This window comes from Symphalangus syndactylus, chromosome 16, assembly GCF_028878055.3.
Source record: "Symphalangus syndactylus isolate Jambi chromosome 16, NHGRI_mSymSyn1-v2.1_pri, whole genome shotgun sequence".
Taxonomy (NCBI): domain Eukaryota; kingdom Metazoa; phylum Chordata; class Mammalia; order Primates; family Hylobatidae; genus Symphalangus; species Symphalangus syndactylus.
In genome coordinates, this window is record NC_072438.2 from 32743203 (window position 1) to 32815291 (window position 72089).

Sequence of the window (72089 nt, forward strand, 5' to 3'; positions counted from 1 at the left end):
AGTGTGTATCTCAGCACCTTGTGAAGTGGGCCCTGAAACAGGGGCATTCAGCCACTTCTCAGGGCTGTACCTGAACTTAGAAGCCCCTAGACTGGACCTGCACTATTCCTGGGGATAATAGAAAAACCAGAGTTCAGAGTCCTGTCCCCAGGCTGGAAAGCCAGAAGCACCCTTGGCTCTCCATAAGTCATAACACTGGCTCATGTGCCCTCAGCTAGGAAGGACCTTGGAGGACATTTAGGCCAGACATCTGCTACTCACTTCCCTTCTACAACATCCCCACCTAGTGGATCTGCCAGAGTGCTTCTCCAGTGGGGATAATCATTCCCAGTTGCCCCAGGGAAGAAAAGGGCAAGTTCTACCCAGAAGAAAGAGGCCATTAACCAGCTGGAGTCTCTAGGCTGCCTTCCTTGACCTCTTTAACAAGACAATGGTCTTGATAGCTGGGCACTGTCAACAGAGGATTTTCTAAATTCCCTTCCTCTCATTACTACATTAGAGCCTGGCTGCCTACATCATAGAGTTTTACTCTGACACAGAGGAGAAAGAAGCCATGGTATGATGACAAGGAAATGAGAAGTCTATTCCTTCCAGTCCAAGAGATTGTGAGAGGAAGAGGAGCCAGGCTGAGAAAGCAGAGAAAGAATGGCCAAGGCTCTGGATGTGGGGGGTGTGTTCCAGAGGGAAGGGGAGGGCCAGAAGCTCTGCAGAGCCAGAGACATGCTTCCCTGTGAGTCCATGGATGTGCAGAATGTCCAGGAGAAGCCCACTAAGCAGCCCCTTTCAACATGACACAATGTAGGGGCAATGACTGTGGCAGACGCAGCTCTTTTGGCCGCATAGGATCTCATTTACATGCCCCGCTGAGGAGACCTGGAGGGGCTGAAAGGGTTGGCAGAGGGTCCTGCCAGGGGACAGAATCCACTCAGTCATTTCCTACGACGAGAGCAAATGGCCAAGATCCAGTGATGGGTCCTGGCCAACAACAATGACATTGACCCGTATTGAACACTTATTAAATGTCAGGCTTGTCTAAGTGCTTTCCATTTATTATCTCATATTTAATTTTTGAATTAGCCTTGGGAGGTAAGCACTGTTATGATCCCCACTTTTCAGATGAGAAGTTCCTGGCCAAAGTTACTCAGCAAGATTAGATAGGATCAACCAGACCTCAGTGGTCCTGAGGTCAGAGACCAAACCAGAACAGGGCAGAAGATGGAGTGTGTCCAGAAGATACTATATGCACGTGAAAACCCTTCGCCATCCCACCCTATCCCCACTGCCACCAGGACCCTAAAAGTTCTCTTGCAAGAGAGGCCGAAGAGGGTGGAAATCTGAAAAACTGACCATTTAACTCAAAACAGCCTGAATGATCTAACGGGACTACTGAAATTGTTAGATTAGATTGACATTACTGGGTTGGTCTATGCATGGTTTACTTACTATCCAGTGCTAGGGGGTCCAGAAAAAAATTAGGTCAGTTAGACAAAAAAATACAGAAGCTTAATTTTTTGCATGTTTGAGTGGAGTGTAAGTAAACTTATGGTTTGACTTCATTTCCTAGTCTGGTATATCTAAGACACTATTTGCTCTGAATAGGAAAGTCTGACAGTTCTGGGTTTGAACCCAGATGAGCCACTCACTTGCTGTTTGACTCTTGCTTACTTAGCTTTTGAGGGCTTCATTTTCTTCACATGAAAAATAATAATAACAGATTTATATCGTTTAGAAGAGAAGCCAGCAAATATTTTCTATGAAAAGCTAGAGAATAAATATTTTAGGCCTTGGAGTCTTAAAATCTCTATTGTACCTGCTCAACTCTGCCACTGAAGCACAAAAGCAGCCACAGACGATAGATAAGTGGATGTGCAATACTGAATTCCAATAAAACTTTATTTACAAAGCATATGGAGAGACAGATTTGGCTCAAGAGCCTTTGTTTGCCATCCTTTGGGTTGAATATAGACTACACAATGACAAAGAGATCCCAAAATATATTGCCTTAAATAAGACAGAAGTGGCCAGGTGCGGTGGCTTACACCTGTAATCCCAGCACTTTGGGAGGCCAAGTTGGATGGATCGGGAGGTCAAGAGATGGAGACCATCCTGGTCAACACGGTGAAACCCCGTCTCTACTAAAAATAAAAAAATTAGCTGGGCGTGGTGGCGCGTGCCTGTAGTCCCAGTTATTTGGGAGGCTGAGGCAGGAGAATCACTTGAACCCAGGAGGCAGAGGTTGCAGTGAGCCAAGATATTGCACCACTGCACTCCAACCTGGGAGACACAGCAAGACTCCATCTCAAAAAAAAGACAGACATGTATTTCTCTCTCCTGTTAACAGTCTAAAGGTGACCGTCAGGATTGGTGGGGAAGCTCTGCTCCATGTGGTCCTTTGGGATCCAGGTTCTTTCCATCTTTTGCTCTTCTATGCCTAAGGAACATTCAGGGAATAGCAAGGACAAGGCTGGAGTGGCTAGAGCCAAGCAAGCAAAGGAAATAGTTTAGGAGATGAGGTCAGAGAGGATGTGTGTGTGTGTGTGTGTGTGTGTGTGTAACAAAGACAGAAAGAGCAGTTTACATTCTTGTAAGCTACTGTAGAAATTTGGCTCTTGCTCTGTGAATGATGGGAAGCCCTGACTTTTCCTGAACCATCTGATCAGACTTAACACTTTAACAGGATCCCTCCAGCCACTAAGTGGAAAACAGACAAGGAGGAGTCAGGGAGGCAGCAGGGGGTCTAGTGTGGCGGCCACAACAATAATCAAGGTGGGAAACCACAGTGACTTGGGCCATAGTGGACGTGGTCAGACTCTAGACTTATCTTTAAATGCAAATACACTTTTAATTTTTTCTGCTGAGAAAGTTTATGACTTTGTTTGGCTTATCAAAAGTTGACCCTTTAAAAACTTACAAATCACTGTGTAGGCCAGTCACATTTAGATATGACCAAAGTCTTTGAGGAACCACTTAATGTCTGAGTATCATGGTAAATAGCTTCACATGAGAAGGAACTGTGTCTTTTTTGTTAAACACTGAATACTCATTGCTTGGCACACTGCATAACATACAGCTGGGCACCACCACACCCAGCTAATTTTTGCATTTTTAGTAGAGACAGGGTTTCACCATGTTGACAAGGATAGTCCCCATCTCTTGACCTCGTGATCCGCCTGCCTCAGCCTCCCAAAGTGCTGGGATTACAGGCGTAAGTGCAGGAAAGTGCAGGTATATCAATGAACACAGAGTCTGCCATAAACTCAACCTTTGTGTCACCTTCATAAGGTGCACAGCTTTCACTTTACCGTTTCTACCGTGTAGAGAACAAGAGCCCCAAGGAGAGATGGAGGTGTTCAAACGGGCTAGCCCATCCCCATTCAAGAAGCCACTGCCTCACAGGTCTCCTAGTTGTGCTTCTGTAAATCACAAGGTCATGGGCTTTTACAGTCTTCATTACTTGAGACTCAGATGGTTCAAGCTGCAGATTTCAAGGTGGTACCATGTTCGTCATCTTCCACTGTGAAAACAAAGCACACACAGGAAAGTGCTAGCTCTCCCTCCCTTAGGCAAGACACGTCATCTCTGGGTCTCCGCTTCCTACCTAGAACACAAGGGGGTCGGAGTGAGAGGCTCCAAAGGATTTCAAGCCCCCTAAACTATTCCCAGACTCAGGCCTGGTCCCACCGCACCCCCACCACGTCATAAACTCCAGAGAGAGTGGCTGGCTGGTGGCACACGAGAGGGCTCCACATCAGTGGCCACCGGCTACTCATGGGTAAGTGGGTGGTCAGCAGAAAAGGCTGGGCTTAGAGCCAGGTGCGGTGGCTCACACCTGTAATCCCAGCACTTTGTGGGGCTGAGGCGGGTAGATTGCCTGAGGTCAGGAGTTTGAGACCAGCCTGGCCAATATAATGACACCCCATCTCTACTAAAAATAAAAAAAAATAATAATAGCTGAGTGTGGTGGCAGGCACCTGTAGTCCCAGCTACTAGGGAGGCTGAGGCAGAAGAATCGCTTGAACTCGGGAGGCGGAGGTTGCAGTGAGCCAAGATCATGCCATTGCACTCCAGCCTGGGCAACAAGAGCGAAACTCTGTCTCAAAAAAAAAGAAAAAAAAAAAAAGGCTGGGATTAGACAGCCCTTCATGAAGAATGGCCTATCCAGCTTCTCATATGACCCACGCAGCAAAATAGACCCCCTCACCCTCTTGTGTCCCCTCACCCCTCACCCCACTGCCACATCTACATGCTCTCCTTGGAATGGGATTACAGAACAAAACATGGGCTCTGGAGTCAAACACATCTGGATCAGTACTTGGCACTTACAACGCTGAGGCTTTTTGCATATTTATGGATTAAAAATGGACGGTAGCCCAGTAGATAAGGGCACATCTTCTGGTGCCAGAGTTTCCTGGGTTTAAACCCAAGCTCCTCTTCCTGCTGGCTGTGTGACTCCAGACAAGTTCCTTAACTTCTCTGTGCCTCTGTTGATTCATTTGTAAAATGGGGATAATGATTGGAACTGCCTCACAGAATTTGTGAGGACCAACTGAGATAATAGCTATAAAGCCTTTAGAATAGCACCTGGCACTGGGCTAGGGCTACAGAAGGGTCAGATATGATTATTGTTTTCTCCATTTCAGGTCTTATTGGCTGTGCAAACTTGAGGGAGTTGCCTAACCTCTCTGGGCCCTGTTTTCCTGGCTTTGCCACTCTTCAGCTGTGTGACCCGGGGAAGCTCTCAACCTCTTTGTGCCTCCATTTCCACATCTGTAAAATGGGGGTATGAAAGTGGCTGCTTTGTGAAGAGTCCTGAGAATAAATGAGTTAAGGTATGTAACACTCTGCCTGGTGCCCGGTACCCTGCAAATGTCAACCAATCATTTAATCAGCATCCTTTTAGAAAATATTAATTGAGGTACACTTTGGGACTAGGCGTGCTGGGAAAAGAGTGGTGACCCCCACAGACACAGCCTCTGGAATGAGAGCTTCTTCCTGCCTTGCCTCCCACCCCAACCCATGACTTTAATGGTCATAGAAAATCTCATGTTAATTTCACATCTTTAATTTTCTCAAAGTTCAGCTAGCATTTGTTTGAACTCACTTATTTTTCCTTTACAAATGTCCATTCTTTTCCATCCTCTGGGCCAGCATGACTATAAATCATTGTCTATGATTCCATGCTTAGAAAGAGCCAGGCTAGAACCTACCATTGGAGGGTTTTACTGGGTTATTTATTGTGACAGAAAATGCAAATGCATTGGCAGTAAACATAAGGAAGAAAAAGCTACTTCAGCAATATGTGCAGAATGTAAATGCAGATGGAAATGGGGGGTTGGAGTGTCATTTTTAGTAAGTAGAGCAGATACTCCACTTCGCTGAAAATATGAAATACCAGAAAATTCTCCTGACTTTCATGTTAATGAAAGAAATGTAAAGTTGACCTGCTTCCTTTTTCAGGAGCCCAGAATGACATTATATTTCAATATAGTTAGTGCTATTCAATGTGAAAAGCTGACAAAATAGCAAATAAAAAACCTAAAAGGGAGTGTGCGGAGAACAGGGCTTTGCTGAACAACATCAAGTCCTTTCTCATCACCTGCACTGCAGAAAGATCCTCTCTTGGTGCTGCCAAATTTCCTTTTTCTGGTCTGTTTCATACCAGAAAGATCTTTTCCAAGTGGTTAAAAATATATTGTCCTGGTCTTTGTGCATAACTTGCAGACAGAGTTAGGGAACAGGGAGCCCGAGCTCCCCAGATCCACTCAAGGATAAGAAGCACTGCCTTGTCCTGAATAGTTGACATTAGACAAAAGGCTTGATTCCTACTCCTGATGTTTCCTTCCCTGTGGAGGGAGCCCGGGAGCGCAGTACTCCTGGCACAAGTCTGCAGGCCTCACTCTCCAGTCCCAATGAGGTGCGATAGGTGCAACGAGGTGAATTAGGACCAGAAACTGAACACGCTAAAACCAATCTCACCCTCTCCCTCTGGTCTGCCTGCCAAGTGCAAATGTTCATCTGCTCCTCCACACTGCAAATATGTGACCAGATATGTCAAAATGTGTGTTTCAGGGGTTGGTGTAAGGAAGCCCATCTACATGCAGATAATAAGCTGTGGTCTCCAATGTAACCCTTATCAGTCATAAAGGGTGCTATTCTGGCATATTCCCTACTTCTCAAGGGCTGCAGTGCTCAGGCAGAGAATCGGGGCTTGTGACAGGGCCATCCCAAACTCCAAGAGGTGACAAAGATGTCTCTGAGGTATCATGGATAGTCTTCAGAGCATCGTCATCTTCCTTGGGGTCAGCCACAACCCACCAAACGCAGCCTAGGAGACCTTATTGTTACTAAGAAGTCTTCTTGGCCATGGTTAAGGAAGTTAAGGTGACTACATTCCTCTTCAACATTCAATTCCCAGTCAAGACTCTGCTGAAATGCCTTCAAGAAATCTCCCTTGGTTTTTTAGCTAAATTGATTGTTTCTTCTTTTTAATTTCAATACAACTGTTTACTCACCTGGGTGCACAAATTATTTGTAGAAATGACTTCTCTCCCTTAAATAGCATGTGTGTTGTGGAAATGATGTCTCTCTCTTAAACATTGTGTATGTGTGTGTGGTGACACGTCATAGTGTGGTATGTGGATGTGTTGGTTCTTTCTTAAATTAATAGACCCATTTGGCAGCAAGCTCATTCCTATAAGCCAATAAAAATGGTGGTGTGTTAGTTATTCATTACTGCAAAACAAATTACTCCAAAACACAGCAGCTTAAAACAATAAATGCTTATTGTCTCACATAGTTTCTATGGATCAGGAATCCAGGAGTGGCATAAGTTTCTCAGGAAGTTGCAGTCAAGACATTGGCCAGGTCTGTAATCATCTGAAGGCTTGACTGGGGCCGACAGATCCACCTCCAAGTTGGTTCACTCCCATGGTGCAGACTGTTGGCAGAAGAACTCAATGTCTCCCACATGGGCCTCTCAACAGGCTGCTTGAGTATGTTCACAGCATGGTGGCTGGCCTCCCTCCAAGTGAGCAGTCCAAGACCTATTCTGGGATGTCATACACCAACACTTTTGCCACATTCTACTCCTTAGAAGCAAGTCCCTAAGCAAAGCTCATACTCCAGGGGAGGGAAACCAGGCTCCACCTCTTGAAGGGAGGGGCACCAAATAATTTGCAAGTATATTTCAAAACCACTGCAGGTCACATGGTGCAGAAAGACAGGAGCAGAGCAGAAGAATATTAAAACCTATTGAATTTATAATAGCAAGAATAAAATATATGAATGTTGGAACCTTTGGAGCTCCTTTCTCTCTATTGTCTGCCCAGGAAAACTGATATGGATAAATGTGGAAGAGAGCTGGCCAGTGGATGAAATGGTGATGTAAAGGTGAGCTTTGTGGAAGAGTGGAGAAAAGAGATTGGCACTGAAGTGGGCAGTGAAAGAGCAAGAGGCTTGTGGGAGACTTGATCTCAGAGGCAGCATTTGGATGGTTATGAACAGGCTTTCCTCTTCTTTCAGGGGCACCATAAAGATCAGAATTAATGGTATGACTATTTGGTTTGGAGGCTGTTTCATGAAGTATTACACTGTGGAGAGACTGGATCACATGGGTCCTATTATTTATTCAGGTTACATTCACACTCCCTGTGAATTCTCACCCTATGCAAACTGGCAAGAAAACGCTATTTTAAAAGATTCTTGAACGCTTTTATATCTTTCTTAAGACCTTTGTATACAGCAGTGTTCACATAGTAGGTAGTTAAAATTAGTGAGAAAGACTCAAGCAAAAAGTTTATTTGGATTTCCATATGATTTATAAGCCAAGATGCTATAATCCAAAGAGGCAGGAAAATGATGTAAACTAGAAATAAAAATATTTGTAAGTGACAATGTGTCCAGAATTCTTTGACAGGTTAAGAGAAACAAAAGCAGGATACGAGGAGAGAGTCACACCAGGGTGAGCAGAGAGTTGAGCCGGGGCCGGGGACAAGCATCAAAAGTGTCACTTCCTCTGAGGTCCCAACCCTACTTCCATAAGCTCCACAGCCCACACCACCCTTGGAAGCAAACAGTGAGATGGCAGAACTGATGGGCTGGCCACACCATCTCAAATCTCTTAGCTCCAAAACTGGAGGTGCTCATTAGGACCCTGCATTGTTTCTGCAGGTGATGGATGGTGTAAGGCAAGGCACAGAGATCTAGACTTGTTTCTCCTTCCATAACAATTGTTTCTTGGAAGAGGAAGAAAACTTAGCTGGATTTTATCTCTTTGTGTGGATTTCTGGGGTAGACACCCAGAGGTGTGTGCAGGAGCATGCTCTTTGCGGCCCACATAGAGATTCCAGCAGGTGCTGGAGATTCTGGGGTAGCCTTTCCATGACTGCCAGCCTCTTTTCCCCTGTGTTGCTTTGGCTTGCTGTCTGGCTAAAGGCAGGAGTGGGAGAAACTCACATTCCACAAGACGCTGCCTGGAGCAGAGGCCAAGAGGGTAAGGTTTGTCCAAGGCCTTCCATCTCAGCTTTGCTACCAATTTGTCAGAAAAAAAAAATCATTTGTGCCAATTAGACCCTGGTTAGGAAAGTGTTGTCCTGTCTGGGAGGCAGGTACAGAAGCCAGTTGCAAGGATAGGAGATCAATGAAAGTGACACATTACTTATGCATCCAATTCTTCTCAGCCCTCAATTTACTCTCTGAGACACAGAGAAAATAAGTGTGCTTGCCTTGCTAATGGGTACATGGTTGGCTCTGGGCAATCTATATAGAGCACTTTAGTTCCAAGATGAAATGCACTGAGATATTAGGATTAGTCTCTGCTTTAATGAGTTTCTGACTTGCAGGTTTGAAAAAATTTAGTTCTTTTCTGTATTTCTCCACAAACACAAAACAGTGATTTAATGGTAAAACAACAATGAAAAGAAACCAAGCCATTCTCTCCAAAGTGATTAAAAGGGTACTTCTCCTGACCTGACATAACTTTTCCTCATATGAATTTATTATCTGTATTCACACTCATATTCCACCGGAATGCCTTGGGTCCAGATGGATGGTTGCTTATGGTTAGTATCTATTCTGAGCAGGTAGGCATTCATACTGTTTGGTTGACGCCTGTGGTGGACAGACCTTAAGGTGACTTCTCGCACCCCTGAGTCATATTCTTGTAAAATCTCCTCTCTCTGAGGACAAAAACTGTGACCTGCTTCAAACCAGTGTAATAGAGACCAGGTGATGAGATCTTTGGTTATTGCATCTAACTGCTTCATTCATTGCACAATTAGTCACACACTGTTTTGTGACGCAGAACTTTTTTTTTTTTAAGAGATGGGAGTCTCACTCTGACACCCACGTTGGAGTGCAGTGACATGATCAGAGCTCACTGCAGCCTCAAACTCTTGGGCTCAAGGGATCCTCCTGCCTCAGCCTCCTGAGTAGCTGGGACTAAGGTGCATGCCACCACACCCAGCTATTTTTTATTTTTTGTAGAAACGGAGTCTCACTTTGTGGCCCAAGCTGGTTTCCAACTCCTGGGCTCAAGCGGTCCTCCCACCTTGGCTTATCAAATTGCTGGGATCACAGGTTTGAGCCACCGTGCTTGGAATGTGATGCAAAATTTTATCCAAACCTTGTATTGTTGACGATAGCATCATGCACTTACTATTTTCCCTCTTAACTAGATTTTAAGTCTCTTGAGGGCAAGAACTCTGTTCTTGAAGATTTTTGAAAGCCTGATAGCATATGGAAGTACTTGACACACAGTAAGCACACAGTCATATGTGATTTGGTTTCTGAGCCTTCATTTGTCCAACTAAACCAGATGGGTCTTAGATGAAGATATACCTGGCAAACACTGCATGCCTACTGTGGGCCAGGTTAGCTCCCAGACATGCAGAGAACAAGACAAAAGCTCTGTCCTCAGGAGTTCATGATGGTTCAACCCAATCAACGAAGTCTTGCAATCTCACTTCCTCCTTACCTTGTAGAATTGGAAGATATCCGAAGATTCCTAGAGTTCTTTGTCAATCTGTCAGGATTATAATTCCACAGGTCAGGCAGAGTGTAACCATGAAGCTCTTCAGTGAATTTTTAGTGAATTTTGGGTGATGTTTTAGTTTCCAAATAGAAGAAGCAAAAGACCCTTGTGGTGGTTACCTTCCATCTAAACAAAGAGTGAGCTATAAAGATACTGCTGTCCCTCGGTGGTCCATGGGTGTCCCTGCAAATCTGTGACTCAAGTGGCCATATTCATATTAAGCAGACCAGAGATCAAAACCATATTAGGCATGAACCACTTTTTATTCATAGGCTTACTGAATATATTGAATTAAGAGGCATATAGTTTGTACACCCTATTTACCAAAAAGAGCTAAATATGTATACAGCCTAAAATACATCCACTGTAGTCTGCATACTGTAAAACTTGCTTCTTTACACATAGAAACTATTCTGATTTTACCTAGGTTATGCATTTAAAATACATACAAATGGTACCAAATAGCATATTGGCCTATTTTATCACAATTCTTATACATTCCTGATAATCAAAGGGACTGATAGGGAATGCATAGTTTCCTACTGGAAAAAAAGTAGATTTTGATACAAGCAATGGAATACAGTAAGGATAATAATAACTTGGTTTAGATCTCAGTAGCTTTACAATATGCTTCTTATTTGAATGACATTACAGTTGGTTCTCTTCATTAATAACTGAGATGTTGTTAATTTTCCTGGTCATTCTACCCTCTGCTTGCCTGGCTGAGGCAAAGGAAACCATTATCCTTTTTTCCTTTTCTTCCAGTTTGTTTTTACTTTCCCAAGTTTCCTCCAGAGCCATCTGCCCACTTTGCCATTCCCCTTCCATTGCCACCCAAATCCGGACCACTTTCTAATTGCGTCATTGCATACAACTAGATTATTGTATTCCACTCCAGGAAGCTGTTGAACAGAATCTTTGGCCACTGCCTAATTAAAGAACTTCCTTCCTTCCGCAGCTGCAAAGGAGAGGCTGATACCTCTGCGGAAGAATCAGGAAGCCTAAGAGATTTTCTTTAGGTGGCAGGCAAATAGACTCCCCTCCTGCAGATCTTCATATCCCCTTCATTATACCCCAGGCCAGAGAAATTTCCACCATGAGCATTCCTGACCGCCAAACCTCTGGCATCCCACGCTGATTTCTTTCCTAAAAATACACAGACTCTCACTCCATGGGGAAGAAAAATGCAACTCTGCCATTTCCAGTGTGCTCCCTGAAGGCTGATGATGGCCGAGAGCAATTCATCACCACTCGTGCTTTCAGGTTTTGAATTTTTCCTTCACAGATCTCTTCTTGTTTATCTGGTGGACAATGTGACAAGAACCAGATGTGTCTCAACCTCAACATCCTTCCCATAGCTATGCGGGGGGAGAAATAACCAGACCAGCTAGATATCCTCCTTACAACAACAGAAAACTATTCAAAATTTCTGGACCACTTTCAAGAGTGGGGCCTTGCTTGTAAAAAGAGTGGGGCATGTAATTGCATGTTTGTTCATTGTTAAATGGACCAGTTGATTGAATGATGTCTATTCAGTGTGATTTTTCCTCTGGCTATGCATTTTCTTTTTTTTTTTTTTTTTTTTTTTTTTGAGATGGAGTCTCGCTCTGTCGCCCGGGCTGGAGTGCAGTGGCGTGATCTCGGCTCACTGCAAGCTCCGCCTCCCGGGTTCACGCCATTCTCCTGCCTCAGCCTCTCCGAGTAGCTGGGACTACAGGCGCCCGCCACCACGCCTGGCTAATTTTTTTTGTATTTTTAGTAGAGACGGGGTTTCACCGTGGTCTCGATATCCTGACCTCATGATCCGCCCGCCTCGGCCTCCCAAAGTGCTGGGATTACAAGCGTGAGCCACCGCGCCCGGCCCTGGCTATGCATATTTTATTGCACTTTTTACTTTGTCTCAAGGTGCTGCCAAATTCAAAATCATGCTAGAAATGAAAGTCTTTCTCCGGGAGAGTATAGCAGGGTGTCTGTCTTAGAAAGAAAATACAATGTCTGCCGATCAGAGGGAAAGTTCTTGCTTTGCCAGTCCCTATTGGATAACCATGGCGGGCAATTTATATAGTTTTCATGTCTATTTCCTTCTCTCTGAAATTAGAATAACACCTGCCCTGCAATAAACTTCAGAGCTATTTATGAACAAATGAGGCGAATACTAATGTGCATTGGAAAAATATAAAGCTTTGCTAAATGTGAGGTGGCCTTACCATCCACTGTCCAATAACACAGTGCTCTTCATGTCTAAGATTTATTTTTGGAGTCTTGATAATAGACTCATTCCCGACCCTATGAAGTATGGGGACAAGCCCCCTTTAAGGAAAGGCCTTAAAGCCACATGGCTGCACAGAGGGTTCAGTCCAGGAGCCTAGCCACAGAGTTCATAAAGAAGAAACAAGCTGAGCAGACGACCACCCAGTGGGTGATGGGAGGGAAAGTAGAAGAAAGATCTGCCCCCTCCTTCAAGCTGATCTCCACTGGGGACGGTCCACATATTTCTCTGCTTTGCATTTTTGCTGTTGCTTGGTTGGTTTTTTGTTTTACATTATTACTGGAATAATGCTTCTTGCAGAAATTGTTTAAAACTTCAGGGATTCTTGGGATGGAGCAGTAAGATTAATGAAGCAAAGATTTCGCCACCCTGTGCCAAGAACATCTATGCTCCTTTAGTAAGTTGGCCAGAACAAATATCTCCTCCCACAGCATAGGCGCTCTGTAGACTGCAGGCTTTAGTCTTGTATAAAATAACATTATAAAAAAGGAAAACCCGATTGCAGTTGAGTGGGTCACCCACTTCTCACACCCTACCCATCACCTGTTTAGATCGTTCTTTCACCTCCTAATTCCCCATCTGGGCTCAACAGCTCTCCCCATCCTAAGCCCAGCGTCCTGTGTTTCCTGGTTTCCCAGAATCTGGCAATGTGACCAGAATAGTGAGTGCAGGGGGTCAGTCGCTCATTTACCCTCAGAGGTACAGCTGGGAATGTGATACCTCTCTGCAGTGGCAACACTGTGAAGAGATGCCACCTTGCCATCCCTACAGGTGGCTGGAATTGGGAACATCACTTTGATCTGGCATAGTTGCTGGGACTGTCTAAATATCTCCCACAGTTTGCCAAGTACCCATTTTTCTGCCCAGGTTTGTCTGAGGGGTTCCATGCAACAGAAAGAATAGCTTGCCATCTTTAGGGCTGGAGGAATGGCAGAGCTCTTCCCCTTTCAGCTTCCAATGGGGGGACCTGGGCATTTGTAGCCTGTTCAAAGAAACCAAGAAGGCAAAAAAAAAAAAAAAAAAAAATGCAGAAGAAAAGTAATTTGCACTTAAAAATGAAAACAAACCACTTTTCTCCTGTTTGCTTGGTATTTTGTAGAAGTTTCAAGTAACAACACTACTATGTGTGGGTGAGTTCGTTCATTAAAATCCGTGGTTTCTGAGGCTGGAAGCCTCAGCCTACAGTCCCAGAATGTACCCAAGAGTGCTGATGTAACATCAATGCTTCATTCTCTGAGCGCTATTTATTGTCTCAATCTTCATTGCTTAAAGTCAGGAAACAACAAACACATTCATATTTGTGGCAAAACATCTACCTACTCATGACATGGCAAATACTCATTTTACAATAACAATACAGTGCAATATGATCGTGCTACTTTCATGGCTAGGAATGAAGTTGTTGGGTATCTCTTTCAGAGCTACCCCTAAAGGCATTCACTTTGTATTCTCTGAAGAGAACCAGCTAACCAGGCGGAACATCCACTAAGAATCTTCCACATAACCAGACCCCAGGAGCTTCCCTATTGCCCATACCAGAGAGGCCCATTTGGAAATACACCATCTGTTCTCTTGAGCACAGACCTGGAGTGTGGGGTTCAGCTTGGCTGGCTGCAAAGCTGGCCCCTACTGATCCGCCTGAGATCCCCAGCCTGCACAGGCTGATTCCACTGCCAACACATGGCCCCCAGTGAGTATGTGGGTCCTGGGGGGGTTTCCTTTGGTAAAGTACTGGGAGAGGAAGGAGTCTTCCTATCTGAGTATCTTGGGTTGTGATTTGGTGTGGGCTGCACTGGCAGCTGCAATAGCAACTCAACAAAACGGGACTGTTACACAAGCGGGGCGGAAGGCAGGTGGGCTGGCAGGGAAGTTGGTATTCGATTACTTGAAATATTAAGTTGTCCAGAGGGCAAGGACATGCACAAATCAAAGGGCCACCTCTAGGTTTCAAAGCACGTTGAGATCTGTATAAAGTCCCCTTTGACTTCGTAAAATCTCACTTCAAAAATTTTACCGAATGCTCATCAGACGGAAATAACTGTTTCATGCCTCTAAAGGATGAAATTAAAAGCACCATTCAGTCTTTGGCCTATCTGCTGGTTACCCACAAACTCAATGGGTGGGTTCCGAGAAGCAGATGAGCCATGAAGAGCATCAAACAAGCATTACTGCTCTGGCCACCACCAGGGTCAGCTTTGAACCATAAGAAAGAGGGAAAAACTCCTTTGAGTCGTTCCTGGGCCTACAGCCTGTGCTGGGTCTAGACATGTGTCACCAGAATATTGTCTTTGTGGCAGAGGAAGCAATGTCAAACATTAAATTGTTAACATATCCATGACAAGCATTCATATGAGCCAACAAAATCACCAAGGTTCTGCTATTAAGGAGGATTCAGGAAGACTGGGCATTACTTTCAGGAAACTGGGATGACTCAAAATAGCACTGCTGAGTGTTACAAGATTTTTAAACTAATAATCAGCAAATCTTTTCAGCTGACTTTTGGCTTTAAGAGTTCTTACCAAAAAGATTGCTAAAATGGAATGAGAGGGGCTCAAAGTTTGTTTTTTGTTTTTTGTTTTTGAGACAGAGTCTCGCTCTGTCGCCCAGGCTGGAGTGCAGTGGCGCAATCTCGGCTCGCTGCAAGCTCCGCCTCCCGGGTTCACGCCATTCTCCTGCCTCAGCCTCTCCGAGTAGCTGGGACTACAGGCGCCCGCCACCACGCCCGGCTAATTTTTTTTTTGTATTTTTAGTAGAGACGGGGTTTCACTGTGGTCTCGATCTCCTGACCTCATGATCCGCCCGCCTCGGCCTCCCAAAGTGCTGGGATTACAAGCGTGAGCCACCGCGCCCGGCCAAAGTTTGTTTTTTTATTTCATTATAAGAGCTGTCCCATCTTATCCAATTTTCTTCTCCCTCATTAAAAAGGGGGAAAAAAAGCATATTACATTTCTAGATGATAAGAGTAAATGCTGTACTCTTTTCTCAGAAATTACAGGCTTTAAGATGTTTTTTTAAATGGTAGAATGGGCATGTCATGCAGTTAGCCAATAAATGCAATCCCTGATTAAAATGTGAGTTCTAAAAGTTTGAAAACCTCTAACTATTTCAGTGCTTTTTAATTTCAGAGCTCTGAGCCTGACTTTGATTTGTTTGTTGACTTTTCTTGGTCCTCTCTTGCAAGAGCTAATGCTGCATGTCTTTTAGTTTCACCCACCACACCTTCACAAACTTAAGTCAACAATGATATGTTCAAAAATCTTTGTTTTCCCTTTGAAACTGGATGCAAAAAAGAAATCTCTCCTGTCGGTGGAGACAGCTGTGAATGAACGAGGCGCCTGCACATAAATCTCCTTAAACTTTTTGAATAGCTGCTTCTCTTTATCCCACTGGTATATCTGAGAGAATGTATAGTCACTCCCCAGGGCCAGGTAGTGATTATCTTTAAAAGAAAAGGGCTGCAAGGTCATGGCCCCTCGGGATGGAAGAGCTTGGATCTCCACAAACTGCTTACTGTTCCACTTCATGACCCGGGAGTCCCCGATGAAGCGGGTAAGGGAAAGGTAGAGGGTATTGTGCATTCGGAAGCTCTTCACAGCCAGTACGTCCTCCATGTTGGGGATGTCACCATGGGGGACAAACTTCTTAGAGCTTTTATTCCACTGGAGGATGATGGGGACCTGGGAGCGGCTGGACAGGATGAGATGCGATTTTCCATCGATATCAACAAACTCCGCATCCGTGTCCCTGAACCACTCGTGCAGTGACTGGTAAGAATAGAATCCTTTGCTGTTCCATTTATAAACTGTGGATAGACCAGCCTTCGAGCTGTCTGCGATGACAAAGAACGTCTCGTCGTCGATCTGAAACAGCTCGATGTCATTGGGCTTGGAAATGCGAGAGACCTCTATGTCTTGGAATTTGACAAACTTGGTCCAGCTCTCGTCGTATTTGTAAATGTGAGAGCCGCCGAAGAGCTGGGCTACCACCACAAAGACCTGATCATCGATGAGAATGGCCTTACAGCCCACGATGGACTGACCTGTGCTCCAAAATAAAGGAGAGGAGATTAGTGCAACTACAGCTAAAAACACATCTCCACTTGTACTCTTATACACTGCTGGTGGGAGTGTGAAATGGCACAGCCACTATGGAAAACAGTATGGTGATTCCTTGAAAAATTAAACATGGAATTACCCTATGAACCAGCAATTCCACTTCTTGGTGTATACCCAAAATAACTGAAAGGAGTGACTCAAAGAGATATCTGTACACCTAATGCTATAGACCAAATGTTTGTGCCCTCTCCAAATGCATATGATGAAACCTCATCTCCAGTGTGATGGTATTCGGTAGTGGGGCATTTGCGAGGTGATGAGGTCATGGGAGCAGAGTCCTCAGGAATGGGATTAGTGCCCTTCCAACTCCCTCTGCCCTTTCACCACATAGACACAGCAAAGAGGTGGCCAGCTATGCAGTGGGTTCTTGCCACATACCAAATCTGCCAGTGTCTTGATCTTGGACTTTCCAGCCCCAGAACTATGAGAAATAAATTTCTGTTGCTTATAAGCCACTCGGTCTATGGTATTCTGTTGCAGCAGCCCAAACAGACTAAGTCACTTACAACATCATCCTTCACAATAGCCCAAAGGTGGAAGCAACCCAAGTTGCTTCAATGGATGAAGAGATAGACAAAATGTGGCATATACATAAAATGGAATATTATTCAGCCCTAAAAAGGAAGAAAATTCTGACATATGCTACAACATGGATGGACTTTGAGGGCATTAGGCTAAGTGAAATAGCCAGTCACAAAAAGAGGAATAGTATATGATTCCACTTATATGAGGTACCTAGAGCAGTCAGATGCATAGAGACAGAAAGGAAAGGAGTGGTTTTCAGGGGCTGTGGGATGGGGGAAATGAGGAGTTGTCATTTAATGGCACAGAGCTTCAGTTTTTCAAGATGAAAAGCGCTTGGAGGTTAGTTGTACAACAATGTGAATGTACCTAACGCTACTGACCAGTATACTAAAACATGGTTAAGATAGTACATTTTGTGCTATGTGTATTTTGCCACAATTAAAACAATTTTTTTTTAATTGTTTAAAAATGTGCCTCCATAGAAATGGCCGCGTGAGGTCATCAGGGCCTCTGGAGTCCTCAGAGGCAGGCATACAATTCAGGAAACTCACTAATGTACCAAGGGAATTATCATCATGCTTTTAAATAAAGCTACATTAATTAGCTTGATTTAGCCATTCCACAATGTATACATATTTCAAAACAACATTTTATACACAAATAAATAGATACAATTTTAATTTGTCAGTTAAAAAAATGTGTATCCTTGAAAAAAAAAGTATTTCCTGACTCCATATGGCAGAAGGAGGCAGTTAAACAGGCTTCTCCTGGGGCGGTGGGGGGTCGGGGGGGTAAGGGATGGTGAAAAGGCAGGAGTGAGGTCTCAGAGGGAGGAGAAAAAGATCTCTGAGTGTTCTTGAAGACATTTGGGCTCTTTTGATTTCCAGAGCCAAAGGAAGCCAAGTGGAGGCAGAAAGAGTAGGGTTAAACCTTATGACACAGACCAGGTGGCCCTGCACCTTGTAAGCTTTCTGACCCTGTGCCGGTTAACCCAACTCTCTGTGCTCAAGTTCCTCATTCGTAAAATGAGATTGAAGATGCTGCCAGCACTGATCTTACAAGTGACTGTAAGGATGAAATGAGATCATTCATGGCAAGCGTTTTTAGCATGGAGCACTGGCACCTAGGGGGTGATTGATCATTAGTGGCTATCATTATTGGACAATTGAAGCAATTGTCACGATAATCACAAGCCCTTGCCCCTTAGTGCTTGCCCACAGTGGGCATGCATAAATATCTAAAGGAGCGATAGTCTGATCTAGCTCAGGCGTCATAAAACTAAGACTTTGCAGAGACAGGGGATCATTTTCCGTGGTGACTCTCCTCTCTGGCTCACCTCCCACCATCTCTTCTCACCCTGCACCCAGATGCCCCCCAGACCTCCCCATTCCAGAAGACCAACCACTAAGCAAAGGACCACCTACAAGACCACTGATCCTCCATCTAGATCATTCGATTAAAGGTTATTTCTTTCCTTTAATTTTCTAGGCAATTTGGACCAAAGTGAATTTGGCCAGAATCGCAAATTCTAAGGATGATTCCATTTCTATCCTAAGGATTGGCCTTGGGGGCTGACACTGGGTGGTTTTCAGAGTGGCATTTACTTTTCTCTTTCACCATTCTGGCCTTCCTGCAAGGACCTAATCCCTTTTCCATGTTTAAAACTAATTATTGCATTGTTTTTCCCTGAGGATATGTGTGTTAAATGTTTACCAGAGCAAATTTTGAAAATACTAAGAGGTAAAACTTAAAAAGTGTGTAGGTATGATCAGGCACTATTCTAAGCACTTTACATGCATTTACTTATTTAATCCTTACAACAACTATATGAGGCATATACTATTCTTAGCGTCATCATCATCCCCATTTTATAAAGGGTAAAACTGAGGCACAGAGAAGTTAAGTAATTTATTAAAAGTCACACAGCTAGTATGTGGTAGAGACTGAGATTTAAATTCAGATAATTTGGCCTCAGTCTATACTCTGCTACCAAAGAACCAAAAAGCACAAAGAAGAAAATACAAACCAGTTGTACTATAAAAGTGAAATAACACTTAAGATCTTGATATATTATTTAATTTTTAATCTATGCACATATTCAAATATTCTTTTTTTAAAAACTGGGGTTGATGTTATCCATAGATATTTTATAATCTACTTTTTTTTCACTTGGTGCCCATGCTGTGAACATTTCCTCAGGTTGATGATTCTTCAACAACTTGATATTGACACTACACAGTATCCCATTGCATGGATGCACCATATTTTACTTAATTAACGCTCTACTGTTGGGCATTGCTATTATTTCTAGCTTTTCCTTATTGTAAAATAACATTTCCTTTAAAATATTGTTAAATAACGTTTTGATACCATCTGGCAGTGTTCTCAAGTGTAAGAATTGCTGGGGCAAATGTTGTGCCCATTTTTAAGCTTTTGGGTTTTAACTGCCAAGCTGCTCTTCAAAAGCGGCATTGATTTCCATCCTGCCAGCACTAATTGAGAGTGCGGGCTCCTCGTCCCCTTCTTGAGCACCTGGCTATGGAGGCCACCGACCCCCAGAAGCATCCTAGAGATTTGTCTGTCACAGGCAAAGGACTGTGTGAAACAGAAGGAATTCCTTTCCTGGAGATGCTCTGTAACATACTCTGTCCAGGTTAGCATGGAGTTGTCAGTAGCAGACAAATCACTGTGTGTGTGTGTGCGTGTGTGTGTGTGTATGTGTGTGTGTCTGTATGTGTATGTAGGAAGAGGGATTACAGGTTGGAACATACTTAGCCTGCAGAAATCAAAAGGCGAACAAAATAAACCAAAATTGGGAAAGCCGAGATGAGGCGTAGAGAGAATAAGGGGAAGCGAACTTCAGAGTGAACATGACCATGGGTTCCTCTCTCTCCCCTGAGGCACAGGGACAGCTGGAGCCGTCCCTTTGGCAACATGGTCACCAGGCCTGCAAAGGAGGAAGTGCATGGATTGAGAAAATCCTGCCCTGCCCTTGTCCACTTGGGGACCACCCCATGGCCAAACAAGATGTCAAATGAAGTATGCACAGCACAGGGATGGAGAATGGTCCACATTTACCTCGTGCTTCTTGTAGGCAAGTAGCACCTAGGGCAGTGTCCTTGCCTACCCACGTGTGCTATCGGCCTTTCCCTCATGCCAGGCTCAATGCCAGCTACCGAGAGACAGCTCCTCTCCTCCCTCCATGGAGCGGTCCCCCTTCCTTCTGTAGCACCACCTTCTACCTCCTTCAGGGAAGTCTGCTGGTCTCTGCATTCCCTACGCTCATGCAAGTTGTGGAGCAGTTTTAATGGAAATCAAAAAGGTAGAGTCTGTGGGGGGAAAAGGAGGCTTGCTCCTATTTTACCCCCATTAAATCCTTATAGTATTGGCCAGACACGTTGTCTCACACCTGTAATCCTAACACTTTGGGAGGCCAAGGTGGGTGAATCACCTGAGGTCAGGAGTTCAAGAACTCCATGGCCAACATGGTGAAACCCCGTCTCTACTAAAAATACAAAAATTATCCAGGCATGGTGGTGTGTGCCTGTAATCCCAGATACTCAGGAGGCTGAGGCCAGAAAATCGCTTGAATCTGGAAGGTGGAGGTTGCAGTGAGCCGAGATCACACCACTGCACTCCAGCCTGGGCGACAAGAGTGAGACTCTGTCTCAAAAAAAAAAAAAAAAAAAAATCCTTATAGTATTTCCCTAAGTCCAGTACTATGCTGATCCCATTTTACAGATAAAGTGGAAATTCCTAAAATCTCCACTTTACAGATGAAAGGGGCTCATGCACATTAAATCACTTGGCCATGGCCACCAGCTAGTAAAGGCTGGAGCCAGGATGGTCAAAAGCCAGTCTGATGTTGGAACTCATTTCTTGGGCTTGGTGGTGCAAAGAGGAGCTGGGTGGGCTTCATGTCATGGCTGCCGAGCTATGGGATGATTCAGACTTGGAGACTGAGGGGCTGAGGAATCTTTGGAAACTAACAAGGTCCAGCAGGGCTCTGGCCCCAGCCACACTCACTCGGATCGCACTGACTTCCTCCCCACCAGCTCTGTGGCCTCCGTTGGGTCCAGGCCATGCTTGCTTGCCTGGATTCTGAATTCTTGCCATAGCCTCTTAGCTAGCCACTGTGCTTCGACCTTTCTGCCCTCACTCCAAAAGGCTATGTTTGACCCGGTAGCTGGACACAATCCAGCCTCTTAGCCAGGTACCTGCATCCTCCTGCCGCTGCACAAAACCCTCCATGGCTTTGCAGGACATTCAGAGGAAAAGCCAAGTCCTTCCTAGGACCTGTGAGACTCCATGATGAGCCTTTCTGACTTTGGACTCATCAACTGCAACTCCCCCCTGGCTCATCTGGCTCATGCCAAACCATCCCCCTGGATGTTCTTCAAACAGGAAAGATGCTCTCCTGCCTCTACCTTTGGACTTGCTGCTCCCTTTGCCTGGAATGCTCTCCCCCCTCTTCATGGGAACCAATCCCTGCAATCCCACAGGTCTTATTCAAGTAGCACCTTCTTGATGAGGCCTCTCCTGGACCCTCTACCCAAGCCTTCAAATCCTCCCACACACAGTACTCCACATCTTCCTTCTTCACTTTATTTCCCCTCCTTAGTACCTTTCTGTCTGATGTGTTTTTTTAAATACTACAATTAATTTTACAATAATTATTACAATACGAATATTCTTCCTATTGTCTCTTTCTCCCATTAGAATGAGAACTCCTGAGGGCAGAGGTTTTTTTGTTTTGTTTTGTTTTTTTGAGATGGAGTCTCACTCTGTCGCCCAGGCTGGAGTGCAGTGGCATGATCTTGGCTTGCTGCAACCTCTGCCTCCCGGGTTCAAGCAATTCTTCTGCCTCAGCCTCCTGAGTAGCTGGGACTACAGGCGCCTGCCACCACGCCCAGCTAATTTTTGTATTATTAGTAGAGACGGGGTTTCACCATATTGGCCAGGTTGATCTCAAACTCCTGACCTCGTGATCCACCTGCCTTGGCCTCCCAAACTGCTGGGATAACAGGCATGAGCCACCATGCCTGGCCAGAGTTTTATCTAGTTTATTCACTGCTGTTTCCCCAGCACCAAGAACATGCCTGGCTCAGAATAAGTGTTCAAGAAATCTTTGAGAACGAATGAATAGATTTAAGAATGCCACCAGCTGCAGTATATCAGAAGGGCAGGAGTTCAAGACCAGCCTGGCCAACATAGTGAAACCCTGTCTCTACTAAAAATTAAAAAATTAGCCGGGTGTGGTAGCAGGTGCCTGTAGTTCCAACTACTCAGGAGGCTGAGGCAGGAGAATCGCTTGAACCCAGGAGGTGGAGGTTGCAGTGAGCCGAGACTGTGCCACTGCACTCTAGCCTAGGCAACAGAGCGAGACTCCATCTCGAAAAAAAAAAGGAAAAGAAAAAAGAAAGACAGGGCTGTCCTACCAAGGTCAACCTGGGACAGAAAACCAGTAGGGTACAACCATGAGAAAACCCGGGCTCAGCCCTGAATAAACAGTGGGTGACTGGACACGCCTAAGCCTTGACCTCATCATTTGTAAGGTTTTGAAAAGGATGGCAGCTTGGAGAAGCGCCCACTCTGTGCACTCAATCCTCATAGCATCCACCTGAGGCACATCCACTCCCCATTTCCCAGATGAGAAAACCAAGCCTCAAAGGCACGCGTTCTTCCTAGACCACGGCAGAGCTGGGAGTACAATCCATGTGCATCAGTTTTCAAAACCTGAACTCTTTCTAGTATGTATGCCTCCTCTCTCTAAAGAAGAGCGCTTTTGTCCTCTAACCTATGGGCAGGTGTAACTCCAAGGGCTGTTATGAGCTTCCAATGGGATAAACTAGGCCCTGGCGCCTCAGAGGCTCACTGTCAACATCGGCATTGGAACTTGTTCAAGAGCAAAGCTCAGCCAGGAACGGTGGCTCAAGCCTATAATCCCAGCACTTTGGGAGGCCAAGGCAGGAGGATCCCTTGAGCTCAAGAGTTTGAGACCAGCCTGGGCATCATTGCGAGACCCTGTCTCTACAAAACATAAAAAATTAGCTGGGTGCAGTGGTGTGTGCCTATAGTCCCAGCTACTTGGGAGGCTGGGGCAGGAGGATCCCTTGAGCCCGGAGTTCCAGGTTGCAATGAGGCAAGATTACATCACTGCACTCCAGCCTGGGTGACAGAGTAAGAGGCTGTCTCAAAAAAAAAAAAAAAAAATCCAAAAAAAACAAAAAACAAAAAACAGCAAAGCTTCACTCTGTTCCCATCTCCTACCAGAGAGGAGGAGAAAAGGCAGAGAGGCCAGCTCATCCTCCCCTCCTATATCTTCCATGTCAGGATAAAGGGGGAAGCACAAAACCACGTGGACAGGGACTCACTTCCTCATCTCTCTTGTTCTTGGCTTCCACAGCAGGTTCACCTGTGCTACTCTGTGCTGAGTCTGCACTTCCAAGAGCGTTACTCTCCGGAAGGTGAGCTCAGCACAGGGAGGCCAGATGGCCCGACGGTGGCCAGCTCATCTGAAATGGCATCCCCGGAGCATCCGATGTACATCTCACACCGAGATACACTGTGAGATAAGGCTCATTAGCAGCTCTCCCTGCCTCCCCACACCCCTGTACCTTCTGGGAAGCCACTTGGTGCTTGGGAGACTCTTAGGAGCCTCCCAACCCAGAAATTCTTGCTTCTTGCTACAACAGTAAAACGCTGCTCTAAGGCCACTTCAGGAACCTCTCAAGGAAACCCTCTCTTGGGGTGATAATCAGACCTTTGTGGTACTGTTTACACAGTATTGTTATCAGATTGCACGTTGATAAATGAGGAGTCGTTCAAAGGTTATTTCAAAAGCAAGTAGACAGTCCACATTTAGTAGAGCTAAGGCACTGGGATCCCATGATGGCACTGAAAGAAGCGTTAACTAATTCATATCCCAAATGCCTAATTTAGGGATCCATTTATTCTTATTTCGTATGTACTTACTAAAAGAAAGCAGTGATCACTAGGACTTAGCAAAGGGCACTAGGAACAAACTATAGGGTATGTGTGTGTGTGTGTTTGTTAGCATATTAGTTAACAATCAACTTAATGAAAGTCAAAGCATCATTTAGCTGCTACAAAGCTGGTGCAGATTTGGGCTCCCATACTGCTCAGGACAAGGGATTCTCAGTGTGACTTCTCACCACTACCAGAAAATGCCTCCCACCACGTGCAACCCGTGAATGATCATCAATAATAAGCAGGGTCACTACCTGAGGTTTCCACTCTCCCAGTAATGGACCACACCAAGACAAAGACTGGAGACACCCAGAGGGTAGGCTCTAACCAGGTTAGAGAGCCGAGCTCTCCCTCAATACAGAGGACATTCCTCCTCCCACGGGCTTGCGGCAATGCCGAAATTAGTTCAACACATCTGATCAAAGCCACAACACACCTGTAATGTTGTCATAGCTCCGGAAATTCATTTCGATGTGGTCCCACTCCAGCACCATGCAGTTCTCCATGCTGGGCTGCGCGATGGCCACGTACACATCATTCTTGGAGTAGAACGTATCCACTGAAACCGACTGGTAGGGTAAAGTCTGATGAACAACAAAATCTGGGAATGGGGTTTAAAAAGAAAAGGGTTCATAAAATCTCCTGCAGGGATTATCAACCACCATCACCTTTCCGTCATCCCATCAGCTCTGAAAAGGACTGGGGAGGAGGAGGAGGACAGGAGAGATGCAACACAAACATCACAGCGTATTTTACTCTGGGACATTCCAGAAAGAGTCCTGGCTTGCACAGGATTATCAGACAGAATGCACAGCTTCTAGTACAGCTTCCTGTGGAGAAACAGCTTCCCGAGTTCGGCTAAAGGATCTCAGAGTTTTAAACATATTTGGTGAGACTTGGCTTTCAAAGTGGTGAGACGGACAGGACGCTGCACAGCAACATTCTCAAAACTGCCATGCAAATCACTCTGTGACAAGCGGGGGCCGCGGTCCAGTGAGTTTGGAAAATGCTGTACTTCCAGCTCTCTCAGAACAGCCCCTGTAGGGAAGAAGTCTGTTTTTTGTTTGATGTGGTGCTTCTCAAACTTACCTGACCCTTTATCTGCAGTTCTTATAAACCCTAGCTTAGGATTACCTGTCAGCAGACAACCCCACTGCACGTTCAGAATGAATGGTACACTCCCCAAATGGCACACTGAACATTGGAAACCAAACCAAACCCTCTGCTACAGTCTCAAGGGTATTATGGTTCCTACCCACTTAGCCTAGCACAAAGTGAGTGCTCAATACATGTTACCTTTTAGAGGTGCCCCTCCTGTCATTCTGGGGGCAGAGTAGGTGCTTACTGAATACTGATTGGCTAAACCAGTGTGAGTGGACTGGCCTTGCTTCTCAGCCCACTCTAAAGACTACAGGGGAGGGGATGGAGGCTGAGTGGTGCATGAAGATGTGGGGAGAAGGAGAAGAAAAGAAGAGGCTGCCTCTGCAGCCCAACAGGCAGGAGGTGACTGAGGGAGAGTGTGGACAAGTGGCTCTAGTGGACGGGGAACCTTCCCATCCCCAAGTCCAGAGCAGGACATCCTGGTGAAGGGCTGGGGCTCGGAGATAAGACAAACTGGGCTTCTGATTCAGGATTATTTCAAAAGCAAGTAGATCGTCCATATTTAGTAGGGCTAAGGCACTGGGATCCCATGACGGCACTGAAAGAAGCACTTTTAGTTACATGACCTTTGACAAGACAATTGAGCCTCAGGTTCTTTTTTCACCTGTAAAATGAAGGTGGTGTCTATTTCATGAGGTTGCCGTAAAGACTATATGCAAGCGTACATGTAAGTATATACTGCAGTGCTATGGTGATCACTCAGTACTTGACGTACGCAACAATGATAGTATTCAGTTGCCTACTTGAAGACTTAGGGAAGAGTCACGGCTCTCCCTCAATCCCCTCCCACCGCCAAAATAATAGTTGCTTGGTCAAAGATAAATAAACAGAAAAAAGTGAACCTCTGTTCACTCCTGTTGGCACTGGCAGTGCCAACAGTGTAGAAGCCAGAAAGCATGTGTTCACTGCACAAGACTTTGCTGGTTTCTGTGTTCACACGTAGACAGAGAAAGGGGAAATGGCAGCAGTCATCATGTGCTCCCTCTTCTAGGGATATAAAAGGACTTGGAGAATACAGCTGCTTTCTTTTAATTACAACCAAGATGGCTATAAACTCCTCTCCTACATCTCCGGTTGCATTCGACTAATCCGAGTCTGCCAAAGGTTCTAAGCACTCCCATGATGCCCATAACTCACTCACCTCCTCCCTCCCATTAGCCTCCCTACTGCACTCTGAATTCTCAGAAACATGAGCATTTGCTTAAAAAGGCAGGCTGTTTAAAGTGTAGACTAGAAAGTTTCCGTTTTTACTGAAGAATCCCAGGATGAAAAGGAGCTGTCACAGTGCAGAGCATTTTACAAATCTAGCCTTTCGTAGCCCTGTTTTAATCTATTTTCCCCATACAGTGGTTTCACAATATTTTCTATATACTATCTGGCATAACACAGATTGTTAAATCATCTGAATTACAAATCTAACTCTTAGTAGAAGACCCCACCCCACCCCCCAAAAAAAGGGAGGAGAAGGAGGAAGAAGAGGAAGAGAAAGAAAAAAGAAGAACGAGGCCAGGCAAGATAGGCAAGATGGCTTGTGCCTGTAATCCTGGCAGCTTGGGAGGCCAAGGCAGGAGGACTGCTTGAGGCCAGGAGTTTGAGACCAGTCTAGCTGACATAGCAAGACCTTCTCTTTACTAAAAATTAAAAAAATTAGCCAAGCATGATGGCGCATGCCTGTAGTCCCACCGCACTGGAAGCTGAGGTGGAAGGATCAATTGAGCCCAGGAGTCTGAGGTTGCAGTGAGCTATGATTGTGCCACTGCACTCTAGAGAATGAAAAGAAAATGATTGATGCATATATGTTTGTGGGTATCAGAGAAGAGGACCAGAGGAATTTAAATATCTTCTCCCACCCCCAGTTAAATTTACTTCTCACAAACAGCAAAAGCACGTTCTTGTGGAAAGATCTCAGAAATACACATATTGATGTGACATCAATTTACTAGTGTTAAAATATTAATGGCACTCTGCAAAAAGAACTGCCACTTCCATTCACACTGGATTAAGTTCATGATGTCAGTGGGACTTACAATTTAGGCCTTTCTCCCAGTGGAATCAACAGATTTTTACATAGCTATTTATAGCACTTGCAGAAAATAAATTATACATGATGCCGATCCTGCTGGGAGAGAAACTGCACATTAATGCATTATTTCTCTTTGCATTTTCATCAGCCCTGAAAAGGGGAAGCTAACAGGACAATTAGGATGCAAAATTCACTTCCTCTAAGGAATTTAGTGAACTACCCACCTAACACAAGGAATCATCGGTAGGTAACAGGGACTTTTGAGGTGGTTAAAAATAGACTTGAAGGGGAGGGTTCAAGAGCTGATTGATCTAAAGACCTGAGACAGCCCAATGGTGGCTTTGTGGTATCAATTACACCCCTTGGCCAAGGAATAGAATGGTAACAGTACTTTCCACTGTCTGGGAAAAAACAGTGAGACAGGAGAAAACTCACCCCTTTTCTGAAAATTTGAGTTGAAAAGGAAAACAACCGTATCCAGAAAATGTGCTTCTTTCTAAACCTTTGGCAAGAATACGATAACTGTACCATGAACTCTCGAATTTGACTTTCCATTTTCCCTCCATTCTCATTTGTTCCCCCCACCCCACGCCCCTACTCCCCATCTAGCTTTTAATGAAGCAACAGAGGCTGAGGTTTGATCTGAACAGAAGATATGAACCCCGAACACTCAACAATTTGTTGACATAGTTCTTACATGGCAGGACCTATATTTGGGGGTGGGTCACAACTTTGTTGCACCATTTTTTTCCCCATGGAAGAAACTATCAAAAAAAGCCTCATCTCTGTTTGTGAGTCTTGAAGGGATAAAACCATAGCAAAGCCAGAATTATCATCTCCCTCTCACCAGAAAGCCTAGCGCTGACTTTCTAAAGTTTAGTAGGAAGCTTGTTCGTGAAGACAAATACTGCATAAGACAGAGAAGGCTCTAAAATGTGTTAAGGCCTCTTGCTGCTCCATGTTGGGATGAGGACAGGTTACCTCAGTTCCAAGCTACCACCATTCCAATAACAATTCTCAGAGCCTGGATCACTTTCATAACCATCCCCAGGGCCCTAAGTTCAGAAAATATGCTTTCTTGTAGAAATTATTTCCTATTCCCACGGCCCTCTAGCCCATTACTTCCATCAGAGATTAGCTAAGTTTCTCCACACTATGGCCAGGTGTGAAGACAACAATGGAAAATCTGCAAATTTCACCTTGGCGTTTCAAGAACTCTCCAGAGAAAATGGAGAAAAGGTAGTGAGAAGTCTCAGTGAGCTTTGGTTTAGCTTTGGTTTAATTCAATTTAATTTAATTTAGCATTTAATGCCAAATAGTCTTGAATGCCCAACCTTTTGGTGCAAATGTTATTGACTATGACCTCTGATTTATTGCCCTTGCCCTAAAATACAATAAATTAACCTCCTGGTGGCCTCAGCTGACTCTGGGGCACCTGCCAATTACACAGCTGAATAAGCCCGTATTTGATGATGAAAGGAAAAGTCATTTCTGTGAGATTTCAGGTTGTCTATCAGAAAAGAATAGAACTTGCAGGGTCCCTTATTTACAAACAAAGACACCTAGAAATGATCTTTACTTTGAGGGTTTTTGTTTATTTGTTGGAAGGTGGTAGCGGGGACTGGCCTAAATGTGGTATTTTGTTCTTGGAGTTTTGGTGTCTTTTGAGTTCCTGTAACTATTTTCTGTTTCTTATTCCTGCTGCTTCTCCTGACATGACTTGAGGCTTTGTAGATATCAGCTCTCAGTCTGAATGTTTATTTTTATAAATCGGGTAAGCAGGTTTCATACAGTGGCCTGATCATCTCTCTGGCTTTAGAAGCTGTAGAAACCCCACCTAAGCCTTTCCCATGGAGATACTCACCAATACCTTTGGCCCCATGTTGTGACAGTGGAGGCAGTTAGTATTTTGGTTTTATCTTATAACCTGAAAAATGTATAAACTGAAAGTTTGTGGCAGGCCCTGGAAAACAAAATCAAACTTTCTTTACATCTTTCCCTCAATATGAGTTGTTTCCTTTTGATAACTAGTTGTTAACTTTTATTTTCTATTTTGCCATTGGTTATAATTTACCTAGTTATCTCTTCTTACATGGGACTCTGAAAGTCGTTTGTGGGTTTAAAAGTCTGGTGTTTGGGCCAGGCGCAGTGGTTCATACCTGTAATCCCAGCACTTTGGGAGGCCGAGGTGGGTGGATGATGAGGTCAGGAGATCGAGACCATCCTGGCCAACATGGCGAAACCCCGTCTCTACTAAAAATACAAAAATTAGCCGGGTGTGGTGGTGCACACCTGAAATCTCAGCTACTCAGGAGGCTGAGGCAGGAGAATCGCTTGAACCCAGGAGGTGGAGGTTGCAGTGAGTCGAGATCATGCCACTGCACTCCAGCCTAGGTGAAGAGTGAGAATCTGCCTCAAAAAAAAAAAAAAAAAAAAAAAAAAATTCTGGTGTTTGTTAGTTAAATGTCCAATGAACATCTGCCTAAAGCAAGAGAACAGTCTCAACTGAGTAATTTAGGCCACCCTGCACTGGCCTTCTACGAAACCTAGACGGATTTGAAAATGTTCTCCTGCCAAACCCACAAGTTTATACTTTGACTTAAGAAAATGAAACCCTTAGAGAAATTTGAATTTTGTAAAGAAGAAAAAATAAAGCCAGGGCAGTTAACAAAAATTCTCCCAGACTTTTGAGATATTTTCCTTACCACATCGATTCATTTCTTTAGAATGTTTAAAATTTCTCTAAAACAATTTTGATAAACAGTTCTATATTCACTTTTCCCCACTCTCTGTTGACAGTCTAAAAGAAAGACAAAGAGATTATTCTAAATATCCGTGTCTGATGAGATAGGCTCTGAATACCTGTAGTTGTGCATTCATAGTCAAAGCTGGTCACATCATTTAGCTTCTTTTCCTGATACTCTGGTGGACCAATACACAGCACATCGGAAACGGTGGAATTTGTCATCTTCAACCACAGGTATAGCCACTTGGCTTTGCAGTCACATTCAAATTTATTACCCCTCAAATCTCTAAAAATCAAAATAAAACACAAACACATACAAAGAGAAATAGATGTATCTGACATGTTTTGGTAGTAACACGAAACTCCAGAATTATTAACATCCTGATATATTTAAAATCCCCTAAAAATGGAGTTTAAAAATTTTTGTAATTAATGCCTCCTGTTTCTTGTATCTATCATTGACTTTATTTAATACTCCTCAGCACCCTGGAATTTAACTGCATAACTGTATAATGTTCAGAGAGCTCTCAGCGAGGACATATCATCTCTCCAAATGCTCCTGTCTCCACGCCATGCTGGAAATGGGAGACATATGACAGAAGAGCAGCCCCCAACAGAGGTTCTCATAAACATAAAGAGGATATTGTAGCAAGACAGTTTTCACAAACACAATTGAAACTTCAAGCTCTTGTTAAAACTACATTCAGTAGGCCAGGCACGGTGGCTCATGCCTGTAATTCTAGGACTTTGGGAGGCCAAGGCAGGCAGATCACCTGAGATTAGCAGTTCGAGACTAGCCTGGCCAACATGGTGAAACCCTGTCTCTACTAAAAATACAAAAATTAGCTGGGGGTAGTGGCGTGCGCCTGTAGTCCCAGCTACTCAAGAGGCTGAGGCAGGAGAATCACTTGAACCCAGGAGGCAGAGGTTGTAGTGAGTCGAGATCATGCCACTTCACTCCAGCCTGGGCAACAGAGCAAGACTCCATCTAAAAAAAAAAAAAAAAACTATGTCCAGTAAGAAGCAATGCTAGAAGATAAAGCAGGTGAACGTGCCATCTCAGGGAGGTGACCTCCCACCCAGCAAGTGTGATTTACCATTGGCCTCATGGTGCTAAGTATAAAATGGCAAAATCCAACACAATACAAACTGTAGGCTATTTCCCAGGATACACTACTTTTTTATAGATTTTTAGCCACAGCATAAAAGAAATGCATAAAAGAAAGGTGAAAGGGGATTGAAAGACATGATTAACCAGGGCACAATGACAAGCACACATAAACTAAATTTCATTACTTACAGTTCAATCAGAGAGTCTAAATCACTGAAGACATCCCTTGGTAGTGCTTTTATGTGGTTATTGGCCAAAGAACTAGAACAAGAAAGTCACATTGCAATGTGGTTATTATCTCATGCCCTGTCACTCTCAATTCCCTTCAGATAAAGCTATTGACTTACAGCACAGCTTTGGTCATCAATACTGAGATAGAGAAATGAGTTTAGTTATGTAAATATAACATAAGAGATGCTGGATTATAATACAAATTTTCTTTTATTTTTTTTAACAAAAAGCACTTTTTAAGCTCTTTACGTATATTTGTGCAACCTCAGATGGCTTCCCATGTTTCTTGGAATCAAAGCCAAAGTTCCTTCAGTGGCATGCAAGACCTTTTATTGCCTGGCTACCTCCACTCTTGCTTACCTAGGAGACCCCATCTCATCGGTCTCCAACTACTCAGTGGATCTCTGATCTAGCCACACTGGCCTCCTTGCTATTCCTCCAACAAGTGAGGCATGCTCCTACCCTCCAGGCCTCTGAACTTGGTCATCTGCCTGGAATGTTCTTTCCCCAGCTATCCATTTGGCATTCCATTGCCTCCTTTGGGTCTGTCCTCAAGTATCACCACCTTCTCAGGCCTCTGCACATCTCCCTTCCCTGCACCGCCATCATTTGGCACACTACATATTTTAATTATCTATTTGTTTACTGGCTGTGTATTCCCCCTCTACATAAGCCACATGAGGACAGAGATTATTGTCTGTCTGTCCACTGCTGTATCCCCAGTTCCTAGAACAGTGCCTGGCACACAGCAGGTACTCAGTATATCTTTGCTGAATTAATCTATTAAGCACCAAAGTGAGAGTGATAAAAGAAGATTTACAGTCTTGTCCCAAGAAGTTCCCTAATGGTCCATCTAAGTGAATTCTATTACTCGTGACTCTAAGAAAGGACTCAGTCAATACTCCTTTACATAAAGAGACTAAGCTCTAACCTTTAAGAATAACATAATAAAATCTCAACCAACCAGAATGTGTAGGGAATGATTGACTATGATCAATTTCATTTTCACATTAATAAAGGTCGACCCAAAACCATTTTGCATTTTTGCTCATGGTGTTAAAGATCATTCTAAGATGTCTTAGTCCACACCCCACCTCCAGGAAATAGACTAGAATGCACAGCATCAACTCTTTCTCCGATGATTCAGGATTTTGCAGTGCCCTGTCATCATCCTGTGAAGATGAATGTCCATGGTGCAGGGCTGTTGATGTAGAAAGATGTGGAATGTTGAAATGATGTACACTGAGTTTGTGATTTCCCCAGGCACTGCACTCTAATGTGAGTCAGCCAAGAAACTGATGCCTACTTTTGTTTTCTTTTACACATATGAATGCAAACAGCAAAACATATAAATGACAAACATGTAAGCGATTCAGCCCCAACCGATTTAAGGTATCTATGCAATGTGTCTTCTGTATAATCATAACGACCCATCCCAGAGAGATGAATTAAAGAAATGAGTCTTCCTACCTAGAGTCGGTTAGCTGGGCATAGTAGAAAGCTTGAAGCCCGAATATTCTTGCTTCAAGACACCAAGTTAATATGCGGAGACCCATAGTTTCTGAATTATGCCCCTTTCCATCTAGGTAACCACAAATGGATTTCTAAATGACGTATTTGTACATTTTTAACTGTGTTGGAAAATAGACTGAATATGTAATCAGACTGAAGCTACTCTGAAAGAGATATTGGAAATTTTAAAAAGGGGGTTGTTCATTTTGATTGTTTTTCCTGGTCGATGGTCACTTTTTCTGGAAAGTAAAGTACAACAGTGTTTTAGCTAATTAACATTATTAGCTAAAAACTTCAGCTAATTGAAAGTTATTGTATTGACATGATAAGTATACATGGAATGGTCAAAGCCAAAAAAAAAGCAGAGTGTTTAGCAACGTTCCAAGTGTTCAATTTAGATTTCAGAAAGCAGAATTATTTAGATGGATTATTCACCCCACTCACAGTAAGTGCTTAACACCTGCCTTTCCACTTCATTTTGTCTACAAATCATGGCACTTACTTTATTTCTAAAACTATTTAACAGCTCTCTATCCCTTGGGCTTCATGGGACTGCTGGAAACAAATGCTCTAGATTTTAGTTACAGATTGGCACAGCTCCTTCAATGCTTTGAAACCTGATCTATGTCTCTTTTCCTATGCATGTGAGTCTGTAAGCACTGGAAAAGTTCATAAAAGATAAAAATCAGCTGCTTAACTTCAACAAGCAAATTCCAAATAGGAACTTCCGTAAGCATGGGGATGAACTTTAGAGACCTGGTATCTTCTCTTTGCTTAGAGGTTTTTAAAAGCAGAGGGAGGTGAATTGATTCATTCTTTAAACCATATATTAAATGCTTGAATTACTAAATACATCTCCAGCCTAGAGGAGTCAACTTTAAAAGTCTCCTGGCCAGGCACGGTGGCTCAGGCCTGTAATCCCAGCACTTTGGGAGGCCAAGACAGGCAGATCCTGAGGTCAGGAGAACGAGACCATCCTGGCTAACACGGTGAAACCCCGTCTCTACTAAAAATACAAAAAATTAGCCAGGCATGGTGGCACGCGCCTGTAGTCCCAGCTACTCGGGAGGCTGAGGCAGGAGAATCACTTGAACTCGTGAGGCAGAGGTTGCAGTGAGCCGAGATCACGCCACTGCACTCCAGCCTAGGTGACAAAGAGAGACTCCATCTCAAAAAAAAAAAAAAAAAAATAGCCACCTGACTTGTCCAGAAGTAGAGCACATATGGGAAATCCAACTCCATTAAGAAGCCATCCATCAATTAGCAAATCAGAAAGTACGTCCTGCTGGCTTAGCCCTGTACTAGACACTGGCGGAAGAACAAAGCTAAGGGAAGATCACTAAATGTCCTGCCCTGCAAGAGCTTCCAACGTGCTGGCAGACAAAACAAACACCCAGGCAACAGCACCAACCAGTATGGCCACTGTAGACAGTGAAGTGCTGGCTGCATGAAGCCAATGGCAAGAGGGAAGAGGAAGATGGAGAATGGCTTAACTGGGGAGATAGAACTTAACCTGGACTTTGAAAGAAAAGGCAGATGCCAAGAGACCAAGGGCAGAAGAAACAGCATCCCGGGCAAGGGAAAGGATGTGAGGAAAAGCAGTAGGATGAGGTGGGGGAGCATCGAGTGCTTGATGTTCTGAGGACACTCAGAGAAACGAGGTTAGAGAACTGAGGAGAGGCTTGACTTGTAGGCTTGACCGCAGGGTGGTCCTACTCACTGGGATGAGCTGATTCTTCTCTAACACATTCCGTGCTCTGTGGACTCAAGTGCAGGACTCCCTCACTCCCTCTGTGTTTGTGTTCTCTGTGCATAATACCACAGAAAAGGAGGTGCCTCTTGCACACATGTACACATGATAACACATGAAACAAACACATAAGCATGCACATAGGAACACAGTTATGTACACTCATGTATATAAGTCCATGCATCCAAGGACACTTTGTATACCTGCACAAAGATATGCAAATACCCGTGCATGATACCTGCTTGTTCACACCCTCCTGCTGATGGAAGAACAGCAGCCATCTGAGCAAATGAAAGTTGCCATCTGGGCTAACTCAGCCCATCACATGGGCTTTGCTTCAGGTTTATAATCTGCCCAGAGCTTTTGCTCAAATACAAAGCCCTAATTCCTGACTTCTGGGAACCAGACTCATCTGGCCACAGCTGTTCCTCTTCAGACACCCACAGCTGTCTCCTTAGCAGACTCTGTCTGGCCACCCAAACTGCCAAAGATACTTGACGGGCCATGGAGGAAATTGGGACTTCTTAATGCGTGGAGGGAAGGAATGATGTTGATGATGACGATGATGATGATGATGACGACGACGACGACGACGCCGGCTATGCCTTGAGCATTTACCATGGGTAATGGGCTAGATGCTTTGCAAGCAAGCATTAACCCTTTATGTACAGCAACCCTATGAAATCAGTATAGTTATCCCTATTTTAAGGAGGAGGAAATTGATCTCAGAAAGTTAAGCAATATTAATAAATCATGGCCTTGAGATTTAAACCCAAGCCTATATGACTCCAAGCCCACAATTGTAGCCTCTACAGGAATCTGGGGATTTGACACTTAGGTTGAATCTGAAAAACAATAAAGGCTTTTATAGGAAGAAATGAAGACCTAGGACATTCTCCAGTACCAACTATGCTGACACAGATGTTTGGGCCTCCCACATCTGCTCTCTCATCTCCTTGCCCCACAGGCTTTAACTTACGCAGAGCCTCTACTTGTGGGCGTTCCAGACTCAAGTGCTTGCTCAGCCTATTGACAACCCCCTTTGCCACTATCGGGGCTTGATGTGAATGGTTTCCTCATTAGATGACTATGTCCACACTGTACCAGTCAGGGTTACACATGCTGAAGGTACTACCATCCCTGCCCAACACTTCCAGTCAAAACCCTCCAATTTTCCCAATTGTCTTTATGGCGGGCAGGCTGACTACAGAGATGAGATATGTTATCTTACTCAAACTCAAAATATCTATCATGCAAATGAGACCTGGTTCCTGGCTAACGAATTACTCCTACCAAGACAATGAGTATTTTTACATTTTCATAAACACAGCCGCTATTTTTTCTAGTTTTATAAATTTTATGCATTTGCTAAGTGTGTGTACTTGCTTCATTTTTATATGCCAGTTTCAAATCAATTTCTTTATCTCCAGAAAGCTCTTAAAGAACCAGAGAGCTTAGTTGAAACCACAGATTAATCCAATATAAAAGAAAAAGTGATTTGCATTCAAATGAGAGGAACCATGAAAATGTCTCTATTCCACTTTGTCCTAATTCTGATCCAACATTCCACCTAGTCATCTAAGCCTTGGTTCCAAAATCTGTAAAATGGGGACTCACAGATTATTATGAAAGATGAAGAAGAGAAGGCTCACTAAGCACCCAGCCCTGTGCCTGGTGCCAAGCAGGTATAAGACCCACAATAATTTCCTTCCCAGCCAGGTGCAGTGGCTCACGCCTGTAATCTCAGCACTTTGGGAGGCCGAGGCAGGTGGATCACTTGAGATCAGGAGTTCGAGACTAGCCTGGCCAACATAGTGAGGCCCCGTCTCTACTAAAAATACAAAAATTAGTCAGGCGTAGTGGTGTGTACCTGTAATCCCAGCTACTCAGGAGGCTGAGGCATGAGAATGGTTTGAACCCAGGAGGCAGAGGCTGCAGTGAGCCGAGATCATGCCACTGCACTCCAGCCTAGATGACAGAGTGAGACTTCGCCTCAAAAAAAAAAAAAAATTTCTTCTCATCTCCTCCATCAAGCAACACAAGTCCCTCACACCCCAGGATGCTCCTTAATTCCCACACAGTCATGTGGCCTATAACTGCAATTCAGGTTGATAGAGATGATAATAAAGACAAGTATGTGCGTACTCACAATGAGCCAGTGTCTGACTGTCAACATAGAAACCTCTTGAGTAATCTAGAAATTCGTTTCCTTCAGGGACTGTTACAGCCAAGAAACAGAGAGGCTCCAGGAAACAAATCTTACTCCACATATTAGAGGACTTTCGATACTTTTCATAGGACTTACAGGTGAGTCAGGTCACGGAGGCCACGAAAGGCATTTCTCGAAATGGTTTCTATTTTGTTCCCTTCAATGAACCTAAGAGGAAAAGTTGTATAATTAAAATGAATTTTCTCTCCTTAGTATCCCTAAAAAAACTATGTTGGTAAGCTTTCAGAATAAAATCTAAAAGTATTCCTGAATTATAAGAATTGATCTCTGAAGACTAGGTCGGCTACACCAAATTCCATGTGGTAGCAGGATGTATGCAAAAATGAGTGCACGTGAGTGTGTGGTCTGTGCTCCTTCCAGAAGCGGCATGGAAGTCTTCAAAGAATTCTGAGCTGGCAACATGGGTAAAAACATCTTGGGGAGAAATAAAGAAGAAAGCACCATACAGACGCAAGAAATTCTCATATCTCTGCAAGACTGGAGCACTTCCAGACATTTTCCCTACTCAATCCCACATTTCACGGTGCCTGGCTATTCATACTTCTGTTAATGTCACTGTCCCTTGAGAGGGTTCCCTTGTTTTACATCTCCATATTAAAGTTTTTTGCTAGGGGAGAGTTCTATCAAGCTTGGTTTTCAGCAACCTTGAGTTTATCATGTCCTACACCATCTAATCACCAAGCAAATGGGTGACAAGGCAGGAAAAGCTCAAGCTCTCTAAGCCACTCGGAAGTAGGAAGTATAAGGAAGTTGAGTAGGAACCAAACTTCTTTCGCTGTACTAAAACCCCACAGGGTTTGCACATGGGATCTTGCAATAATACCACTGGCCATGCCTTAAGGTCTTTGTGGAAAATAATTGATGTGAATTCACTACGACTATTCTCTAGGCTCAAGGAGAACTAAATTTTAGTTTACAGCATTATATTAAGTCAAATGTAAGAGAGTCTTTGATGAGATGCTCCATGGTTGGGGCTTTGAAACACAACATCATCAATGAATTAGTTCTTGACTCTTGCACTGAGAACTCACTGATGGTTTTTAAAAGTGAGGTGTCTTTTCAGTAACAGACTTCAGCATAAACTGATGAGCTAACTTCCTCTCCAATAACCTTGACCATAAGATGAACTATCGTAAGAGAAAACTCAGAGCTTTACAACTGCTACCTCCATTGGCTATGTATGTGCTTTGATAGACCCTAGTCAGATTTAGCATTGCAGTCCTACACTTTCCATACTATGTATATGATAATATCAGAATATTATGCAAATACACATATTATGTATACTCTGGAGAAAGAATTCCTCCAGGAACATCTTTCCTCAAGACACAAAGTCAGCAGAGAGCTTTCTTATATCTAGGATGTGTCTAGAATTCCAATACCTACCTGTTGAACTCAGACAAGAAAATGAGACAAGGCTTTAAAAATCCCTCTGAATGCTAAGTGAGGAAATCCCATCTGATAGCAGGATTAACATTATTACAAAGCTACCAAAGACAAGGATGAAAGAACTTAAAGGGGAAAAAAGACATGAAAGGAAGAAAAGGCAGAAATCAGAACAAGGGCAAAGCTCATTGCGAGGGGAGATACCTGCACATCAAAAAAGGGAAAAATGACCTTTTTTTAAGGAAAAAAATGAAATAAAATTAGACCCTTGGTAGCAATTCATAGGAGATACTGCAAAAGAGATGTAGGACAGAGAATGAACAACATGAAGTTGTATCCCCCAAATAGGGAGGCTTTCTTAAAAATAAGTAACCCTCAGAACTCTGCAGCTCTATTTCTGGCTGATCAGCAAATCCATGCCTATTTATGAGAGGTAAAAATATCCAATGCAACTTCCAATTGTGCTTACTACATGACAAATTAAATGTCAGCAGAGAATGAATGACTATCTCTCCTTCTTTGTTTTGTCTCTCCCTCTGTCTCCAGCCTCCTCCTTCCCCAGCATGTTTGTAAGCAAGTAAACTATAAAAGGTCAGTGCTGAAAAGAGAATGGGGTGTTCTCCATTTTCTCCACCCCTAAACCCTCGCAGAGATGCTGTTCCAGCACAGAAACTGATCCAGAAATTCTACCAAGATACCAAATGTTCAGCAAATAGACAAAGCACAAAACTTACAGGTATTCAAGGTGAAAAAGTCCAGCGAAAGCGTCATCCCGGATGATGGTGAATGAGTTAGAATTCAGCAATCTGAAAGTAAGAGACAGATTCCAATGCAGAGATGTAAAACTTGAGTCACATGTGAAGCCATTTCTATTTCTTTTGCTACGTTTTGATCTGTGGGCAAACATGAGCTCTTCTTAGCCTAAGAAGAACCCATTTGGTTGTCAGAAACCTGATTCTCACAGCCTGCTCTTACAGATCATGGCAAGTGGATTCCTTTTGACCAGATTTTCTTGTCATCTCCAGAACTCTACTCCTTTCTTCCCTGTGTGTCTCAGTAAATATGACCCGATAGCTGTTACTTTAAAACATTATAATGCTCAGCACGACTAAACAGCCAGTGAATGCTTTACAGTACACAAGCAATCATAAAATTAGAGATCTAAAAAGATCTAATCCAAATATATTTTTAGGAAAATATAAGCCCAGAGAAGCTAAGTGACTTGATCAAAGTCACACAGCTGGACCCTTAAAAATAGTTAAAAAAAAAAAAAAAAGTTTGTTTAAGAAACTTTCAGAAGACTGTCACTATATAGTTTTCTATTTGAGTCATCACCCAAGTCTACTGGCAAAAGAATACCTAAAATTGTATTTCTATTATATGAAAAGTACATTTTAATAGCACTGCAATTTCTAAGAGGCCTCAGATTTTAAAATGTTAAGTATAATGTTAAAAGTAGGCATATAAGATTTCAAGAACAAAAGTATCAAGAGTATGTTCATTTAGGATGAATAGTGATCTCCTATATTCCATTTATCCAAATTTTTCTATAGCACATTGCTTGTTTTAATTTCAATCTCATCTCAAATTTAAGAAATCAACATAGATCAAGAGAATGAGGTGTGTACTCATACTTTGCCTGTCACTGGTTTGCTTTTGAAAACTGCTTTTTGGACATTTCTTTTCATCAGCAAACATTCCCCAGCCTGGGTTACAGGGCACGACACGAGCATTACCACAGTGACTTGAGCATTGCTCACAGAGAGGAGCTGGCATGAGGAATAGTTATGAGTGTGGGCTTTTGGCCCCGGACTAGAATCCTGGCTCTGATTTGGGACAAGTTAGTTAACTTCCCTGAACCTCAGTTTCCTTATTTATCAAATGGGATCATAAGCATGCCTTCATCATACCGATGATGTGATGATGAAATAAAATTATGCACGTAAGTTCATAGGATGCTGCCTGACTGGTTTAAGTTCTTAGCAAACTAGAAACACTCCTATTTCCAGAGTACCATTAAGATTTTAAAATGAAGTTTTCTTTTAAACTGAGGTGTTTAGGAAACAGTGCATTTAGGTGACTTTCAGGTCATGAGTCAATGCAATTACCTCCCCATTTACTAGATCTGGGTGTTAGGATCTACAACAAAGTCTTTGAAGAAAACAAGTATCAAACTAAGGAAAGAGCTGAGCAGGGAGCCTCAGTGCTTTGCTGGGGACACCACAGGGTAAATCAACACCAAGAGGCAGCCATGGTCTCCTCACGGTCCTTTAGGAAGGGCTGATACCAAAGAGGCAAAGATGGCCCTTCAAGGATGGCACCTCAGGGCCCCCCATTGTGCAGAGGGAACTTCACATACTCACAGCAGCTGCAGGGAGGGCAGATGGGAAAACATTCGGTCCTTGATTTCTGAAAACGTCCCATTTACCAGGCTCCTACAGGCAAAAGATGAACAAAAGTAGGCCTAGGTTTATTTTAGGAAGTGCCAGGCAGGGTGGGTAATCGACCTCTGCCTCCACCTGTGCTTCAAACCCTGACTCTCGGGAATGAGGCATAGCACAGTTGCCCAGGATCTTCCCCCGGGTAGGAATAAGAAGAGACAAGCCACTTCCCAATGAATCAGATCAATATGAAAACTAGTCTGAATAACAGAAACCTTTACCATCAGCTCCTTCCACAGACATTATCTCGGTCAGTTTAAATCAATCCGTTCACTTCCTTTTCTTAACTACAGAAGGCCCTTGCCTGAAAATGGATAATCGCTTCACCTCTGCCCATGATTCTGTTTGTGTAGACACAGTGTTGTGTTGGCCTATGAAATGCAGGGGTAGGATTAAGCATTCCTCTTGGGAGCCCATCTCTGAAAGACAGTCGGAGCACTCCTGATTAAATGCACCATGAAAGCCCTGGGGAAAAACTCACAGACACCTGAACTCCCCTGTGTGGGGAGAGGCAGTACCATCTGCCAGATAAAACGGTCAACCAGGAGGCAAGATGCTTGGCTTTATTTCTGCCCCCAGGCCCCCATCCTTTCTGGCCACAGCAGGATCTGAATACATTATTTCAGAATTCCTTTCAGTTGGCATGCAGATCACTTAAGCAGCTGCTGGTCTGAAGGATTTAATAAGGGGAACTCTAATTTCTGGAATCCTCCATGTCACCCGACTTAGCAATATTAAGAATCAAAAAGATCCTCTGTTCCCACCAGCCAAACTCTTCTGACTTTCTATAAATGCAAATGGGAACCCGCTCACTCCTGGGTCCAGGCCCCTACAATTTGCCTTGGATGGGAGGCTGGGGAGCACTGGACACAAGAAAGTGTCTTGAGCACAAGCAACGTCACCCCGGGGATTCCCTGCCTCCACCACTGACTGGGCACCCAGGCATCTTGGCCTGGAACAAGAGAGTGGTCTTAGCAGGAAACATGTCCTAGCAGTAAAGATACAGCCCAACAGCCCCTTCCACCGCCCTTGTGAGAGCTGGTCATTTGGCTTGAGTGGCCAGGTGAGGGCAGGGTGAAAGCACCTCTCGGCAGGTGGATACGTAATGTGAAGCCCTTTCCTGTCAGTTCCTCCTGCTGAAAAAGCAGCCAACACAACTGCGTGATGGAGAAAGGGGGCAAGAAGCCCTCCTGACCTCAGGGCAAGAAGAAAGGCTGACTTCAAAGCACTTGGCCACTGGGCTAGGCGCCCAACATGCCCCAAACCTCTGCCAAGCCTTCTGTTACCCCTCTTCTAGGCCACGTGGGGTGGCCCCTCCGCTCCCAGAGCCTGCATGCCTTGACCTCGGCTTTTTGCAACCTGCAATGTGAAGAAGTTGGGAGGAGGCCACGGGGTGAACATTCGCCCCAGACCTGATGTGGGGCAGTAAGGCCTCACCCTTCCCAGTTTGCACTCAGTCAGGTCGTGTTCAGCTGCTCCTATGCACGCCCCTACACACACAACTCCAACCCGCAAACACGCACACACACACACACCCTCTCAAACTTCAATGCACCCATGAGTCTCCCGGGGACGTCAAATGCACACTCCAGGACTCCACTCCAAAGACTGCTTCAGAGCAGCCGGATTCTGCATTGGCACAAGCTTCCCCAGGTGAGTCTGATGCAGGTGGCCCGTGGGCCACACTCTGAGAAACACTGCTACAGGAACCTGTCTGGGTTCCCAGATTCTGGGGCTCAGGTTCTCACCGTCCTCCCCGGGGCCAACACTCCACCCACGTCCCCCACACAAAGGCAAAGAAGAGGCCTGGGGAGTGGGTCAGGGTCGCGCTGCCCCGGCGCCAGAGGCAACTCCCTCGCGGCGGCGGACGCAGGGTGGGGCGGGACGGGATGGGGGCTGGAGGGGTCCCACTCACAGGGAGCTGATGTCGCCCGGCACGATCCTGGGCACCCAGGATGAGCCCACGCAGATGATGGACTCCTTGGTACAGCTGCAAGTGGCGGGGCAGCGCGCCAGCCGCCTCACCTGCGCGCTCCGCGGGATCAGGCACGCGGCGCCCAGCAGCAGCAGCAGCAGCCCGAGCGCCCCGCAGCCGCCTCTCCGCAGCGCCATGCCCGGTCCCCGCTCCCCGCCCGGGCCCCGACCCCCACCGCCGCGCCGCGCGCTCGGACCCGGCGCCGCTGCAGACGCGGGCGCCGCTCGCTGCTCTGCCGCCGCCGCTGCTGGTGAGGACAAGGGCGCCGCGGGTGTGGGAGGCCGAGCCGCAGCCGAGCAGCATGCTGGCCGCCACCCCCACTCGGCGCCCCCCCACCCGAGCCCGGGCTGCTGGGCGGCCGCCGCCGCTGCGCCCGCCGCACTCGCGCCTGCCTGACATCAGCACTCGCGCCCGCAGCCCGGCTCTGGCCAATGAATAATGCATGGCGGGGCCCGCCCCGAGGGGGAGGGGGCCAGCGCCGCCCCCGTGGCGTCCCGCCCGGCCCCCACCTCGCCACCCCCTCTCGCCCCAAGCCGGGCGTGGGGACAGAGGGAAAAGTTGGGTGACCTTGGGGGAGGGGCCAAGCCTGGCGGAGACCCCCGTCGGGGCCTGGCTGAGCGGTGGAGGCTCCGATGCCTGCAATACCTCCAGGGGTATAATCTGGGGAGGGCACTGGGTTCCTTTCAGGCAAATAAATAAAGTCGGAGCGGGGAGTGTGGAGAACCGACTTGATTACTGGGGAGGGAGGCAGCCCTGGGTGCTTTGAAGAGGAGAGACTTTTGAGCAGCCTTTATTAATTTTGAAGTGCATGCTGCCAGTAGGTCAGCGGGGACGGCTTTGCTTGTCTTCTGCGGCGGGGCAGTGAGGTCTGGCTCGCGTTCCCACAGCACCAGGGATTACTGAAGCCAGTCAGCCCTCCCCATGGGAGGAACGTGGGGAAGCAAAGCCGCTGCAGCCTGCACGCCCGGCGCTCTGGGCCCTGCCTGCTGCCTGCTAAAGAGCTGGAAAGCCCGGGAAAGTTTCCCCTCGCTCAGCTGCCCACGGGCCACCCCGCCCTCCCGTCAGAGGAGGGTTAGTAGAGATTGAGGGTGTGATACATCCTAGCCACTGTGCTTTTAATCTCCTAACCCTTTGAAGCAGGTCCTACTTATATCCTTAATTTATTGATGAGGCTGCTGACTCCCAGAAAGCATCCGGACTGGCTGACGGTTCAGCAGCTCCTGGCTGGGCAGGACGGGGCTTGGAGCCTTGAAGGGCTACGTTAACTGGGCCCTCCTGAGCCCCTCTTCAATTCCTTAAGTTTGAAGCAATGAGCTGAAATCAACACAGGAAATGTGCGGCTGAGGAAATCAAAGAAAATGACCAAAGCAGAAGCAAAGTAATAGCTAATAACCTGAACTGCTCAGAGAAGGGAATCACAGCACGACTGTCCAACTGCAAACCAAGGAAAAGCATTGCAGATGCTAAAAGCTACTCTGAAAAGGCAGTATCTAATGCAAAAATAGGAATCATACTATTGCTTCTTCAGCAATTATTGTTGGTGATCCATTGACAAGATCCATGAGGACAGTATCAGGCTGGCTGCTGTGGGAGGGAACAAAGGAACAGCTCCTGTCCTCAGGGAGCTTAAAGTCTAGCTGGACAGACAACCCTAAAAGAGCAACTCCACCGGCTACAAGGGGGTCACAGACTGACCAAAAGAGGTTCAGGAATTAAAAGCGAGCTTTGTGTAGGCAACTTCATGGAGGGAGTTAGACATTCCCTGCTGGTGGCCATGTGAAAAGCACCTGGCATCGGTGCAAACCAGCCTGCATTTATCATCATTTAATTATTGCATCTGTCCTGAGAAATGGGTCCTCCCATTTTATGGATGGGAACATTGAGCTCAGAGAAGTTTTTATCTTGTCCAAGATCACACAGGACACAGCCAGGGGGATCATACTCCACAACTGGCTGCTGTGTCTAACCCTCGCTGCTATGTGGGCATGCGTTTCACAAATACTTTACTCAGCAAGCCCCAGTGTTAGGGGCTGAGGACACAGACCACAGCTTGGGGAGGGCGACAGACATGCAGACCCACAATCATGGATGTGTGTGCTGTGCACCTGAAAGACATTTGCCTTAAGAGGGATGGGCTACTGCTCTATAGAGCAGAGGAGCGGAGGCTTCTCAAACACAGCATTCCCTGCTGACCCAGGAAAAGAAAATCTATTTCTTACCTGTGAGTGAGAGCCCAGGGGCAGGGTGGCATAGCTAAACGCTGGCCTCAGGACTAGACAGGTTGGGGTTTGCATCCCAGCCTACCACTTACTGCTGTGCAAGTTGTGATCTTTCTAAACCTCGATTTCCTCACCTGTAAACAAGAGGTTGTTGTAACCACATTTAGGGGTTAAATGAGATCAAGAAAGTAAAGCACTTAATACCACAAAGGAGGCACTGGGCATTTGAGCAGAGTTCTATGTGACTAGATTGTAGGGAAGTGACCAGCAGAGGACTATAGAGGGAGATGGGTTTTCCTGACTTCTGTGCTTCCATTGTAATCAAAGCCAGAGTCACCGTCTTGTATTGTGGTTCTCAATTGCGGGTAATTCAGGGGACACTTGGCCATGTCTGGAGATATTCGGGGTGGGTGCCCCTGGTGTCTAATGTGTAGAGGCTGGGGACGCTACTAAACATCTTGGAGTACTTAGCAAGAATGATCCAGGTCAAAATGTTGCTAGAGCCAAGGTTGAGAGAGCCTGGCTTAGTGTTCTGGAAAGACCCTTGGCATGAGGAATTCCAGAGGTGCAGATTGTAAGTTAGGTTCATCAATCACAAGCAAACCTTCTTGGTCATGTTATTCCCATCTCTAGCTTCTATTTTTTCATCTATAAAATGGGGATAAAGAGCCCTTCTGCACTCTTTCCTAAATAAATGTGACATATCATCATTGTTACTAACCGTAACTTCCAAAAGCTAGAGCTAGCTCCAGCCCACCCTCTCCACCCCAAAAAACTAAAAAGTTCCGGATAGGAATGGTGCAGAAAGTAGGCTGGAGTAGCATAGCTGGCAGAGTTAGTATTTGTTTCGGCTCTGCTAGAGACACTAAGTAAGTGAGTGCTTGTAAATTATAAGGCACAGTTTATAAATTAAAATATAAAAATGGAAATGCAGATTACTTTGGTGTGGTTCCAAGTTCCTCAGCAGTTAAAAAAAAACTTAATAGACAATCAGAGAGACACAATCTGTTTCAGGAAATAGCAAGAGTTTTTGAAAATGTAAAAATTCTTGTTCAGATGTACACTTACTCCAGCTATGTCTTTATGGCATGAATAACACACGTTCCTACAGTGGCTGAAATGGCGCAGGCTGGAGTGGCCTTCTCTAAAGTCTCAAACTGGTTCTACTTTATATGATTCCATGTGTTGGCAGCTCAAAATGGCATTCATTCATGTATTCATGTACCCTCACGTTCAGCTACTTGTTAGTTCATTCTGTCAGTATTAACTGAGAACCTACTATGTGCTGGGCATCAATAATAAAACAATGACCAAGACAGACATGATCCCCACTTTCATTGCAGACAGATATTAAATTAAAAGGATGCATAAATGAGTATACAATTGCAAATTTTGATAGAGCCTATGAAGGAAGAGAATAGGGGAGACCTAATTTAGGTGTGTATTAGTCCATTTTCATGCTGCTGATAAAGACATATTGAAGACTGGGTAATTTATAAAGAAAAAGAGGTTTGATGGACTCATAGTTCCACACGGCCTCATGGGGAGGCTTCACAATCATGGTGGAAGGTGAAAGGCATGTCTTACATGGTGGCAGACAAGAGAAAATGAGAGCCAAGCAAAAGGGGTTTCTCCATACAAAATCATCAGATCTTGTGAGACATTCACTACCACGAGAACACTATGGGGGAAACCGCCACACTGTTGATTCAATTATCTCCCACCAGGTCCCTCCCACAACATGTGGGAATTATGGGAGCTACAATTAAAGATGAGATTTGGGTGGGGACACAGCCAAACCATATCAAGATGATGAAAGCCTGTCTGAGAACCTAGCTGGGTGCTTTGAGATGAGGAAAGGCAGGCAAGTGCAGGAGGGCTGAGGGCAGTAAGCAGAGGCTAAGGGAGGGGCGGAACAGGCAGAAAGCATGGGATGTGTGAAGTCACCAGGACCGGAACATGCTAAGTGCATGTAAGGATCTGAATGCAGGCCAGTGTGGCCAGAGCATGGAGAGTGAGGGAGAGGAAGAGATGAAATGAGGTCCGAAAGGCAGAAGGAAACTAAATCATGCAGGACCTTGTTGACCAAGGCAAAGGCAAAGAGCCTGCATGTTGTTCTAAATGCCAGAGGCCACTGAAAGACATCACTCAGAGAAGCGGCCTGCTATCCTTTATACTTCACAGCAGTTATTTCTGACTGCTGAGTAGAGAATGAGAACTAGTTCCATTGAACTAGTCCGGTGAGAGATGATGGCAACTGGGACTTGACTGCTGGCAGAGTGGAGGTGGACTCAAGATGTATCTTTTTTTGTTTTTTTTTGTTGTTTTTTTTTTTTTGAGATGGAGTCTTTCTCTTTAGCCCAGGCTGGGCTGCAGTGGTGCTATCTCGGCTCACTGCAAGCTCCGCCTCCCAGGTTCACACCATTCCCCTGCCTCAGCCTCCCGAGTAGCTGGGACTACAGGCGCCCGCCACCGTGCCCAGCTAATTTTTTTTGTATTTTTAGTAGAAATGGGGTTTCACTATGTTAGCCAGGATGGTCTCGATCTCCTGACCTGGTGATCCACACGCCTCGGCCTCCCAAAGTGCTGGGATTACAGGCGTGAGCCACCGCGCAGTAAGGATCAGCAAGACTAGTTGCTGGTTTAATTTAGGAGGGAGGTCGAAAGAAATGGCAAGAATGCCTCCCAGGTTTTGCCTGGAGCCAGTGGGTGGATGGAGGTGCCATTTCTTAAGATGAGAAAGCCTAGAAGAGGAAAGGGTTTGGCTGGAAGAGAAGTATTAAGAGATTGATCTTGGGGATGTTGAGTTTTAAATGTCCATGAGGCATCCATGTGCAGATGTTGAGTTGTCAGCTAGAAGGCCAGTCAGGATGGGAAGGGGGAGATGGGTGGAGGTGGATGGGAAATCTTCAGACCATAGGCTAATCCTTGATTCTCTCTTGGTAAACCCTCAGTGTAACATTGGTTGATTGAATGAATGAATGACATTTCAGAAAAACAGACATTAGAGGGACAATGTCTCTCAGGTGCAGTCAGTAAGAAGCAATAGAAATCTTACAGAAGAATGTGACTAAGAATATCACAGTTTGGGGATTCCATTTTAAGACCAAAAATAGGCTGTAAACTCTACACCAAACTGTGAATCTTATAAGAATCTCAGATACCTCATCAGGCTGCTTATCCTCCCACTCTTCTCCTACTCCCCATTTTCCAAGCTAACTTTATCTCCACACCCTACCTGGTCTTCTTACCAGAGATAGAAGCTTTGGAAAGCCTCCATTAATGTCTAATACTTCCAACTCTGATGCTTGCTGTAACAACTAAAGCAAAATTATTCATCCAAACCTCAAGGGCACTTGGCTTGAATGGCTACAAATTAGATTCCTTGGGGTGAAAAAGAAAAAAGTTCTTGTCCATTTTTTTTAAATCATGGAGTACGTCAATCCCTTCTTGACCACATCACCCCAATAGGCTATTCTCGTGGTTGGCTGCTGACCAAATGTAGATCCTGTTTCTGGCTTCCCACCATTTGTTTTCTTCATAAACTCAGTGGGTGTCACAAGTCTGGAACTCATTCGGAACCTATCCCTGATTGGCCTCTTAGATTGCATCATGTTCTTGAAGAGCTGCCTGTGGGTACTTACTCAGATTCCTAAATCAGCCCAAAGACCCTCAGGACCCTGGCATTGGTTTCTGGTGACCTTTGTTACCTCCTCCCCATCACCAGTGTAATGCGCCTGTGGGATTTTTGTTACCCTGCACCAGCTTCCCCTTCTCATGACAACAGGGCATGACTTTGCTTTGGAGAGAATCACTCCTCCTCAGTGTTCAGTCTGTGTGGCTCACTTGATGAATACCTTCATCTCCCAGAAGTATACATGTCATCTAGACTAGAATATTCCATTCTCCCAGCCACACTGGGTGGTTTAGAGATAAACACATCACCCAACTTGACAACTGGAACAACCAGGGCTAACAAAACCCCTTGACAGGGCTTTTACTCTCTCTCCCCAATTTCGTAATGTTCTTTCCATCCTCTTTGTTAAGGGGGTTTTGAAATTCTGCTCCTCTCCCCTTTATGTCATCTCTTTTTTTCTTGATCAATACTGTCAGAGTTTTGTGGATTTTATTATTTTTCTCCAGGAGTCAAGTTACGCCTTTGTTGCTTTTCTGTATTCTATCTTGGTTTTCTATTTTATTACTACATGCTTTTATCTTCATCATTGTTTTCTTTTACTTATTCTGCAGTTCTGCACTGTGCAGAAAAGTTAATCAGAATCTTTTATTATGATTTTTCTTTTACACTTTATGTTTACAAGACAGAATGTCTTTATCTATGTTCCTAGTTCTAGGAGAATGTGCCCAGTCTTTTAGTTAGGTTGAGTGGATGAGAAGTACATCTGTGAGGTCACAGAGAGTGAGTCTGTGAGTAAAGTCAACCCCCTAAGACAAGCACAGTTTTCTATATCACAAACTTTCAGTCTCAAGTTTACAAGTAACATAATAACTTTATGGGAAATCTCTTTGCTCTTCTTAGCAAACAGACTTAGCAGAAATTCTACTTTAGGTGAACAAGTTGTGGAATAAGCAGAGATTTAACTTAAATTTATAATAAGGGGTCTATAAATATCCTCTAAGCTCTTCTCTTATCCACAAACCATGGTTAATCCAATGCTTTCCATTCTGAAAGGTCTTATATCCTTTCAAGATTTTTGCTGTTCAAGACTGTGGCCTCTGGTCTCAACTTAATTTTAATCAAGGCTAAATTAAATATATTTGGGATTTATAATTTTTCTGTTCTTTAGCATCTGAGTTACTCTGTGATCTGATGCCCCCTGTTCAACTCACCCTAGCTCACATCAAAATGTCTTCTGGGAAAAGTGTCCGAAATGCATCCACATTTAATCCCATGATTGCTTGCTTATTGGGTTAGACTTCCCAGGAATGTTTGTGTTTGAACATATCTCTCAGACTTAAACTAATCACCATGGAAGGAATTTCAGAGCTCCTGAAATCAGAACATGGACAAAGGATTCCACTGCTACCTACGGGCCTGGCTGTGGGTCTCTCCTCTTCGCTTCACCTACATCTTATAGGAAGAGTGGCTCAGAAGACAAGCAGGCATAGCTCATTTTCAGAACTCACCCCCATGCCTCCCTTTCCAAAGCTCACCAACCAAGAAGGTGGTGAAGTGAAGGAGCATGGCCTGTGTTGTTGCATGGCGTGATTTGAATCTCAGTTTCACCAAGTCTAAGGCCTTGATTTCCTCTTGCAAATGGGAGAAGACAATGCACATCAGCTTGGATTGCTTGAAGGATGAAGTCAGTTGAAAATGTGAACATTCTTATAAGCAGTACAAATTAGTTAACTAAATGGTTAGCTAGTTGGTCTCTGCCTGTTTATTGAGAGCCACAAATAACTATAGACATAGATATGGATATGGGTAAGATATGGATATGGACATGGATGGATGGATGGATGGATGGATGGATGGATGGATGGATGGATGGATGAACAGATAGATTAGGTAGACAGATGATAGATAGATAGATAGATAGATAGATAGATAGATAGATAGATAGATAGATAGATGATAGTCAGTAGACAGACAGATATAGGTAAATATATAGAGAGAGGATAGAGATATTCTCCTCAAGAAGCTTAAAATGTACCAAGAAAATAAAACTCTTCTATGTCAAAACACTCTCCTAGAACCTCAGAAGTGTTTTAGTTTTTCTCCAACACTTTCCACAGTCCCAAGAGACAGTATCCATGAATTTCTCTGAAAGCTGGGGAGCTTAGTTTAACTGTTCAGCAAGCATTTCCTGAGCAGCTCCCATGGACAGGCACCATGCTTGACTGTGGGAGTCCACTGGTGAACAAGGCGACTCTTGCTGCCTTCAGCCTGCCCTGCACATGCAACAATTCCAGGTGTACCTCTTGCACTCTGGGATTAGCAGCCCCCAGGCCATTAGGCAGTGTCTTGGGAGCCCAGCCCAAGGACAAGATGGGGGAGACTCTGGCAATACTCAATCACCACTGCCCTTCCACCAGGACAAGGCCAGACCCGCCACTGTGCTGAGATAAATCTCCATCCCTTAAACAAACCTCATGACTCTTTGTTCTCGATTGTTACAAAGACATTGGAGCCTAGAATTTATGTGGCTCCTGAAGACTGCTAATTTGGTGGGAGAGTGGGTGATCTATCACTTAAGGAAGGGCAAGGGGGTGTGTCTGTTGGCCCAAATGCTGACACACAGGAGCAGTCATTTCAAGGAGAGGACAGTTGTAAATCCCAAGTCTGTCTCCAGCAGGCGGTCTTAGCTTATGTCAGACAAAGGCTTGCCCTCTGCTGTACGTAAACTTCTGGGAGGGTTCCTATTTCCAGCATCCCTGTGTTGGGATATTTACCTTCCCTGGAAGGAGAAGTCAAGTAGCCCTTAAGGTTACAATAACATTATCTGATGTTCATCTAGCGGTTTTCTAGGTTACAAGGTCTTTTCATCTCTATTATCTCCATTGCAGCTCACATAACCCAGAACAGAATTTTTCAGAGGAAGAAACTGAGGCTTGGATAGGTTATGTGATCAGGCAGCCAATGTGATCATGTCATCGACTATAATGGATAGAGTTGTCCTATTCTATCAACAAAGCTGCTGGAGAATATTGAAGAGGGAAAAAGAATATCAATGCTTTCCACAAAGTTCTAGAAGGCAGAAGCCTTATCATTCCTTCCACCATCTAACTCCAAATTATTTGAAGGCCTCTCTTTGATGTTGGAATATCATTTAAAAGCAATATTGAATATGACCATTCTTCAGGCCCTCAGAGGAGTCCCACATCCAGGGGCAGAGGCTTGATTACTTGCAGACACACATGAATTCCATGACGAACCTGTCCAAATATCCCTTGAGGCACCAGCTGAGTGCAAAAGGGGGCATGGAGAATGGAAGCCCTCTGCAAATTCCTCCTTGATCCAAATGAGACCTGACAAGAGACAAGCTTTCCCAAGAGCCAAGAGAGAATCACTGGACATTGACAAGGGCAGAGAGTAGAAAAGACATAGTCACTCTTGGACATCAGGGATAATCCTGGAGCCTCCAGACCAGCACCAGCTGGAAAACCTGCCCAGCCTCTTACACATTCCTCCCCGCTCTAGTATGAGCCACACAGCTTCCTGGGGAGTACAATCCAAGACAGCCCTATTTATTTTTGTCTTTTATCCTCTGAGAAAAATAATAGGATTCATCAATAATGTCTTATGTTTAGACTCACTTGGGAAATCAAGAAGTTTGCCATGAGAACAGCATTCTCTTTGATCGATTTTACTACAGTATCATATTTTGGACAATGTAATTACAGCTGGATTCCCCTAGCAAAACCAAAGGACTCTGGGTGTCCTTCTGGTGTATGGGCAGCCCAGGCCACTGGACAAGGTGTCTGAGGGCCATACGACTGATGCTGTCAGATCAGCTCAGTATTCTATGTTTCTTCACCTGCTGTAAATGAGCACTGCTCCTGGAAAATGAGGTCAGTCTTCCTCCCGGCTCTCTCCAAGCTCCCTGGAGACACTGGTCTGCAGTGGTGTGCTCTTTGGGATCTTTGGAAAGGAGAGGCTGAGCTGGTATTGACAGTGCAAAAGCCTTATTAGGAAGTAACACCGATAAAAGAAAAAGAGGAGAAGCACCACAGACTGGATAAAGTCCCTACCAGCCCAGCAGTGAGCTCCGAAGCAGAGATTGCTTGAGGGAGGAGTCCCACATCCAGGGGAAGAGGCTGGGCCCTTGTACCACGGCCTTGCTTAGTTACAGGACCAGGGTTCCCTTGCTCCTTGCATGCTGAGGAGAATCCAGAGGGGCTAACAGCTGGAGACGGTGAGCTAAGCACACTCTCAGCCGCTGGGCAGCCAGTCCTTTCATGAAGAGATCTGAGCTGCGATTCTCCAGGTCTGCTACAAATGGTGAGAAGGACATTTGGGCTTGATCAGGGGACATGAGCTCAGAGGATCTCAGTCAAAGCTGTTACAGATGTTCAGGACTTTCTGGACCCAAAAGAATATTTACAGTGATTTCTCCCTAGAAAGTCACTGCTTAACAGGAGTTCATAACTGCCTCTTATTGAATTTTATTCTTTCCTACTTCACTAGCTAATTCAATAAACATCTATTGAGCATTTTCGATCTATATCTATTGAGCTCCTTGAAAATGGCAAACCCTGAGTGAAGGGTTGAAGCTACAAAGATTCCTGAGGCTTATAACCTCCTCTCCGAGGGCTTACACTTCTTACACTTCCACAACAGATAAATACGCTGTGAAAATAGCTGAAGAAACACAAGAAAGCTTGGGACAATTGCTATGGAAAAGAAAGACATTTAGGCTTGATCAGTTGACAAAAACTGAGAGAAACTCAGTAAAAGTTGTCACGGAAAAACTTCAGGTCTTTCTGGCTGGACCCGAGAGACTTTTAGCAGTAATTTTTCCCTTTTTCTCCCTCCCTCCTTCCTTCCTTCCTTCCTTCCTTTCTCTTTCTTTTTTTCTTCCTTCCTTTTTTCTTCTTTCTTTCTTCCTTCCTTTCCTTCTCTCTCTCTTTCTTGTTTTTTTTTTTTTTTTTGTGAGATAGTGTCTTGCTCTGTTGCCCAGGCTAGAGTGCAGCAGCACAATCATAGCTCACTGCAGCCTCAACCTCCTGGCCTCAAGCAATCCTCCTGCCTCAGCCTCCCAAAGTCCTGGGATTACAAGGGTGAGCCACTGTGTCAGCCCATTTTCCTTATAAATTAACTGCCTTACAGGGGTTGATAACACAGAGGACTATAAATGTACAGAAGAGGTAGTGATTGCTTCTAATTTGCAAGGTCAAACTGGCTTTCCAGGATTGTTAACATTGGAGCTGGGCCATGAAGAATGGGTAGGGCCTAAGTAGACAGATACCAGGAGAGGGACATTTTGCATGGAATGGAATGAGCAAAGCCACTGATTAATGACAGCAAGAATAATAGCTAACACTTTTCTAGTGCCTATTATGTGCCACACACTTTGTGTAAGTTTATCCTACCTAAGACTTGAAACAGTTCTGCCCAGGAGGTATTTGTATTCGTCCATTTTCATGCTGCTGATAAAGACATACCTGAGACTGGGCAATTTACAAAAGAAAGAGGTTTAATGGATTCACAGTTCAACCTGGCTGGGGAAGCCTCACAATCATGGCAGAAGGTGAAAGGCACATCTCACGTGGCAGCAGACAGAAGACAATGAGAGCCAAGTGAAAGGGGTTTCCCCTTATAAAACCATCAGATCTCGTGAGATTTATTCACTACCACGAGAACAGTATGGGAGAAACCACCCCGGTGATTCAATTATCTCCCACTTGGTCCCTCTTACAACATGAAGTAATTATGGGAGCTACACTTTGAGATAAGATTTGGGTGGGAACACAGTCAGACCATATCAGTATTAGTATTCCCAATGTATAGGTAAAGGTTCCGAGGCTCAGAGAGATGAAGTAATTTGCCTAAGTTTGCACAGGCAGTGGAAGATTCAGTTTTCAAAGTCAGATGATCTGACTTGAAAACCTATTTCCAGCCCTACACGATCTGCTAACATGGGTGGATGTGAGGCCGACAACACCATTAGCCAGGGAGGACACACAGCAGGATGAGGATGAAGACACGGAGACATTCTGGAGTGGAGAAGAGTGGTCAGTCACCCCTGGGTGGTCTGTGGAACATTTAGGTGGACATGCCCAGAGGCCAGTCGGAAATTTGAATTTAAAATGCAGACAAGAGGTTGAAGTTAGAAAGGAGTTCTGGAGAGAGAGAGGGAGAGATCATTGCTAGTTTTAGAGGTGGAGCCCTGTTTATTCACTCAAGGAGAGCAGTGGGTCTGTTTGGAAAAATACCACGAGCATGAGATGTCAATGCTGTCTTGTAGCAGAAGAGCAGAATCTGTTTTGCTGGGGGTGCAAATGGGCTGGAGAAATAGGAAGAGAGAGGGCAGAGCAAAGACGGAGAGAGACAAGGAAGGCTCTGCTAGCTCTAAGTTCTTTCTCTTGACTCCCCAGGCTTTGGAAAAAATACCAAAAGCACACATGATCTGAATGAATAATAATATGATTTTTTTGTGTGTGAAAGTCAACAAAGCAGCCTTCATTTCAGGCCCCACACTGGGTGAAACAGAGACAGTATACCTGGAACAGGGGCCCAGGCAGAGGGACCCTGAGAACCTAATCATGGAAAATTTGCAGAAATCACGGGCAGGGCTCTGGCCTTTCACAGGCTGCTGACCTGAATCAAATCTGTTGGGTTTTCATGGAGCAAAGGCGCCCTGGCTGAGAAAGAACAGGCTGAGGATGGAACTTCCCTTACTTTGCACCACTTAAGAAGCTGCAGAGAAGATCAAACCCAGTGAAAGAGAAAGCAAAGGGCAGAATAGAGGATGGAGGTGCCCTTGAGTAGAGGGAAGAGCCTGGGGCCTGGTTCTGCCCCGGACCAAGTGCTGGGCTTTGGATAAATCGACTGAACATCTCTGGGTCTCATGTCTCCATGTGGGAGCTCCAGACTTCATGAGCCCAGAGCTTTGCATGTTATAATGCTTGTGGGCTTTGGGGGAGAAGGGGCCAGAAGGTAGAAGCTGAAAGAAGATGGGCATTGTCCTGATGCAAAGAGGGGAGTGACACGGAAACAGCCTCCAGTGCTGTCATGTGCTGGGACTGAGAAGGTTGAGGACTTAGAGGGGCCCACTGGGATTGGTGAGGGCAGGTGCCTTTGGGAGAGTAAGTAATAGGACAAGATCACTGTTCTCTGTGTAGGGAATTAGGTGTCCATGGTTTCTTTTATAATAAGGTGCTGAGCATAGGTGTGTTGAGTTGTCTCCAAGTGTTCCTGTACCAAAGTTGAGTGGACCAGCCCTACGGCACATGCCTGGCAAGGCTGCCCACTTCAAAAGAGCAGCACATTCTGTACTGGCAGCTGACCCATTTCCCAGTGCCAGATGACAGGAATCCCACTGCTCAAACTCATGGCTCCAAGGATAATTAGGTTCTGATCACGCAGTTCTGGGAAATGACACTCCTCTCTCCTTAACGGATGAAGAACTCTCAGGAGGCAGGAGGGATGAGATCTCGTGTGGCGAGCCTCCTTCCTGTCACTCTGACTTTGACTATTCCAGCTGGCTGTCTACAGTCCCCTGGCTGCACTGCTGTCAGCAGAAGAGGACATTGAGCAACTTCAGACACAACATCATTAGGCCAGGGGGAGCAGACAGGGGGATGCCAGGAAGACCCCCAATCAGGTGCTGCAGGGACTGAGACCCCACAAGATTCTTCCATTGTTAATTTCACCCTTGGGAGGAATAAGAGCCCATTATTCATCTTCACTCAGCAACAGCTTACCCTGGCTTTATTCAGATCTTTTCTTAAAGGTCCCATTTTTAGCAAAGCCTTCCCTGCCCACCTCATCTAAAATGGGACCTCCATCACCTTCCATGTGTGCATGCAGCTTTTTCTTTGTAAGCAGTTCGCACTACTCAACGTAGTATATATTGCTTGCTCACACATTTGTTTAATAAAGTTTGTTTGCCTCGTTAGAATGTGACTTCTACAGAGGCAGAGACCTTGCCTATCTTGTTCTCTGCTCAATCCCAAAGGCCTAGAAAAGCTCCTACTGCAGAATGGGTGGATGAGTGGATGACATTGAAACTGCATGTTCCTGAAGAAGCCCAAGAGCAGCGCCCATGATGCCTGGTTTACTCTTACGGTTTCCTGGCTCAGCCCAGTCCCTGGTGCAGCAGAGTCTCTCAAATATTCATTAGATGAATAAATGAAAGAATAAAGGAAGGACCCACGTTCATCCCAGCATCCCCACAGTGTGGAAGTTTCCTAGACAGCATTGGGTTTTGGAGCACCTGGGATAAGCATTAATGAAAAGGACAAGCCATACAAAGGGAAATCAGGGAGGACCAAAAGGTCTTTAGGCCCCTGGAGTCGTTCAGAAATCTGGTCTAGGTCAAGGTTATTCCTGTCATAGTTTGAAGATTGGCTTCTTAAATTCTGCTTCCTTAGCTGAGCATGGTGGAGCACGCGTGTAGTCCCAGCTAGCTGGAAGGCTGAGGCGAAAGGACTGCCTGAGCCTAGGAGTTCAAGACCAGACTGGGCAACATAGCAAGACCCTGTCTCTTACACAAAGAAAAAAATCCTGCTTTCATTATAGGGAATGAGGCTTCAGCCAAAAAAAGATAGACTCTGTCATTAATTGTCTCTGTAACCTTAATCACTAACCTCTGTGGGCTCCACAAATGGGTTAATAAGTGAATAAATGAATGAATGAATGAAAACATTGTGCTATAGAGACTTCCAATGGTTCAAATTTTCAATGGAGCACGGGGGTAGAGAGGGATTAGATTGCATTCAAAAATAGATTGCCTCGAAGATGTTCTTCTAGTGCTAACCAACTACATCTCCATTTTCAAAGTGTGGAGGAAATTTCCTTCCCAATTAAGAAACCAGATATATTTAAGGCAGCAGGGCTTAGCTTGGAAATGAATACACGAATCTCCTTCTCTCTGTCCTTGCTTTCATTCTGTCATCTTCTTGAGCACAGCCTCATCCATGCTCTCAGCTCAGAGCACTGGGCTCACAACCTTTGTTAGGGTGGAGGGGGGATTCCTCTTCTGGGCACAAAGATTGGAATCCCGTGGGTACCATGGTAAATTCTTGCAGGGTTGTTGGAGTTGTCTCTGGTAACCCAATAAAAACTGGTCCTATTGCCTAGCATGAAAAGGACACCCTGAAAGTCACAGCCACCACTGGCTAATGGGGGTAAACTGGAGATGTGTCGTTTGAGTGATGCCTAGGGAGTGTTTTAGTAACTTGAAATTGTTCAATTTGGTAATAGGCTCATCTTATCTTCCAAGTGTGTCTGAATTATTTACAGGTGTAAATAATTATATTATTTACTCTAAGCTTTCAATTATACACGATGTTCCCCAGAAGCTGTTGATTGTCTTTGAGTCTTCTTTACAACTGCGTGCCGCGGTTTTGTGCTACAGCGCCCCTGAGCGGTCAGGGGTGGGATTGCAGGGAGTAGTTAGTCCCCTAGCAGTTGAAAGACAACTTTTGGCCAGCTGTTGTGGGGAAACAGGAGTTCAGGCAAGGGCCATGCTTTTTCCTGCCTGTGTGTTTGTACACACCCTTTCCTCTGCCTGGAGCTCTTTGCCCTTCCACATCTCACTCACCTTATTCCATCACTTAAACCCTAATGAATCTCAAGATCTCCATCTAGGTCAGGCGCGGTGGCTCATGCCTGTAATCCCAGCACTTTGGGAGGCTGAGGCGGGTGGATTGCCTGAGGTTAGGAGTTCGAGGTCAGTCTGGCCAACATGGTGAAACCCCATCTCTACTAAAAATACAAAAAAATTATCCGGGTGTGGTGGCAGGCGCCTGTAATCCCAGCTACTCGGGAGGCTGAGGCAGGGGAATTGCTTGAACCAGGGAGGTGGAGGTTGCAGTGAGCGGAGATTGTACCACTGCACTCCAGCCTGGGCAACAGAGCAAGACTCTTTTACACACACACACACACACACACATACACACACACACACACAAATCTCCATTTAAACCTCATGTCTTTGGGAGAAGATTTTCCTGAATTCCCTAAGTAGGCCAGGTCTCCTTGTCTTCGGTGCTTATGGTATCTGTACTTTTCACCTAGAAAAGTGCTATTGTATAGAAATAAAGTGCAAGCTACATATAAAATTTTAAACCTATTAACTACTTTTTTTTTTTTTTTTTTTTTTTGAGACAGAGTCTCGCTCTGTCTCCCGGGCTGGAGTGCAGTGGTGCAATCTCGGCTCACTGCAAGCTCCGCCTCCCGGGTTCACGCCATTCTCCTGCCTCAGCCTCCGAGTAGCTGGGACTACAGGCGCCCGCCACCGCGCCCGGCTAATTTTTTGTATTTTTTTAGTAGAGACGGGGTTTCACCGTGGTCTCGATCTCCTGACCTCGTGATCCGCCCGCCTCGGCCTCCCAAAGTGCTGGGATTACAAGCGTGAGCCACCGCGCCCGGCCTTAACTACATTTTTTAAAAGTAAAAAAAAGAAAAGGTGAAATTCACTTTAATAATACATTTTATTTAACCCAAGTGCATTAGTTTGCTAGGGCTGCCATAACAAAGTACCACCAACTAAGTGACTTAAACAAACAAACAAAAAAGTATTCTCCTGCAGTTCGGGAGGCTAGAAGTCCAAGACCAAGATCCAAGTTGTGTTATTTTCTTCTGAGGGCTATGAGGGAGAATCTGTTCCATGCCTCTCCCTAGCTTCTGGTGGCTTGCTGGCAGCCTTCATCATTCTTTGGCTTGTAAATGGTGTTCTCCCTGTGTCTCCACATGGTCTCTGTCTGTATGTGTCTCTTTCTCTTCACTGGGCATTCTTTAAAACGCACAGCAGTCCTATTGGAGTGGGAAGCCATCCTACTCCAGTACGACTTTATCTTTCTGAATTACATCTGCAAAAACTCTATTTCCAAATACAGTCACATTTTGATGTACTGCGGGTTAGGACTTCAACATATAAATTTTGGGAGGACACAATTCAACCCAAACATCGAGATATTCCAAATTTTATTATGTAACCAGTATAAAAATTATTGAAATATTTCACTTTTCTTTGTACTAAGACTTTGAAATACAATGGTAAATTTTATACATATAGTATAATATATAGTGGCACATTTCTTATAATAGTTTATACTTATAACACTAAATTTTCATCAAAAATACTTTATCTGTATTTGCAGTTCATAAAATTTCCATTTTCTCTGCAGCCTTGCCAGCATCTGTTGGTTTTTGACTTTTTTTTTTTTTTTTTTTTGAGACAGGGTCTTGCTTTGCCACCCAGCCCAAGCTGGAGTGTAGTGGTGCAATCATAGCTCACTGCTACCTTGAATTCCTGGGCTCAAGGGATCCTTCCACCTCAGCCTCCCAAGTAGCTGAGACTACAGGTGCGTGCCACTGCACCCAGCTAGTTAAAAAAATTTTTTTTGTGGAAATGAGGTCCTGCCATCTTTCCCAGGCTGGTCTCAATCTCCTGGGCTCAAGTGATCCTCAAACCTCAGCTTACCAAAGTGCTGGGATTATAGGCATGAACCACCATACCCTGCTGACATTTTTAATAATAGACATTCTGACTTATGTGACATGGTATCTCATTATATTTCTCTAATAATTAGCGATGTGAAGCATTTTTTTATGTTTGTTAACTGCTTGTATTTCTTCTTTTGAGGAGTGTCTTTTCATATCTTTTGCCCATTTTTAATGGGGGGTTATTTGTTTTGTGTTTATTCATTTGTTTAAGTTCCTTATAAATTCTGGATGTTGGACCTTTGTCAGATACTTTGCAAATATTTTCTCCCATTCTAGAGGTTGTCTGTTTACTGTGTTGATAGTTCCTTTTGCTGTGCAGAAGCTCTTTAGTTTAATTAGGTCCCACTTGTTAATGTTTGTTTTTGTTGCAATTGCTTTTGAGGACTTAGTCAATGTCTTCCAAGGCCAGTGCCTAGAATGATGTTTCCTCTTTTCTTCTAGTATTGTTACAGTTTGAGGTTTTACACTTAACTCTTTAATCCATCTTGAGTTAATTTTCTTATTTCAATAGTTTTTAGAGTATAGGTGGTTTTTGGTTACATGAATAAGTTCATTAGTGGTGATTTCTGAGATTTTTGTGCACCCATAAAGTGAACAGTATACACTGTTTCCAATATGTAGTCTTTTATCCCTGACCGTCCTCCCACTCTTTCCCCCGAGTCCCCAGAGTCCATTATATCATTCTTATGCCTTTGCATCTCATCTTGAATTAATTTTTGTATATGGTGAAAGATAGGGGTTTAGTTTCATTCTTCTGCATATGGCTAGCCTGCTATCCCACACCGTTTATTGAATAGGGAGTCATTTTCCATTGCTAATTTTTGTCAACTTTTTCAAAGATCAGATGGCTGTAGGTTTATAGCTTTATTTCTGAGTTCTCTGTTTTGTTCCATAGTCTACATGTCTGTTTTTGAACAAGTACCACACTATTTTGGTTACTGTACCCTTATAGTATATCTTGAAGTCAGGTAGCATGATGGCCTTGGCTTTGTTCTTTTTGTTTAGGATTGCTTTGGCTATTTGGGCTCTGTTTTTCTTTCATATGAATTTTAGAATCGTTTTTTCTAGTTCTGTAAAAAATAACATTGGTAGTTTGATAGGAATAGCCTTGAATCTGTAGATTGCTTTGGGCAGTATGGCCGTTTTAACAGTATTGATTCTTCCAAATCCATGAGCATGGAATATTTGTCCATTTGTTTTTGTCACCTGTGATTTCTTTTAGCAATGTTTTGTAGTTTTCCTCATAGAGATCTTTCACCTCTTTGGTTAAATGTATTCCTAGGTGTCTCATGTTTTGTGACCATTGTAAATAGAATTGCATTACTGATTTAGTTCTCAGCTTAAATATTATTGCTGTATAGAAATGCTACTGGTTTTGTACATTTATTTTTGTACCATAAAACTTTACTAAAGTCATTTATCAGTTCCAGGAGCCTTTTGGCAGGATCTTTAGGGTTTTCTAGGTATAGAATTATATCATCTATGTAGAAAGATAGTTTGACTTCTTCTTTTCTATTTGGGTGGCTTTTATTTCTTTATCTTGCCCAATTTCTCTGGCCAGCACTTCCAATACTCTGTTGAATTGGTGTGGTGAGAGTGGACATCCTTGTCTTGTTACAGTTCTCAAGGGGAATGCTTTCAGTTTTTGCCTGTTCAGTATGATGTTGGCTGTGGTTTCGTCAGAGATGGCTCTTATTATTTTGAATTACGTTCCTTTGATGCCTAGTTTCTTGAGGGTTTTTATCACAAAGGGACGTTGGATTTTATTGAAAGATTTCCATGTCTGTTGAGATGATCATATAGCTTTTAATACTGTTTATGTAGTGAATTACATTTATTGATTTGCAGATGTTGAACTGACCTTGCATCCTAGAAGTGAAGCCTACTTGATTGTGGTAACTTTTTGATGTGCTGTTGGATTCAGTTTGATAGTATTTTGTTGAGGATTTTTGTGACACTATTGCTGAGAATGTAAATTAGTTAAGCCACTGTGGAAAGCAGTTTTGAGATTTACCAAAGAACTTAAAACAAAACTACCATTTGACCCAGCAATCACATTAATGGGGATATAGCTAAAAGAAAAAAAAATTCTACCAAAAAGATACGTGTACTTGCATGTTCATTGCAGCACTATTCACAATAGCAAAGGCATGGAATCAGCCTATGTGCCCATCAACAGTGGACTGGATACAGAAACTATGGTACAAACACACCACAGAAAAACTATGCAGCCATAAAAAAGGATAAAATCATGTCCTTTGCCACAACATGGACGCAACTGGAGTCCCTCATCCTAACTGAATTAATGCAAGAACAGAAAACCAAATACCGCATGTTCTCACTCATAAGTGATAGCTAAACACTGGGTAATCATGGACATAAAGATGGAAACAATAGACACTGGGGACTGCTAGACTGGGGATGGGGGCAGAGGGGCAAGGGTTGAAAAATTACTTATTGGGTATACTATGCTCAGTACCTGGGTGATGGGATCATTCATATTCCAAACCTCAGCATCACACAATATACTCAGATAACAAACCTGCACATGTACCTGAATCTAAAATAAAAGTTAAAAAAAAAGTTCCAGTTGAAAAAGTAGAATCGCATATCCAAATTTTTCAAAACACTCTAGATTTTTCCAACAACTGAATTAAGTACCAAAAGAACCATTTTTCCTTGATATTCACAGAGTGTGGGCACATGGAGAGTCTTCAGGCCCAAAGGAATATGTAGTAAGTGGGGAAGCCTCACATAAACCAGGCCTGTCACAGCCCTCATTTCTTTCCCACCTCATTTGTGAGGGGCATCCTTTGCTGACATTATCAGCGGAGTTGTTACTGGGAAGTGGGGGTTCTCTGCTTTTATCCTCTTGGAGGAATGAATTCAGCCAAGAGACACATGCAGCAAGAGTTACACAGTAACAGAGTTTATTTAAAGGGACAGTACTCTCTGAAAGCTAGGTCAGAGCAATGTGCTCAAAAGAATGAGACAGCTCCAGTGGGCATGAAGGAGGCTTTCTTTATGGGGGTCTTACATGATTATTCATGAAAGGGGTGTGAAGGGGTATTACTAGTAAGCATGTTTAGAGTGGTCTTCTGGGTGTGCGTGCTCTGTGGTGTACATACTAGTATATACCCCATGTGTCTCATGAGTATATTAAATCTCCACTCAGGGGCATGTTTTTTACTATTATAACGAGAAAATGTTACATTAGGGGCAAGCCAAATCAAATTGCACATGCTTGCTACTAGGGAAAGTCCCTATCTCCTGTTAGGGTCAGATAAGTCCTGGTTATGGTGACATAAGCCTAACAGTAAGTCCAGATGTGACTGTTGTGTTTTTGGCTGATAGTGGAGCAACGTTTCCAGGGCTGCCTTTCCTGCTCATGTCTATCTATCTGCCTACCCTAACAGAGTGACTGGCATCATATACCCTTGAATTATTTGTGCTTCATAAACTAATACTATTTTTTTTTGTCAATTTAAGCTGAGCTTTCTGCTACATGCTATCAAGAATGCTAACTATTACAGCAAACAAGATCTTATTTAATTCTCACATCAAGAATCACTGTTTCTTTTCCACAGATAAGAAAACTGAGGCTCAAAGAGTTTAAATTTCCAAGTTCACCCAGCCAGGAAAGGGCAACAGTAGGATTCGCCTCCATTTCCTTCTGACTCCACCAGGAGTGGGCATTTCTACCCATCCCCACTGCCTCCTAAGCATTGGGGACGTAAGAACGAAACAAAGGGAGAGGTGAGAAAATAGTTGGTGAATGACAACACCAAAAACACTCAACATCAGTAACAGGGAGTTTTTTTTATTTCCTGTATGTTAAAAAGTAGAACTTAATTACGTTCAAGTATATGGGGTATAAATAACTAAAAAGGGTAGCTGAAGAAAGGCTCTTAAGAGAAGTGCTTTAATGAGTGGGGAAGGATAATTAGAAATTATTGTGCCAATTGTATGTAAATAGAGGCTCTTAAAGTATTTATGAGTGTTGGAAACAGTGTAATGTTTTGCATGATTTTATCATTCTCCCTGGATTTGTTCTTTACCCAGCTAGTGGTTTTGTGGTCACCAGTGGTCCTTTGTGTTTACACTGGGGCTCAGTGGGTTTTTTCCCCTCACTCAGTGAGTCATTTGGGATACACCAAACATTGGAATAAAGTGGAATAACCCTTGGGGAAAAAAAAACACATTTATTTCAAAGTATGGCAGAATAGGCATGGAGATATTAGCATCTTCTCTAGCAGAGGCTGGTGGGGCCATTCTTACAGACTAAATATTAGCATCTTTTCTAGCAGAGGCGGGTGGGGGCATTCTCATAGACTAGATATTAGCATCTTCTCTAGCAGAGGCTGTGGGGGGCCCATTCTTATAGACTAGATATTAGCATCTTCTCTAGCAGAGGCGGGTGGGGGCATTCTTATAGACTAAATATTAGCATATTTTCTAGCAGACGCTGTGGGGGCCCATTCTTATAGACTAGATATTAGCATCTTCTCTAGCAGAGGCTGGGGGGGGCATTCTTATAGACTAGATATTAGCATCTTCTCTAGCAGAGGCGGGTGGGGGCATTCTTATAGACTAGATATTAGCATCTTCTCTAGCAGAGGCTGTGGGGGGCCATTCTTACAGACTAAATATTAGCATCTTTTCTAGCAGAGGCGGGTGGGGGCATTCTTATAAACTAGATATTAGCATCTTCTCTAGCAGAGGCTGTTGTGGGGGCATTCTTATAGACTAGATATTAGCAGACTAGCAGAGGCTGTGGGGGGGCATTCTTATAGACTAGATATTAGCATCTTCTCTAGCAGAGGCTGGGGAGGGGGCATTCATATAGACTGGTGATATAGTTTGGCTGTGTCCCTATCAAAATCTCAACTTGAGTTGTATCTCCCAGAATTCCCATGTTATGGGAGGGACCCAGGAGGAGGTAATTGAATAATGAGGGCCATCTTTCCCATGCCATTCTCATGATAGTGAGTAAGTCTCATGAGATCTGCTGGGTTTATCAGGGGTTTCCGCTTTTGCTTCTTCCTCATTCTCTCTTGCTGCTGCGATGTAAGAAGAGCCCTTCACCTCCCGCCATGATTCTGAGGCCTCCCCAGCCATGTGGAACTGTAAGTCCAATTAAGCCTCTTTTTCTTCCCAGTCTCAGGTATGTCTTTATCAGCAGCATGAAAACGGACTAATACAACTAGATATTAGCATCTTCTCTAGCAGAGGCTGGGGGGCCATTCTTATAGACTATCTCACTAGTTCTCATACCCGTCTCCCACATGAGGAAACTGAGGCTCAGAGAGGTCAAGTAACTTGTCCAGGTCATGCAGTGCATCAGGGCAGATCTGGGATTCATTATCCTTCATGGGCCCAGACACCTGTGTTAGGAAGCCTGATGGTTGCATTCTTTCATTTCTGTCTTGTTTTCCTTTCAATCTCCCTTCGGTGCTTTGTTATATTGGTCTAGTTCCTCTGGGCCTCATCACCTCAGGTCCTCATAGGAGGACACTTGAACGCTAATGACATAATGAGAGGTCTCAGATGTGTTTCCAGTGGGGGGATCTGGGACCCTTGGGATGTTGGAAATCCTCCTGACAGGAAATTGGAAGAACACTCAGCTCCCAGTTTTGCTTAACACTCTGTGAGCAAGGTGTTCCAGCAGCAATGAGTGAACCTAAGCACCTACTAAGGTTTTTATCAAAAAAACCTTTTGGAACCACATGGTACTTTGGAGCTTACAGTCCCTGCTCCCACACTTACAGTTGGGTGAACTTGAGTGCATGCTTTTAATCTATCCAAGAACCAGTTTCCTCATCTATAAAGTGATCAAATAGTCTTAACCTCTTAGGGGTTGTTGTTAGGTGAGGTATCACTTAGATATTTTTTTCCTAATCACCCCGCCCATTAAATGCATATGGATATATGTTCTTTAGACATAAAACAATATGACTTTTTCCCCACCCCACAACCAGCTTTCACATGGGAAATACATGAGCTACCTCATCTTGTATTTTATTTCATTTATTTATTTATTGGAGACAGGGTCTCATTCTGTTGCCCAGTGAAATGCAGTGGTGCGATCATGGCTCACTGCAGTTTCCAACTCCTGGGCCCAAGTGATCTTCCCGCCTAAGCCTCCCAAGTAGCTGGGAGCAGAGGTGCACGCCAGCACACTCAGCTAATTTTTTTTTATTTTGTAGAAATGAGATCTCACCATGTTGCCTAGGCTGGCCTTGAACTCCTGGACTCAAGCAATCCTCTCGCCTCAGCCTTCCACAGTGCTGGGAATGCAGGTGTGAGCCACCAAGCCTAACGTTTCTACATCAGCCACTGAATCAAAGTTCCAGATACGTCTGTTTCCAAACCCGACAATCGGTGCTAAGAACCTACTGCAGAGCTTCATTTTCCCCCCAAGTCATCTTCAGGTGTCCCAGAAACACAGGGCAGACCTGAAGCCACATCCTCATGCCTGTTGAATGTGACACACACTGTACTTTTTTATAAAGTTACAGACCCTGACCTTTCTGGGTTAAGATTTCATTTCCCTGACATTCTTCCTGGTTTCATTTAACTGCCTAGTCTCTCCACAGGCAATCCTCAAGGATGTTTCTTCCCCACTGGCATGCTGGGAATATGGGGCATAAACAGGATGTCTTCTTGCTGCTTTGTCCAGTGCAGTTCCCAGGTCCACTGGTCTGTGGGAGGGAGGATCAGTCATTAACTTTTAGCTTTTCATTGTTGTTGATAAATAGTCGTAGCTCACGCATGTACGATTAAACAATTAGATATGAATAATGTTACTGAATCATAGGAATGTTTCCTCAAACCTCAAATTGGGAAAAACCACTGTTGTGTAGGATTCATTCAGCAGATATTTATTGAAGACCTAATATGTGCCAGGCTTTATTCTGGGCCCCAGGGATGCAGCAGTGAACGATGCAGCCAATGTTTTTTGGAAAATAAAAAAAAAAATTTTTTTTATTTTCTCGAGATAGGGTCTTGCTCTGTCATCCAGGCTGGAGTGCAGTGGTGCCATTATAGTTCAATGAAGTCCTGAACTTCTGGGCTAAAGCGATCCTCCTGCTTCAGCCTCCTGAGTAGCCAGGACTACAGGTGCATACCACCATGCCCAGCTAATTTTTCTATCTTTTTGGAGAGATGGGGTTATGCTTTGTTGCCCAGGCTGGTCTCAAAATCCTGGCCTCAAGCAATCCTCCCATCTTGGCCTCCCAAAGTGGTGGGATTACAGGCATGAGCCACTTTGCCTGACGCCGATGTTCTTCAAGTTTCCCTTCCAGTGTAGGAGATGACATTGAACAAGTAAATACATGGGGAGGAGTGTCATGAAGGAGATGCCACAGGATGAGGGTTTAGAGAGGAAGCAGAGAGTGCTGTCTTTGAGGAGTGGAGGTGGCACATCACGGGAAGGTTGGGAAGGTTGGGAAGGTCACTCTGCAGAGAGGAAACAGAAGGCAGAAAGGCCCTGGGGCAGGAAAGGGCTTGGTGTGTTCAAGGAGCAGAAAGGAGGCTGAGGTGGCCAGAGAGAGAGAGAGAGATCTAAGAGGAAATTGACAGGCTGGATATCAGAGAAGTCAGCAGGGGCCTCAGAGGGCATGGTAAGAAGTTCGAGTTTCATTTTCACTGCAATGGAAAGCCACTGAAAGGCAAGATTGGCTATGCTGTTTCCAAAGAACATGCTGGCATAGAAGACAGACTCTAGCAAGCAAGACAGGGAGCAACAAGGTGAGGCTACAGAAGGGGCCTGATAAGACGTGACGGGGCTTGGACTTGCCACGGTGCTAGGAAGTTTGTGAGCTAGAATCTGTATACTAAATAGTTTCAAAAAGTATTCAGTCTCATCATCATATTATATTCACCAGTTTTGAAGGTACCTACAATATAGACAAGTAGATATGATGCACAAACATTAAACATGCCAGACAGTAATCGCAGAAGGGAATACATTCAGACCAAAAGCATGGTAGAGATAGTGAAATACAGTTTAAATATTTATCAGGTGCTGACTCTGGACAGAACCTGAGTTAATCACTTTATGTCACTTTATTTAAACTTCACCCCAATCCTCCAGAATATGTACTGATATTGTCCCCAAGTGAGCATCTGCAGTAAATGACGTCCAGCTAGTAAGTAACAGACCCAGGATTTGATCCCAGGCCTATGGGACTCATAAGTTCCGCTGGTCAGCTGTAGCCTCCTTCATATGAGGATTCACTCCAAGGTCCCTTTCAGTACTGGGCTCTGTGAGTCTAGGATATTATTTAAGCTATGACAGTGGGCTGAGGTTCCTGGCACTATAGAGAGGCCACTGGACATCCCTAAGAGAAGTATTGTGTTTTCTATACGTGTGACTCCCACTGACCAGCACAGTCTGGCTCATGATAAGTCCTCAGTGATGTGTGTTCATTGAAGGACTGAATGAATGAATGAGTGAATGAGCTCAAGCCGTTCATTCTTTTCCAAACTAGAAGACATTTTGCCTCTTCGCAACACATTGCTCAGGCAAAGAATTAGCAGGGAACTTGCCTGGAGGTGTGCAGTGGATGAGTGGACAATTTTTATTCATTTATTCAGACATGAGTGTGATAAATATTTCACAAATGCATACTATGTATAAATTAGGATTGATTTGAGGTGTTCTTCGGTATCCAAATGACAGAAAGCCAAGCTGGAAACAACAGCAACCACAGCAACAACTGAATGTGGTATTTAAAATATTAGCTTTAAGAGTGCCGGCTAGAATGCTTAGCACCTGGATAAACTTCACCTGCCAAGGCTAAACTGCGTTAGCTGCAAAATATTGCTAATCATGCCTCTTTCATTAGGTCAAGAGAACTAAATGAAAAGTGTATGCAAACTCACTCTCTTACCATAGATTCTATGTCATTAAATTACATTATTAGATTATTATTAGTCTTTTATCATTTGGTGTGAAAGGAATCTGGCTCCTCATTTTTTTGCCTTCTCTTTCTCTTTCCCTGCCCCTAGAATGGAGAACAAAGAAAGTAATGTCGCTGCCATGGGGCTGTGCCATTAATTAGATTGTAAAAACCATTGCAAAAGCATGAGCTATTATTTTAGAAAATATCCTTTCCCACTTAATTTATCTGAATCAAGCCTGCTTCATTTAACGAAGACACTCAAGTAATAGCATAAGACATTTTATAGCTTTAATAAATATCACCAAAGTAGTGCTCACCAAAGTAAAGCGATTATGCCTAAATATTGAAAAAGGTCATTTGTCAGAGCCCAGCGTGATTACCTGTTGAATGCACAGATTGGATTAAACACCATTTTATAGGTGTAAATCAAACTTTTACACAAAATAATTGTAATGTCATTTACTACAAAATAGTACGGCTTGTAATTCTTCAGAGTGCATGAAATCACAGCCACTATTTCCTTGGCCATATGACTTTACCGGGAACTCTCCTGTTGAAGAGGTGCACTGGGGAATGAATGAACAGGAAAGGTGAGTGTGCGTGCACAGTCGGTCAGCTGGAGAGATAACAACATTGGATGTTTTCTCCTACTATTTGAAGTGGGAAGTATATTCATTTTTTTTTTTAATTGCTGCTATAAGAAATTACCACAAATTTACTGGCTCAAACCAACATAAATGTATTCTCTTATAGTTCTGGAGGCCAGGAGCCTGCAACCAGTGTCACTGGGTTAAGGTGTCAGCAGGGCTGTGTCCCTTTCTAGAGGTTCTAGAGGAGCTTCCAAGTCTTTACCTTTCCCAGCTTCTAGAGACCCCCCACATTCCTGGGCTTCTGGCCCCATTCTCCATCTTCTGAGCACCCCGCTCAACCTCTGCTTCTGAGTCACCTGTCCTTTTCAATCTCCGGCCCTCCTACCTGCCTCTTGTAAGGCCCCTCGTGATTCCATTGGACCCACCCAGATAACCAGGATAACCGCCCCCCCGCACCATGCCCATCTCAAAATCCTTCACTTAATCCCATCAGGAAAGTCCCTTTTGCCAATTAGAAAATACATTCACAGGTTCCATGGACAAGGACATGGCCATCTTCAGGGAGCCATTACCCTATCTGCCACAGAGAGGGAAACACAAAACAGAGAGGAACGCTGCCAAGCTTCTGGGAGAGGAGGAGCATGCCAGCCCACCGTCCAGAGCGGCCTTTTCAGAATGTGTTCTCGGGAGAGGCTCTAGGGCCTAGGCAGGCTGTCCTCAGTCCACTACTCGCCCTTACTTTGCTCTGTCTCCTCAAGGCAGTTCCTCAGGAAGCTGCTGGCTGGGTTCAGCCGACGAAAGGGACTGGGGTGGGACAAGAGGGTGAGGAAGAGAGGGGCTGGAGTATTGCTCTTCCCTCTCTGCCTCAGATAGCATACCCTCGGCTCCTGCTGCTTCCCACAGAAGCCCACCAAGGTTCCAGCTTCCTGTAGGGACCCTCGGGCACCTCCCTAGGGTGCTCATGGCTTCCTGGGGCTGCTAATCTCTGGGTTATCTCTCTGTTTCCTTTTGCCTTCTGTGAAAGGAAAATAGATCTTGGGGCCTCAAAAAGTCCAAAAAGTCAAGCTGGGAACTGCTTAGGGCAAATCTGCCTCTGTTCTTTTCAGTCATCCCTCTGTTCACTGATACAAACTCAAAAGAATGCAACCTTGTGTCTCTTATCTACCTGTGACCTGAAAGCCCCCTTTCCACTTTGAGCTGTCCCACCTTCGCCTCAGGTTGTCCCACCTTTCCTGACTGAACAAATATGTACACCTTACATGTATCGATTGATGTTTCATGTCTCCCTAAAATGTATAAAGCCAAGCTGTGCCCCAACCACCTTGGCCATATGTTGTCAGGACCTCCCGAGGCTGTATCAAGGGTGTGTGTCCTCAACCTTGGCAAAATAAACTTTCTAAATTAACTGAGACCTGTCTCAGATTTTCGGGGTTCACCCTTCTCAGCTTCTCTATCACTGGTATAATAAATTCCTGCATTCAACTCCTTCCCTATAAATACCTGAAGTGGTTTCTATTTTCCTAGTTGGACCCTCACGGACTATGTGGGTGACAAATTATTTTAAGTAGACTTTAGAGAGAAATAGACACATTTCAATAACACTGTCACTAAAATTAGTTCTGAAATTTTTTTCTCTTTGGGAATTATCTTAAAACCAATTTTTCAAGCCAGAAGAGAAAACCAATGTATTAACTTTATAGAAAAGCCACATTTTTTATTTATAGAAGAAAAATTTTCTATGTTCTCTATATTCTCTTTATAGAAGAGTAATATTTTTCTATACCCCAAAATATAGAAACATGGTGGCTTAAAATGACAGAAATTTACTCTCTCAGTTCTGGAGGCCAAAAGTCCAAAATCAAGGTGTCTACAGGCCGTGCTCCCTCTGAAGGCTCTGAGAGAGAACCCTTCGCTGCCTCTTCGGGCTTCTGGTGGTTGCAAACATTCCTTGGCTTGTGGCTGCATCACTCCAATTGATAAAGGCGTTAAGAAGAAATCACTTAGGCAGATAGTAAGGGTATGGGAGTCCTCAGTAAGGCTTTTCTTTTTAGTGAAAAGCAGCCCCAAATCATTTTCTAACAAAGAGGAGCCTGTAAAGTCGAACTGCAGACATAAACAAGCAAATTGGGATCCTGCACAGGTGAATGCCGGCAGCAACTAGGAACTAGACATCTTCAAGATGTCGGCTCCATCTTCCCTTCTCTGCCAGCCTCGTGTATGGTAGGGAGCAGACAAGATGACACTGATGAACTGGAAAGCCTATTTGCATAATAAGATTAGGGTGGGGCTATCAGCCTTCCCCTCGAGCTAAACATCATGCCTGATCAAACCAATCTGTGAACCCTATGTAAATCAAACACTGCCTCTTCAAACCTAACTATAAAATCTGGTGCATTCACCGCGCAGCCACTCTTTTTCTGCTCCGGCATCACTTTCTCTATAGAGAGAGCAGTTTCTCTTTCTCTTCTCTCCTGTCTGTTAAATCTCTGCTCCAAAACTCCTTGTGTGTGTCTGTGTCCTAAATTTTCCTGGCATGCAACGATGAACCCCAGCATATATACCCCAGACAATATAGCCGCTTCACAGTCTCTGCTTCTGTCTTCACACGACGTTTTCCTCTTTGCTGTCTCAAATCTCGCTCTGCCTTTCTCTTGTAAAGACCCTCGTCATTGGATTTAAGGCCCACCAGGCTAACCCAGGATGATCTCTTCTCAGGATCTTTAACTCAAGTACATCTGCAAAGACT

At 44.3% G+C, this 72089-nt stretch overlaps 1 protein-coding gene across 1 annotated transcript; it reads right to left on the bottom strand.

The window, feature by feature from the left end:
- Positions 1-10274: 10274 nt before the first annotated feature.
- Positions 10275-42863, bottom strand: LGI2 (leucine rich repeat LGI family member 2). The gene is made up of 8 exons (XM_055245905.2): positions 42436-42863; positions 40443-40514; positions 38814-38885; positions 36769-36840; positions 31160-31231; positions 29976-30145; positions 24366-24530; positions 10275-16338 (listed from the first exon to the last, which is right to left on the bottom strand). Exons 1-8 carry the CDS (start codon positions 42630-42632, stop codon positions 15521-15523), a joined length of 1638 nt encoding a protein of 545 aa, XP_055101880.1. The 5' UTR covers positions 42633-42863; the 3' UTR covers positions 10275-15520.
- Between the last annotated feature and the right edge of the window lie 29226 nt (positions 42864-72089).

What these genes read in the sequence shown, in the direction of transcription:
- LGI2 (XM_055245905.2), bottom strand. Translation starts at nt 42,632, where the DNA reads ATGGCGCTGCGGAGAGGCGGCTGCGGGGCGCTCGGGCTGCTGCTGCTG. An exon ending in CCGGGCGACATCAGCTCCCT is followed by an intron (nt 40,515 to 42,435) that starts GTGAGTGGGACC and finishes TTTTGCCTGTAG; the next exon opens with GAGCCTGGTAAATGGGACGT. An exon ending in CTGCCCTCCCTGCAGCTGCT is followed by an intron (nt 38,886 to 40,442) that starts GTGAGTATGTGA and finishes TCTTACTTTCAG; the next exon opens with ATTGCTGAATTCTAACTCAT.